This window comes from Episyrphus balteatus, chromosome 3, assembly GCF_945859705.1.
Source record: "Episyrphus balteatus chromosome 3, idEpiBalt1.1, whole genome shotgun sequence".
Classification (NCBI taxonomy): Eukaryota; Metazoa; Arthropoda; class Insecta; order Diptera; family Syrphidae; genus Episyrphus; species Episyrphus balteatus.
This window is the reverse complement of record NC_079136.1, coordinates 2,729,702-2,801,790: the sequence shown is the minus strand read 5'-3', so window position 1 is coordinate 2,801,790 and position 72,089 is coordinate 2,729,702. Positions and strand designations below refer to the sequence as shown.

Here is a 72,089-nt window from a genome sequence, read left to right as displayed (position 1 = left end):
ACAAAACTCACAAACATGTCAACCTGACCATCCCTGAAAAGTAATGCACCTTATTCATGTTGATCTGACACAAATATCTGAAGTGTTGTTTTTCAATTTTTTAAAATCTGCACCTTATCTCCAAACCAGGAAAATTAGGACTTGAGGACATAAGATTTTTAGATTTTTGACATAAGTTATAGAATATCCAAACAAAAATAGAAACAAAAAAATTAGCCTATTAGCAGTAATTCCAAGATTGTAGCAGGATGTTTTTTAGTGCATATCCCAAAATGTTCTCTTTTCTCAAAAAATACTAATTTTTCATAGATATGAATGTTTTTTTCATTGCATTGTTTTGCTTCTTAATGATAATGGATATGACAACCTTCATGCAAAATTTGGTTCCTCTACCATAACTTTTAAGGGTTTTTGTAGTAAATTTGCAAGTGTTATAATAATATTGCTTAACATATGAAAAACAGGTATAACTTTTTTCAGAGATGTCAGATTGCATTCAGCGTTAAAAAAGGGCATACTTCCTGTTATCTACTAATAACTACCACTTAACACACCATTTCAAGCATATCTAAGTGGTTAATATTCAGACAAACAGTCTTTAATGACCAAAACGATCATTGTCGTCCTTGGCCAGAACCACACTTATTCCATTCCACAAACAATATAAGTTACAAGATTTCTATTTGCATTCATTCCGAGGTGAAACCCTTATTTGACTTGATTAATTTCTTAAATGGAAAAACTTTTTCAAAATAATAAACAAAAATCCTCTAATTTTTCAGATTTTTATTTTGACGCTAGATGGCGCCCCAAGAGGGTTAAAGTTTCTTCTTATTTGAAATAGGTATTGGTACATATCGTCGCTTTTCTTTCTCAACCTCGTATCTACAAAATTTTGATTTTTTTTTGTTTTTTTTTCCGGATTTGGCATCGTTACTTTCCGTCTCATAAGTGTAACAAACCCATATCTAAATAGCTATCTTAAGTTATCCAAAAATGACCATGCAAGTTCCTTTCTTCTTACTTCCTTTGTCCTTGTTTACTGCAAAAACCTCGTAACTAAAAGTTACGAGGTTTTCAACAATACCTCGTTACCCAAACTCGAAGTTACGAGGTTGTTACACTTCATACATTGCAAGAGAGACCAATAATGATATTACTGTTGTTTTGTTTTCAAATGCAGATTATAATGAAGACGAAACTTTTCTTGAAAATCTTATGGGTAACCTTCAAATTCACAGTAATAAGAGTGATTTGTACAAGTTTGATTGATTTTCGTTAACAAAATCGCGTTGATAAAAGTGTTTTGTGAAGCCAAATTAATTTTCTTTATCGTATTTTCAAAGGTATAATATGGGCTTTTTGTATATTTTTATTATTAAAATTTTATACTGATAAAATCCGTAGATAGTGATATTTTTAAGATGAAAAAGTGGAGCAGGGGTGCAGAGTTGGTAAATTTGGCAAGGGGTACAAGGGAACCATCACGTCGAAAAAAACACACCTGGTATATTAAATAATCTCATTCCTACTATATTTTACTAATGGCATCAAATATGTTGAATATATTTTTGTCATCTTCAGTGCATTAGTTAAAAACTACAAAAGTTCTAACAAATATAGAGTAGAATGTCATTTTAGATGAAACGACTGGACAGTTTGTTTATCAAAATGCAGAACCGGCAAAAAGCGAGGCTATCAATATAGACAATTTTATTTTGGATGAAACAACTGGTGAACTGAAGCAAAACCCATCATATTTGAGCTCAAATAGTGATGATTCTCAATGTGACTTCTCGGTTTCAACTGACGATACACAGAGCCGGTTTTAGGGGGGGGGGCAGCCTGGGCCGTCGCCCAGGGGCGCAAGAATTGAGGGGTGCCGCAGGCGCCCCGAACTTTTACAAAAGTTATATAAATAACGAAGTCTTTCCAATCGATGTTTTATTTTTTTTTACATTCACAAAGGCGCCCCAATTTTTTTCTATTTTACATTTTCAACGGCTTTCGTATTGTTTGTCCTAAACTTTTTGAAGAATGAAGGCGCTCCCCAATTTTGGGTTAATTTATTTGGCTTCCGGAAGGACAATGGTGTCCAAAATCTTGGTTCATCTTTGAAGAACAAGGCGCCCCAATTTCTTTTGAGAGACTAAAGCAATCCTAATATTCCTCCTACCAATTTAATTTTTGCAAAGGTGCCCCTATAATAATGAATAAGGAAAGAGAAGGGAGACGGACAGAATCCCGAAATTAAAAATCCAGAAAGCCCAAAATCCAGAAAACCCTAAATTCCGAAAACCCAAAAACACAAAATCCCAAAGCAATCCTAATATTCCTCCTACCAATTTAATTTTTGCAAAGGTGCCCCTATAATAATGAATAAGGAAAGAGAAGGGAGACGGACAGAATCCCGAAATTAAAAATCCAGAAAGCCCAAAATCCCAAAATCCCGAAATCCCGAAAACCCAAAATCCAGAAATGCCAAAATTCACAGCTTCTCCATTTCTCATAAAAACTACGTTTGTGTGTGAGAATAAAAAAATAGGTCTGTTCGTTGTTCCCCCCTCCAGGGCACTCATTTCAATTAACTGTGAAAAAATCAGAGTTTCTCGGGTTTTCGTTTTACATCGAACACCTCAGTACCTAGTTGAAAAAGTTTTTGAAAAAATATTGTTCAAATAAGACCAACTGTACCTAATCTTTAAAGGTGTTTAAACAAAAAAGTCAGAGATAAAGGTAATCTTGTCAAATGAGCCTAAATGACATGAATAATTAATTTTTTTTTTAAGTTAACCTTTTTAAGTTAATACACTGCACATTTTTAATAAATGCATTAACAAGTATATGAGAGGTAAGACACAATCTGCTATTGCTTTTTTTCGTGATTTTAAAAAATTGTTTTTAGATGAATTTTTTTTTAGAGGCGCCACTTGCAATCTTGCCCAGGGGCGCCGGTAGTGCCTAAACCGGCACTGACGATACAATATACAAATTATAAGTACTGCGAATGCTCTAGCGATTCAACTGACCTGGGCACGTCTTTCAGGACTCTTGATGAAACCAGTGGAAGCCAAGAAAGGGCAAGGCAATAAAAACGGATGGATGAGAAATCAATTAAAGCGAAGAAGACTAAAGGGAAAGCAGTACACTTCAATAAAAAGAAAGAGAGGCAAGGGCGTAATTGGAATGGAAGTGCGGAAACAGAGATCTATGAAGCCCAAGTGTAATTCAGAGAAATGTGCGAGCAGCAAGACCAGAAAGTGCCAAGAAATATCAGAAGATGACAGAAGTGAAATTTTTCTTGGGATCAATGAAAGCTTTATGTAAATTCGATGGTTAACAAACCACTGGCATTCCAAGCAAAAGATCACATACGCTTGAGTATAATTTGAAAGCTAGTGGTGAGATGAAATCTGTTTGCAAAAAAATGTAATACACTCTGTATCGGTGAATGGTCAGTTTTGAATTGGGTCAAGAGTGCTAAAAATTAAATTAGTATGACAAATAAAGCTGCAACAGTAAAGAGACTCAAACCCATTAATATTACCAAAACAGAACACATCAAAAAAAAAATTATAAAGAATGCTATAACTATTTGAACTAAGATACAAGCTATAATTAAAATAGATTCGTTAAAACTTTCCTCGTAGCCCACGTGAACGTATTGTTTAAGTAATAAATATCAAGAATGCCAAAACAAAGCCACATTCCAATTTCACGTCAATCATCGAATTATACCGATAACCGAAATATTTAATAATAGGTAACTACCCAATACAAACAAAAAAATATTGCGCGCATCAAATATCGGCTGTCAGGTTAACTCATAATTTTTCCACAAGTCCTTTGTGGAAGAAACAAAGAAAAATAATCGTGTAGGAACAATAAAGAACATCCGACTCCTGCTCAAAAATGATTTTAGTTGAGATCCTTATATTGAGGTTAAATGCAAAAAAAAAAAAAAAATAAAACAAAAAATCGATGGAGAGTAAAAAATAAGGATATATGACCAACAACATTACCTCAAGTTCAAGCAGATGTCTGATATATTTTTTGAGCTCCTGTTTCGCTGAAATCGATACCAACTTTGTTTTGCTCCATACAGACTCAAGAAATAGCAGATAACAACGAACTGGTTTACAATAAATCAAAGAAACGTACTCATGCCAGCCATATGTTTTTGGAGAAACAATACAAAATTAGTCCTGGCTCAAGTTGAGCCACTTTTCAAACTATTTTGGCGCGATCTTGCCCTCTCCCCATTACGAATACGAACAACATAATTAATTTGCTAAAACAAGGAACAATTTATTGAGATTGAGGTGATGATTATCTCATATCCTGTCTAGCTCAATGAATTCACAAAGTCTATTCCTTTGTAAAACCCTTTTCTGACATTTTCCATTGAGCACGAAGTACGACAGCGACACACAGCGGCTGCATAGAACACAAATTCATTTCAATGGAATTGGAATCGGATAAGTCATTTACATGGACGACCGCTTTTTTGTGTTTTAATTATTATCTCAAGTGCCTCTTTCTAACCCCTTTGACCTTATTGCGTCTTACTTAAATGTCCTTATCTCTAGATTTTTCCTTTTCCCGCCATCACTTTTTGAGAAAAACTATTACACATCCGTATTTTGGCGGCAACCAAATCAGGCGCATAATAATTTTTGTGTGTTTCGAAGAATTTTCCCACGAAGACAAGACGAAATAGAATAAACAATCGCACCTTGCTCGACACACGCACCTCGCATGCACCGTCTCTCAGCTTATTTAGTAGTGTCAGGCTCAGGACTCAGGACAATAATTTCTTAAGGTTCATTGAATCCTTCATTGAGTTACATGGTTATGGTGAAGTGAAGTACAAACATAGTGCAGATCAGATTTTTTTCATGAAGAAGAAGCAAAAAGGCGCACAAATATAAAAACCATTCACGGATATGAACAAAAGGAAATAAGGATCCCTTTTCAAAAATCAGGAATTATTATAGAAATTTTACAGTGTACGTGTGCTGTTCACTACTCCAGAGGCTAAAATAAGGGATAAGGGGCACACTGCACCAGCAATTCAAACAATTATTATACTTTTTCTCTCTTTCTTGTTCTCATTCTACTTTGTCCTGAATCCTGATGGTGTTTTTTTTTTTTTTTGCTTTCTAAAATAAGATTTATTGGAATTTATGTTACGCGCCAAAAAAGAAACACCATAAGGACTTTGCCTTTTGGTTAAACAGAGTGGAAGTAAATTTGGCGCTCTTTTATACAAAAAAAAAGATTCATACACCTTGCGCGTGGGATAACTCACAGAAAAGAAATGGAATCTATTTTTAAAGATTAGGATTTTGGAATCTTTCAGTTTTGAATTTGTTGTTTCAAACACAAATATTTGAAAGATTCTCAGGATAAGTAAACATTTTGTTGCTTCTTATTGGATTGAGAGATATCTTTGAAGATACTTTGACTTTGAGGATATCCAGTTTTCAGGATTTAAAATTTGTATTTTTTTTATGAACTATTGGGAATATTTTACACCTATTATTTTTTTTTTTAATTAAGTGTTTCAAATTCGACAAGGAAATGGAGAAGTAGATTTTAAGTAACAAGTTTATCGATCGTCGATTAGGTTTTAGGTTTTGGCATAAAAAAATGATTAAGGTATAAAAATGCAAGAAGGCGTTTTCAACCTCCCTGTGCTTCTCACCTAAATCCTGCCTCAATGTTCAACATTTTGAACATTTAATTTCAAAGTTTTGATTCTCTGCATAATACTAACTGAAAAGATAAAGGACCGTAGAGGTTCCAAAGTTCGGTTTTTTGTTAACTTTAAAGGCGCAACTTTAATCCAAGATTTAAAGAAACAAATAAGTACACACTTGTAGGTCTCTCCCCATTTAACGTTTTGTCCCTTTTTATCTTTTTTTATATGGTTTTAATTTCTGTTGGTCGCAGTGTAAACAGATCCATGATTTGTTTTCTTCAAGTGACAAACTCCAACACTCTAACTGATTCTCAGCAGAAATGGCCAGAATTGCTCGTAAAGATGTGAATCGAACCACTGGACTACACGTTTCCAAATAACACTGGTCTGCAAGGAAATCCTCCTTCAAATAAAACTATACTTTTCTAAAGGATTTTCGTATGCTGATTCAGTATCCGAAGTCAGAATTGACCTAGCACGTCACGTTTTTTAGATATTCCTGTTAGAAAATCTCAAAAACCTATTTTTTGCTGTTTTCGAAGAAGTATTTTGGCATAATGTTATCTTTTTCAATTAAAGTTATTACGGTTTATAAAAGAACTTATTTTTTTCTTTCAAATTCAGTTTCAAAAAAAAAACTTGATTTTTGTGATACATTAATGCGAATATCTCAAAATTCTGACGGGATAGAATTTTTTTGACTTCGGATTCTAACTCAGCACATCAAAAACTATAAGAAAAGTATACTTTTGTTTCTAGGAGAAACAAATCTGAAGCTTTACAAGGCAGTTTTCCGATAGGTTTATTAAAAATAAGATATTTCTAAATAGAAAAGTAGTATATAAACTTACAAAACACGTAAAGTAAAAATTTTCTTTAATGTATTTTATTATATTTTTTTTACATATTTTACTTTTTAATATAATGGGCGTTGATATTTTACAATTTCTTTAATTAAGGTGTTTTTGTTCATGTAGGATTTACTAAAAAGTGAAGGATTTCGATATTTCTGCTTTTTTTGTTAATCAGTATTTTACATTAATATGTAGAATTACATATTTGGTGTCAATCGATAGGTAATATTATGAGGAATAAGTCCTCCAAATTTGAGCTCAATGCGACAAATAGTTTTAATTTTATACATGTTCAAATGAATCTAAAAGGGTGATTTTTTTAGAAACTACCCATATTTTTCAAAAATCATTTTTACAAAAATGGTACCTGATAGAATTTTTCTGAAACCAGATTTAGATTCAGAGAGATTAGAGAGGAGAGAGAAAAAAAAAGTTAAATTTTGCAGACCAGTGTAATCGATCCCTTATTCTTGAATCTACGACAACTATAATCGTTCCTTTACGTTCGATTGAATCGTCCGCTATTCGCTATGATAACTTATTTACTATGTATTTGAAATCCTTCTCATTAGATGCTTAAATTTTAACAATGTTTGTTTTCTTGGTTCATATTGAAAGTAGTAACATATTTTATAACATAAGTGGTACAAAATTATTTTAAAAAACTTAAGCCAATTAAGAATGTAATTTATTTAAATATATGTGACTCTCGCACAAACTTTAAACGTTTCGTTGTTTTCGTTATTAAATATCTACTAACATCCCGCGTAGTGATTTTCTCATCAGCTTTGAAAGAAAACCTTTGAAAATTATTTCTAAAATTAGGTACTTATAAGAAAACCATTATAATTATACGCTTCACGCTATTCTCGCAATACCTACAAACGATTATTTCGTAATTTTATCCAAAAATTTTGTGAGGTTAGTCCCTGACATTTGCAATTATTTGTCGCTTCCTGTGAATCAATTATTCCATCGCCATCGTCAGTCTTCTTACAGAACATTATTTGTAGGTGTCTTGTTCTTATTTTTTTTTTTTCGTTTTGAATGCTTGGCTGAGCATCTGATGAACACTTCATTGTTATTTTTCCAAAAAAAAAAAAAACAAGGTCCCTGATTTAATGGAGTTCCGGTTCAAAAACTTTTGCTTAATTTATGTCTCTTTTTGAAATTTGACTTTTGCCTCCCGAACCCGATCACTACCAGTAAATTCTATATCCACCACACAGTAAGTTTAATAACCTTTTCTTTCAGCTTGTATCACGGTATCACGAACAAAAAGTCAGTGAAAAGAGTCAAAGGCAAGTCAAATTATTCCCTTGCTTATGACATCTTGTAAATAATCGAAGCAGAAATATGAAATGGAACCCGCTTTTCTTTTGTTTTCCCAGGAAAATGCTTGCGTTATTCGTCATCGTCATAGTCACAGTGCGTTTGCTTGCGTTATTATTATCCCACCTTTTGTTCGTCGTCGGGAAAACTTCAAGTACCTACTCTCTGGTCATTTTGCTCAATCAAACAACAAAGAAAAGTAAAAAAAAAAAAGATGTATTGCACCACCGCCATTAGAGAGTAAGAGTTCATAAAGCGCATTCGGGGAAAACAATGAAAAACGAGTTCGTCGCTGATATATTTTTATGTGAAAATACTGGATTTTTATTTAAAAAGATTTTTCTTTGATTACAGAAGAATAAAAATGAAAGAAAAATGCTGGTATAATAAACATATAATAAAAATGAAACGCGTTTTTCATTTTCATTATTGTTGTTTTGTTGGGGAAAACACGTTCAATCTTCATCATCATGTCGCTAGATGATCGACATTTGACAGGACCAAAAAACGTAACCCATAGGTGACGTGACAGCCACATAGCGCCGAATGTTATTTGAATCAGATACCTATCCGCGATTTGCCCTTTTTTTAGGGGAGAAATCGTGTTTTTTCCGTGAAAATAAAGGTGCAACGGGTTTTTAAAATTTAGAATAAATTCTCATCGCAGTGTGAGGTAATAAACAGTAATAATAGATTTCTTGTTTGTTGTCATGCAGCAAACAATAAGAATAAGTGAAAACAAACCCTAATGTGGAAGATGCATTTTACATTTTAAGAAAAGGTGTATAGTAAAATAAAAATTATATGATATTTATTGGTACCTATTCTTTAAGTACAGTAAAGTTAATACGCTCAGTTTTTAATAATAGAGTTATTCATTGTAATATTATATGTAACTATGTTTTGAATTTAAATCATTTGGCGTTATTTCATTAAGAGATTTTTACATAAAAATTGTAGGTACATTAAAACAAAATCTTTGAGCTCGTTGTGATATTTCTGTTTCTCAGTCTCTATTAGAAAAAAAAAAACTTGGTACACCGTTTTTGTGGTATGTGGTATGAAAAAGAAAAAAAAAACATTGGCAACACTTGCAATATAAAATAAGTGGCTTTTGGTATGATCGACCATGTCCATGATTTTACGTGGCTTACGTCAGAAAACAGGTTGTGTGCTTTTGTTTAAAATGAGTCAATTGAAGCGTTTACCTACTTATTTCAAACAATCATAATTTACAAGAAAAAGCTAAAAAAAATACCTTTTTTATTTTCTCATATTAATTTTTTTTTTTTTATTATGCAATTTAAAAGCCAAGTATAAAAATAATTTATTGAAAACAATCATTTTCATCAAAAAAAACAAAAAAAAACCTATAATTTTATCTTCCCAAGCTATTGAATCAATTTTTTTAAATGATAACCTATAAAAAATTTTATACCATCTGAAAGCTTATTGTCTTAGCTCAAAATATATATATATATATTAGGTCTATGAGACATCTACAAACAGAGCTAGAATTTTTTGAACTCAATCTATTTTCATCAAAAAGAGCAAAAAAACATTTATTTTTATGTTCTCTTGCTATGGAATCAATTTTTTTCAATGACAACCTATATTAAGTTTTATATCATGTGAAAGTTTATTATTTCACCTTTCACATGAAGCTTCAATCTTATTTCTGTGATGCCTAAAAGAAAAGTTAGAATTTTTTAAAGCCAACCATGTCGAAATTCCATACTCAAATTACGGTACTTCCTACACTGGTAACTGTTCTGGGGCAACAGATCTGCACTGGTGTTTTGAGTTTTTTTTCGCAAGTTTCTTAATTTAACATTGTGTAGCTTGTAGTGAATGTACGATTATGTGTGATATACCAAATGAAAGGTAATATTATCAGGATGCTCAATAAAATTTCTATGTGCTCTAGATCAAAAGTTATAACCTGTTGAATTCCAACACTTTAATTTACCGTTATCTCAAAATTGTGTTTACAAAAATTATTGAAATTTTGCACACATATAGTCCGTGTTATATTCTATCAACCCTTCATATACTGTATTTCTCTATCTAGTGAAGAAAAAAAGATAAAAATCAAAAACGGTCAAAAAACCTGTTTTTAAAAAAACTTATTTTTTCTGTTATTCAGTCAAAAACCATTTAAGAACTCCAATATGCGCATAGCCAAGGCCTACATGTCCTATAAGTTTCAGATTTTTTGAACGCTCCAAAAAAATACTAAAAATAAAAAACTACCCAAAAATACCCCTAAAAAATAGGTGTTTTTAAAAAAATCATATTTCGTAACGCAGAGTGTTTGAAAAAAAATCCGTTTCAGACGCCTAATTTTTTTTCCCTCATCTTTCACTTGGCACCTTTAGAATTGTCAAAAAAAATTTCCTTTACCCAAAATCATAATTTTGTCATAGCCCCAACACGTGTACAACGTTCAAACAAAACGAATTTTGTCTTAAATGCAGTTATTCTTAAATTAATCCCATCTATCTATATCAAAAAAATCAATTCTCTACGACTTCGCGTTTAGATTTTAGCCCAAATTTCATCTTTCTGTTTTACCCCTGTTTACCCTATTAAATGACGGAATTTTTAAAAATCCTTCATTAAGATTAAGCTTTAGGTTATTATCTTTCAAATAAGCTATAGAAGATTTTTGTATCTCTAATAGTTTATTTTTAATTTTTAATTGAAATTTTTTGCCGCACTGCGAAAGTGCGAGAGTGTAACGTTAGAAAATGGCTTCACTTTTTTGTGGTGGCTGCTATGGTTCATCGATTTATAAGACGTTATCACGTCAAAAAAGTTGAAAATACCGAGAGATGATCGAACGTGAACAACTTTTCGCCCGGAACTCACAATAGGGGAATAGTGAAATTAAATTTTTCCATTTGGAATCTTGTTCACGTGAAACTCACGATAGGGCTGAATATCTTCTGCTTGCAGCTACTTTTTAAATCAAATTCAAAAGGTGGGTGCTTTAAATGCTCAATATGTACCTATCAAACGGTCCCATAAAGAATATACTGTGGTGAGAACCGATGAAGATATAGCATACGTGTGTGATTATTGCGAATAGATTGCATTTTTAAAGAAACAAACGTTCATACTACCAACAAAATTTCATAAGTCTTGTCTTGCGTGGCGGCAAGACCGTTTTGTTTTAGATAATTTCTCAAAACTCATTATTTTTTTCTCATCCGTACATTGGCTACTACGAGGTAGTGATTAGACTCAATGTTGGTTCCTCGGAACGTTCGGATGTCCATATTACTGGAGGAATGTCTAACGTCGATCGCAGTATAGTCTATCTAAATGACGGTTGATTAATCTGGAGAATCCCATGTCACTTTATGAATATTGAGATGCTGGAAACGCATACTAGCTATGAAAACATCTTGCCCCACAGCCACAGCAAATTCGACCACCCTGAATCCGTTACAAATAACGTGCAGACTATGCTTTCCGATTGTGCTTCCAAAGATGCCTTCTCTCCCTAGCCTTACATTAAAACCACCCAGGACAATTTTAATATCGTAGCTAGGTATTTGCTCGTAGGTTTTTTCGAGGAGCTCGTAGAAACTATTGAGGATTATAAGTCCAAAATCCATTGTAGGATTTCTAATTTGCAAAAATCTCAACAACAAAAATATTTTGGCAAGAACAAAAAATTTAATTTATTTTTGAAATTCTTCTAACTGTTGAGTTGATAAAGTTGCTATTGATAATCCAGCTTAAAAACTTGCTTATTTATTTCTTCAATTAATTTCAAAGTATATACATAGTTATAAATTTTTATAAATTCTTCAAAATCCAAATAAGAAAATGAAAATTTTAATGAATAACAAGTTTTTTCATCTTTCGAATATTGTACAGATTATAATTTTTCTACCACAACGCATTGTTGTTGTTGATATTTTATTTTTAAAATTGAAGATGCATGACATTTTCAGTACCTCCTTTATTAAACGTACCGTTAAACTGAAAAACATGTAAAAATGCATTAATTAAGCAGCACAAGATATTGTCGAACAAGAAACAAAAAAAAAAAAAAACTATCGGAAAATCCCTTCATCGTACTCATTATGCGATTCTGCTGAAAATTCTAATTTTAAACCTCAGCCCAAAGATTCCCGAGTTGGGGGCAGCATCATACGCCTGAGGAGAACGAAAAATAAAACCAAAAACGTTCAGAAAAACGTTCCGTTTTTCGAAAACCATCGAAAAATAACCAAGGACAGATGCACAAAGATGCAGCTGTGGGAGTCAAGCAATACCGAATGCGTTGCGCTGCGCTGCAGTTTGGGGAGGCAATCTTTTAAAATTAATTTACATGAAACAGGTCAGAGCCCTGCGGCTGCCGTAAATGCACCAAGCAAGCCAGCACTCTTCTTAGGTATTTTCAATATGACAAGGTTATGTGTATAGTTGGCAACGTGTATAGTATTTTGAACCTCCGAAATCAAATCCAGAAAGAAACGACATGGATATGCTGCTACTGGTTGGGAATTCGGGATACAAAAATAGATGACGCGAACGCGATCCCCTCGTTGTCGGTTGCACGCATTGTAAAATTGTGAAGAATATTATGGATTTCGCTGCATGCGACAAGATAATCCTAAAATTGTTAAGAATTTCTTCAGAGTTGTCGCCGGTTAAGATTTATTCTGACACCCGGGCAGGGAGTGAGCACTGAGTAGCGTGATGCTTTCGCTCAAGGGATGCCAACATCATCATCGATGTGTAGATTCTATTTTTAGTTTTGTTGTTTGCTATTGCATTTTGATGATACTCAGTAGCGCTGAACTATTACGAATACAAGACATTAAGGTAGGTACGAGTATTTACGAGTGGGTACCTATAGGATTGTGATTTATTTTGGGAATGATTGAGAAAATGTGTTCTAAATTATTACAATGTATACGTTTGGTGAGCATCCATCAGTAGAGTCAAAAGATGTCCGGGAGTTCTTGGTTTTTGAAACATTATTTGGATTTTAAATGTTAGAGACCTATTTAAAAATTATATTAAATTTTAATAGACGCACTCGTTGACAGTGAAGATAACGTTTTCGGTTACAGCGGAGAGTCAACGCGTTTACCGATTACATTACATTTTATCAGCAGTTCAAGTGCACTGATATTATAGTTCACAGCTCCGTCATTTTGCTGTCTCTTCATCAACAATTTTAGTGTTTAGAATTCCATCGCACCACCGCTGCACCACGTCCGCACCACTTTTTGACAGCCGCACCATCGCTGCACGACGCACACTGGGGAAATTTGTATGGGAGTGCGGAAAAAATTAAATAAAAACTGAACCACTGAATAGATTTGGATGAAATTTTCAGGGATGACAGTTTTCGTCGTAAGAAATTATTATTATTCATTTCCGCCCACTGCCACGATCTTTTAAAAAAAATTGTGAGAGTAATAAAGAATTCCGATTCTCAATTTACTTGTACTTATAGCATTTTTTTTTTCATTTTTTTGTATTATTGGAACCACCTCACCGATTTTAAATACATTAAATTGAAAAGAATAACTCATAGTAGTACTGTTGTCGAGGTCCACGTCCACGCAAAATAAAAAACCCAAATTAGGTATAGTTAAAAATTAAAAAAAAAAAAAACACTTTTTTCATTTTTTTTATACAAATTTTTCAAAAGTTTATTCTTTTTTTTCCTCAATTAAATGACTCTGATTCTTCTTAATAAAGGAATGGGTCAGATGATCTGTATTTTTCAATAATAATTTCAATTTAAATCTTGAGACATTCCATTAGATTTCTGCTTAGATCTTCGCATGAAATGCTTAAAATTCCCATTATTAATAAAATGTATAATAATAAGACGCATAATCCCTTTTCACTCGTTTTTAATTTGAATAGTTTTCAATATATTATGTACATACATTTCAGTTACATATAACGAAAATTAATTTTTCTGAGCCAAGTTCAAAAAATCAAATGTAATTTTATTGTAGTAGATTTGTAAAAAATTGTGTTACGAATTAATTTTATTTTCTCTTTTTGTCTTTTCGGATAAGAATTTCAAGCTTGCAGCCAAAAAAACAAAAATCTGACAAAAAGGAGATTTTTTACTTTTCAATTTTCTCGAAAACTAGAAGGCATAGAAACATATGGTTTTCAGTGTTTGGTAAGGAATTAATTAAGGCAGTGTTCTTCATTATTCAAATTGAATTCAAATCCCCAGCCTTGTCAAAAATAGTATTGGATATGTTTTTTAAAATTTTTTTTTTTTCAAAATTTTGACTTTGAAATCGATTATTTCAAAAACAATTCACTTAAAGAACTTAATTTAAAAGCTCAAATTAAGCCTAATATTTTGGCTTTTAAAAAATTACCATTGATTTTTAATATTTTTTTGTTATTTTAAGTTATTTTTAAGAAAATGATTTTTGCGACCAAATGAAGTTTTCAATTACCAATAAAAAACGCAGTGGCACCTGGTGGCACCCAAATTTGGTCTTCATCGAAAGGGAATTTCATAAGAAAAAAGTTTTTAATAGTCTCTAACTGTAGGCAAGTGTAGCTAAAATTATATATACAAAAATATGAAAAAATCAAGCCATATTTTTCTCTTTTCTTTAAATAATTATATAAAATAATTAACATCTTTAAAATTAATAATTTCTTCGATTTACAATAGACAAACGATGGCTTCTTTACGGAATAATAAAAGTGTATGAGTCGGCTCAAGCTAAAAAAAATTACACAGCTTTAATTTGAGGGTATTTTCACTTCGTTTTTTATACTTTCAACAACTTGTCCCTTTACAAAGCTCTAAAAAGTAAACTACAAGTCCGATTTTAGTAATTCTTTCTGATTTTGATTCAGATTTTATTCTAGAATTTAGAAATACTATTGAAATATTCTCCGAGGAACTTTAAATTTTGGACTTTTTTCCGCAAAATCCCCAGTGTGCGACGTCCGCACCATTTAAAAAGTTTTTAAACCGCCGCACCACCTCTGCACCATTTCATTTTGAAAAAATGAAATAAATATGAAAAATATTTGCCGCACCACGATTGCACCACCTCCCCACCAATTTATTTTGTATGAAAAAAATCGGTGCACCTCCTTTGTTGGCTTAAGCAACAAATTGCCAGTTCGTACTTCTAATTGAAAGTGCTCTGGATACTTGGGTTTGAATCTCCTTGTCGTCCGCAGTTTTTTTTTTTTCATTTTTTAATTATCCAAAATTATGTATCATGGTGCAGCGAATTTTTCATACAAAATGAAATGGTGCGGACGTGGTGCGCCGAAATTTTCAGCCAAACGGCGGTGGTGCAGCTGGTCAATTTCTATTTACACTTAGTACAGGTAAAATAGTACATAAAATCAAGAAATAAAAAAAAAATTGTTATACTTATGAAACTTGGCAAAAAGTTTGCTTTTGGGATAAGAACCAAGTACAAAAAAGTCTATAAAAAAAAGTTGGGTGGAAGGGTGTTTTTTCGCGGACAAGAGGGAGGAGCTGAAGGTCAAAAATATACCGAAAAAAATTGTTTGTTGAATATCATCATATGACAAATGTTTTCAATGTATTTTTTGATGCTGAATCTAATGACATGACAAAATAAAGTCAATACGATTGCTCTAAGAAAAATTATTTCCGATTAAAAACCAGGGTGCTTGTTTTTTGACCTCAACAGGTAAAATATAACCGAAACCCATGTGAAAAACATGCTACACTGACAAAATTTGGAATGAAGGTTTAAGATAAAACAGGACAAAGGATTCATAAAGTTTTTAAAAATATTTTGGGTGAAAGGGTGTTTTTTTGATAGGTTAAGTTGTGTGTGAGAAAGGTATCATAACAGCTAACTTATATTTTATTAATTTTTAAAACTTGGTGAAATAGTGTTGGTATGTATAAGAATTAAGAATCTATAAAAAGTAAAAAACTGTTTTGAGTTAAAGGGTGTTTTTTTTTTCAAGAAATGATGAAATTCGGAATTAGTACCACAAAAACTGGGAAAAAATTGTTACACCAATGAAAATTGGTAAAAATGTTTCATTTATAACAAAAAGCAAGAACTCAAAAAGTCTATACAAATATTTTAGGTAAAAGGGTGTTTTTTTGGGAAATAGGGAAAACCCGCGATAAGTCCGATAAAATCAATGGTATGAATGGTACCCTTACGAAATTCATTAAATATGTTCTCTTTCCCATGGGAACTACGAATAATGTAAGTCTATAATTTTTTTTTATGTGAAAGGGTGTTTTTTTTAGAAGTAAAGAAAATATGGGTTTATTTGAAAAAGTGTGAAATACTAGAGTAATATTAGTGGTACCCTATTGAAATTTAGCAATTATCTTACTTTTAAGATAAGAAACAAGAATCTTAAGTGTCTATAAAAATATCATGGTTAACAGGGTGTTTTTTTGAGTGAAAACAAAAATGATGGGTCACTCTAATGAAATATAGTAAAAACATTGATTTTGGGATAGAAAGCAAGAATAAAAAGTTTTCATAAAAAAAAATTTTTTGAAAGATTGTTTTTTTTCGAAGAGACAGTAAAATCTGTAATTGGTCCCAAAAAGCCAATGATTCATTTTATTTATGGTTTTGATGACAAATTAAACATTTATAAATAAGTTCTTACACGTTTTACGCGAATCATTGGCTTTTTGGGACAAATTACAGATTTTACTGTCTCTTCGAAAAAAAAAACCCTTTCACCAAAATTTTTTTTATGTAAACTTTCCCGAAATTTTCCGCCAAAAGGCGGTGGTGGAGCTGGTCAATTTCTATTTACACTCGGACCTAATTCGAAAGGTTGTATTAAAAACTACGGCAGAATTTTTAACCATGTGGTTATTATTTCATTATCCGCTGCTTTCAGTTTACTTTTAAGTTGTCAGCCAGCACCTTTTAAATTAATATTTTACCTACTTTTTGGAACCAAAATTAAGAAGAAAAAAAACACAAAATATTGAAAATAAGAAATATATTACATTTTTATTTACCAATCTCACACTTCATCCTTAAAAAACCCGAGCATTTGAAATTGTATCATAATCGTCAAATACGAAACTATCGCTGAAAATCCCATCAGCAAAAGCTCATTATTGAGTCGAAATAAACCATAAACATCGAGATTTAAGTCTTGAAATTTAAGTTGATTTAGAAACTGATCCACCTAATGGAAAATTTTAACTTTCAATTAAAAATCAAAAATAATGAATACCTAAATGTTTTCTTACACTTTTATCCCATCGAGGTTCCACATCCGAAACAATAAGATCCAAATTGATATGTTCTGGAATTTTCGAGCTTTTCACTGCCTTATCTACCAGAAAAATGTAAAAAACAATTTGTGTTCCCTGAATCCCACTGATAGTGAGTAAGCTCCATTTTATAGATCCACTTGCCATGTAAATCAAAAAAGTATGATGAATATTTCCAATTAAAATCACAAAATCCGTATAAAACATAAACAATATAAACAATTGTATGAATGTGTGGAACTCATTGGTAAGTTTAAAAATTTCCGAATATATTTTTGCATATTTTTCCAATTCATCTGAAAAATCACAAAGCAATTGCATTCGCCGAAATGATGTCATCGAACAATTCCAATTTTCCAATTTTTCAGCACGTTTTGCCAGAACTTTCAATTTATCGCCAATTGCTTGATACATTTGCGAAGATACCACAAATCCCAAACACAAAAGGTCCACAACAATGAGTGTTCCAAACCAAAGGTATGATCTCAAAACAAAAAAGACAAAGTAACAAGGATTAAACGACATTTTAACATCCGTTAATCTTGACGATTCGGAAAATATCATCGCAATATTTATGAAAATCCGTAAAACAATTACAAGATACACCTGAAGGCCGATAATTTCAAAATTAGCTTTTATTGACGATATTTGATGAAAAATGTCCAAAGCACGATTTATGATACTGATAAACTCCTTCTGTTTGATAGTTTGAAAAATAAAACACACAAGAATTGCGACTATTATGGAAAAAGTCTGCACTATGGCCATTATTCGGATAGGAAGTCGTTGTACGTCGATAATGTCACTAAAGCCTTCTTCGAACAAATAAGGAGCGAAACCAGCTAAGCAGAAAAGTCTTGATAGAATGGAAACAATTTGAACACTTCTCGAGGTTTTGAGTCGTCCTTTATTGGTAATTTTGAAAAAAGTCATTCCCAGAAACTTTGCGCAATAGAAGAAACATTTGAAAAACAATTTTGACGACTTGTTTGGCATTTTAACAAGGAAAGACTGGCCAAACATTTAGAAGTAGATAGCCGCCAGGTCTTCATTGTTGGGTTAATGTGTTAATTAATTGAATGGTAGATGGTGTAATTATGGATATTGGATTTTTTGGAATATCCAATTATTTTAATGTCCACTCATCGCAATGCGAGGAGGATTATGGTTTTTTAATGGGGAATTTGTGGGCACTTGTTTATTGCAATTAATAACTATAATAATGATAATAATTTTTCATAGTGGTTTTGACAGTCAAGGCTCAAGGAAGTCAAGGAAAGTTAAAACATAACATTGAGTACATCACGACATTAAACATTGGTAAAACCTAAGATCCTTGAATTTCACATTGAAGAAAAAACTTGATCAAAAGAGATTTTATAGAATTATTCCTTGATTTCTAAAAAATCAGACAAATTCAATTGTGACTCAAACAAAAACAGCCTGAAAATGTTTCAAAGTTGATAAAAAAAAGTCCTTACTGGTATCCCAAAAAAAATCAAATCAATAGTTTTACATTTTTTTTTTAAATTTTGGATCATACTATGTAGGTCCATGAAAAAATAAAATTTTGTATAATACAAACTGATAGAGCAAGTCATAACAGAATTGGTTTCATCGTTGTGGAAGACATGGTAAATTGTTTAATTGTTTCGAAGTCTAGTGACCCTTTGATGACTGATAACACTGGTCGGCAACGGATATAGAGCAAGAACCAAACCCTACTTTTCGAGAAGAATTTCGTGTGCTGATTCCGAATCTGAAGTCAATATTTCACTGGCACTTCACGTTTCTGACATAATTGAATATTAATAGGTCAAAAACGCGTTTTTTTGGGTACATTTTACATCGAATTACATCACCGTTATTTTTTTTGTAAAACTACTTATGCAATCTCAAAACGCCATATTAACACGTCCTAAAGGTATTTATTTATATATTTATTTATTTTTTCAAAATTATTTTTTTTTCTCAAAGATATTGAAAAAAGAAATTTATGATAGATATCTCAAAATCTTGATTATTTTTTTTCAAAGTAATGAATGGTTTTTTGAATCAAATTCCATCTTGCGTCTTCTGATTTGGTCTTATAAAGAGCAACATATTACGGAAAATATATATTTTTGACTAAACATAAAAAAAAACTCAATTAAAAATTAGTTTTTGAAGCTTTATAGCGAAAATAGTGATGAGTATAGCTCAAAAACTAGACGTGATAGAAAAAATCTGTAAACAGTATTGAATTCAAAAGTCAATCAAATTCACCATATAAAGTTCTTGCTTTTTTTAGTTTTTTGCCGACCAGTGTAATTAAAAGTGCTATAATTCATTCTTGAAGAAAATCCCAAACAAATCAAAAGTTCTTCAGATATTTGAAAAAATGTCATATTGTCCTAACCTTGCGAGAAGAACCCGGACTTTAAGGGGGGAAATCCCTCTGGAATTTTTTATTTTTGCATTATTTTTTTTTTGCGTAATAAATTTATTTATCAACCGAAGAAACTATTTTCAGTGGTCTTAGCCTTAAATGAAGCCTCAAAAGTGCCTAGATAGTCCCGAAACCAATGCGCTCCGAACCTACCATAGTACGAAAACGAAAACTTTAAACGCATTTATTTCGAAACTAGTTTTTTTCCGCGCCGTGCAATGTAACTCAAAAACTAATGAAGCTTTCGACTTGAAATTTGAAGCAAATTACTCCTTAACTTATTGGCCACAACATGAACCTAAAAGTTGAATAAAATTTGTACAGTAAATATTTTTTTAACTACTTCTTTGTAAAAAAAACATGGTTTTTTTTCGTTTTTTTGATTTCTAATTTTTATTTTTCATTTAAAAAAAATAAATTTAGGTTCATGCAATGCGTACTAATATCGTCCAACGGAAAAAAATTTCCTTTTTGATTTAAGATCATTTCCTGGACCTGTGCATTGCACGGCGTAAACTAGAGGCGTCAACTTTGAAAAGCTCCAGAGCCGCCATTTTGTTATTTTTTCATTTCAAAAAAATTTTTTTCAATACTTGATAATGTCAGTAATATCTTGTCTTTTTCCAAATTTTAATAAGTGCTTTCAGTTTTTCATAAAAAAATAGTGAAAAAGGTGTCGTCTGGAGGGATTTCCCCCCTTAACCGAATATAAAATTGAATTTAACTAACTCACGGAATTCATTTGTATATCATTTTTTAGATAATTTCATTGTGAATAAGTCTGTCCTTGGACAATTTTGGTTTAAATGAGTAAAAAACGGCACCGACCTCTTTTCCAAGATGGCAGCTGTTCCCGATGTCCTATCATCCCAAAAAAATTCACTTTTACGATAAGGACATACACCCAAACACGTTCCATGAAAAAAATTTGCCCCGCGAAAATTGCAATTTGATTTACTAATTTGCCTGGGCTATTTTGTTTAAAACTCATTTGAGTATTTTTTTCGTTTTTCAAGAGAAACTTTTCGTTGGTCGCTGATTTTACAAGAATTGTTTTTTCAGGCCATTGAAAACACTAAAAGAGTTGGTATTAAATGTTCTTCTATGCAATAGACCAAACCAAAGCTAATGGCTCTCCGTCCATCCATTCGATCAGTATTTATAAAAATGCACATACACAAAATTGCACACAAGGCCATAAGGATGCAAATAAATTTTTTTGTTTGTCATATTTAGTTTATATTAAATCAATCCCTTGAAGTCTGTTTACTTTAAAAGTCTTAAAGTTACCAATTAATACGATTTTATCGAGTTTTAAAAATTTGCTTTTAACTAAAAAATTAGAAAAAGTGCTAATTTTTGAATAAGTAGATCCATTTACCTAAGTTGTTTTTTGACAAAAAAAATTAAAAATTGCATATTATCAAAGGATTTTACCTCTACTTTATTTCATTTGTACAAAGTTTGCTACATATACAAAATGCCCCTTGATTTACTAAAAAAATAAAATAATTTTAGGTTAGAATTTTAGTCAAAAATAATTTTTTAAATTTTTTAACCATCTTAACTTGACAGAAAATTTAATTTGCTATGAAAAGTGTCTTTGAACCATTTCAAAGTTAGGCTTGGTTTTCGAGTTAAATAAAAATACTGAAAACCGACCAGTGTTGCCGTTTTCTCAGAAATGCACCAATGGATTTAGTAGCACTTTTGGCTGGAGTATTCTTTTATGCCAAGGAATCATAATCAGCAATAAAAACTCTTGAACGAATTTGTTCCATTCAAAAGGTTCTATTCAATAGACTAATTGTATATTATTTTATACATTACCCTTTCCTCAAACCTCATTATGGACACATTATCAAATTCGCTAAGTAAAAAAATATGTAATTCTAAATTCCCAAAAATGTAATCGTCTTTAGAACGGTCTTCTTCTTAACAAAAAACAAGTTAAAGTGATAATACTTTGCTCTTATTTCGCTTACACGTTTTACCCTCTAATTCTGTTGAAATTTGGCTAGGTTAAGAAATAAAATGAACGATAGGGCTGTGCGTACTTGTTCCTAAAGTAAAAGTTGCTTAAATATTAAGGCTTTGAAAAATTGAAATTAAATTTAAAAAAAACTTGTTGTTTGAAATAGCAGAAACATATTTGATGCACTTAATAGCCAGAGGTACACGTTGTGCCAATTATTACCGCTGAGGTAACAATTGATAAGTGCCGTCGAATTTTTTCAGAATTCGGTATCCCGGAAGTTCTGGTTATAATGGTGATAATGGGGTGCAATTTACTTTTGAAAAATTCCAAACATTTTTAAAAATGAATGGTATCGTACATAAAAGAAGTGCCCCTTATCACCCTGCTACGAACGGCAGAGCGAAACGTTCAAAAACAAACTTAAAACTATAAATTGCAAGCCCTCAGAAATTGAAAAAGAACTTTGTAATATTTTAATAAACTATCGACGCACTCCCCATGCTACTACAGGGGAATCACCATCTTTTTTAATGTTTGGGAGACAAATACGTTCGCGTCTGGATTTAATCGTTCCTAAGGAACCTTACCTTCAAAATACAAAAGAAATATGAGATAATGTTAGAAAACTTTTTGTCAACGATCGGGTTTCGGTTCGCGATTATAGTTGTAACTCAAAATATCAATTTGGAATCATAATGGAGGTCCTTGGTGCGCTTCATTACACTGTCAAGTTAGATGATGGACGGATTTGGAAACGGCACATCGATCAAATACACCGAATAGGCTCAGGTATTGAAGTGCCTCAAGAAGATAAAATTCCATACCATTATGATGTAAGTCAAAATCCTAAATTATTTCAAATTACCTAAAAAGCCAAAACAGAACGACGAAATAATTGAAGAACCTAAACATTTGGAAAACTCAACAAAGCCTTTTGAAACTTAACTCAACCGAATTTAAATAAAGACACAAATTTAGAACCAAAAGACCAATAAGACAAGGAAAAAAACCAGATCGTTTAACGTATAATTCAACATTCGATCAAAATAAATGAATTTAAATTGAACTGACATTAAAAAAAAAATTCAAAGTAAATCTTAACTAATTTGAATTGAATTAATATAAAAATACAAAACAAGATGAATTAAAAATGAATTTCTAAAAAAAAAGGATCATTACCTACAACTTATTTTAAAATTAGAAATTAAAAGTATATAACAATTATTTAATTATTTTATTATTTTGAATTGTTTTATTATTTTGAAATAAAAATTAGTAATTTTATAAATTACTTGTGTTAGTTAAAAAAAAAAAGTTATTTGAAAATATAATTACATTAAAATTTAAATGAATTTGTAAACAGACTAATTTGAATATAATATTATTTGCTTTAAGAATTTTTGTATTAGTTTTAAGAATTGAAATTTGTTTAAGAGAGGTGACTGTTATATCCCTATTATAACCTAAGTATCACTGAACGCACTCTCTCTAGTCTAGTTGTAATACAAATGTCAATTACCCATTTTAAGTACAGAACAATAAAGTGTGCGCCTAGCAAACAAGAAGGTTGTGTTTCACATTTGAACGGTTCGGTTCTCGCAACCTTTTTTAATATTCTATTTTTTTATAAATAGAAATGTTCAAGCATTTTTCAAAACAAATAAGCATTGCCATTATAAAGAAATTATTATTTGACACATAACAACCGAATTTCAAACAAATTCACTGACTAGTTTTCAAAAAATGTATTTAAAAAAAAATTGAAACATTTAAAAAAAAACCCAGAAAGTATATTTTTTTTTTTTGAAAACATTTAACCATGAATAACTTTTTATAGGGTTTTTTGGGAGTTTTGAAATTTCACTTTAATCGATGCTGTGTACTAATTTTCAACTCTATATGAATAATTTCAGGGTTTGTACTTTTATGTCTATTTTATCTTTTTTCGGTTTTTGAAATCATGGCAATCGTGGCCATATGTTTTGATCTCGGTTAAAAAGTCATCGACAGATAAAATTTTAATGCGCGCCAATTTTAAGAGAGAATACATTTAATAAAATGCATTACAAAAATACTTTCCCTCTTAACTATACGACACGCGGTGATACTCGTCTAGAATGAAAACTATAAAACAAATATTTTATGAGTTTTTGAACAAAAATTATATTTTTCGATCGTAAAACTGATGAAAATTTAAGTACCTATCAATTCTCTTTTACATTGCTGGTCTGACCAATTTGTTCTTCAACAAAACTATGGGATAGTGCTTATTCAAACCAAAGGATCTTCGATTTTATGAGTCTTTTGTAAACATTCGAGGTTCCCATATATAATATTTGAAAATTTATAATAACATGTCTATGCGCATGGAGTTGAAATTTGAATACTTAACCACTTGCCTTTAATCTTTTGCGCTCATATATCGAATATTAATTATGAGTGCGACTGTGACTGTCATACAATTAAAAACGATACAAATTACTTTTCGGCTAGTCCACTTAAAATTTAAAAAAAAGTGCCTGAGTGTGGTAAAGGATTTAAAGTATCCTCTCGTCGCGACGCGTCGCCTTTGAACAAAAAGGCATCTGCTCTTTGCCATATCATTTCATGTGAAAGTATTTTATTTTCAAAAAATATTATAATTGAAGTTATGAATGGGCAATAAATCAAATAAAAATTCTTGACGGACACAAGAAGAAATTACAAGAAAAATCCTTTCGAGGGTAAAACAAAAAAAAAATAAAGTGTTCATTGTGAAAGGCGCGAACGTAGTAAATCTCACATCGAACCACTTTTCTGAACGCATAAATCTCAAATTTCATCACCCCTTAATGAATGGTCACTGGTCAGCGTGCGATGGTAATTTATGCGAGTGACCCAATGTGTCCGAGGATAATGGTTCTCCCTGAGGATTAAACCGCGAAAAAATATTTTATTTTAGAAATTTAAACTTTACTTACAACGAATGTGTTGCACAGCTGCATGTTGCATTTTAGCATTCGAAATAAATCAAAATTTAAAATTTCTATGTAAGGAATTAGTTTCAGTTATTTGTCTTACACTGGACACTAAAGTGAAATTATTCAAAATTTTGTATTGCGCGGTAATGGAAGTTGAAAAGTTCCCAGCATCAACGGATAGGTTAACATGTTTAAGCCTGGGATTAAGTTCTTTTGAAAATTCTCAAGAGGAAGGGTTTTAAATTTGTTTTTGTAACCGTTAAGGAAAAATTAACTCATCTCGGATAAAACCTATCAATTAAAATTATTCTCTGAACTATTTATTGTGGGAAACAGATAAATTAACAGCCTCTGAATTTTCTTATTACTCTAAGACAATGTGCATCGATTTTTCAACCGAAATCTGAAAGCTTAATAAATAAGCAAGACGCACTAGAATGGGTCTATCCAGATGTTTAAGTGCAATGTATAAACATTTAAAAAAAAAATGATTTTTTAATGAAATTTGTTTCCAAAAAAAATTTCGTACTGAAAGAAAATTCAAAAGTTTTCGAATCCTCATAGTTTTAAATTTTGTATAGTACACTTTCTGAGAAAGATAGCCATCACTTTCTTAAAAATCTATGGATAAGTTGATATGACCATTTTTGTAGCGATCGAAATTTTCGACTCTTTTTGTTAATTTTTGACTTTTTGTCTATATCTTGAAAAGAAAGTCGAATTCGAAAATTTTTATGAAGTTATTTTTTGTAGATAACACGGTGTTACAAAAATGAGGTTTCAAAATATACGCGGGCGGAGACCTATCAGGTTTTGTAGAGCTAGTCGCACTGATTACGAAACGTTATTTGAAAATCCCCTAACACCCCCCAAAATCTGGAGTTACGGGTAGAAAACTGTTTTTTGGACCTTCACCCATTGAAAAAATTCTAGCTTCGTCAATTTTTTACCCATTTTCGATTTTTTTTACAGTTTCTAATAGAAGATAAATATACCTTTTCAACAACGTATAAAACATGTAACTCGGTTAAACCACTTAGAATTTATAAGCTGTCAAAGCTAAAAAAATTCCATTTTTTTCGTCATTTGCCCAACTTCGGCATCAATTTAAAGTATATGTTTTCAAAACAACATGCTATTTAAAAAATATATTCTAAAACTATGTCTATTTCCCAATCAATCGAGGTATTTTTTTATGAAAATCACTTGTCTTAGAAAAAAAAAATTTTCGATTTCAACCCAGATACAGAAATTCGAACTTTTAGGTATAGAACAAAAATGTTGTTTAGGCACGTAGTAGGATAACTTGGGCTCCAGGATTTGATAACGGGTTTTTGTACAGGAGCTCAATACAAACATTTTTTTCTTTGGGAGGGGGGTCTATCTCTCCCCGTTTAGGTGGGAGGGGCATTTTTCTAAAAAAAAATTATCAAAATAAAAAGATTAAAAAACAACGGCAACACTTACAGTAATAAATGAAACCATTTCCGAAAGGAAAAATTGTACATTTGATTCTAATTTTTAAATCAATATAATATAACTAATAGTTTTTGAAATAACCGATTTCAAAGTTAAAAATAGGCGAAACAATTTTTTTTAAAACTCATTTTATACTATTTTTGTCCAGACTGTGAATTTTAGTAAAAAAAAATTACTCACACAGAAGACTGCCTCAATTGATTCCTTAAAGAACAGTGAAAACTATATGTTTCTATGTCTTCTAGTTTTTGAGAAAATTGAAAAATTATTTTATCAGATTTTTCTTTTTTCAAAATATTTTTTGTTTTTGTTTGTTTTTATTTTTCAATTTTCTCAGTGTAATTGATAAACTTAAAGTAAATATACCTAAATATAAAATAAAAATGATAATACAAATCCGATCATCTATACGTTTAGCGATTGGGCGCCATTTAAAAAGACAAAAAATCACAACATTAACTAGTTCATAAAAATTATTTTTGAAGAACTACAATCACAAAGGTGTAATTAAGTATCGTACTAACATTTGACGCATTTCTTTCTCCAGTAGAAAAATTGCACATAAACAAGACTCATTTCATAAATCAAAAACTCGTTTACACTGTCTCTGCAAGTTCGACGCTAGTGAATGATATTCAAATTATCTAAGAAGACCCATTTGGTGTGTGAACAGGTAATTACATTACAATCAGCTAATTAACAAAACAATAGAAAGGTAAAGGTAGAGTCTAGAGCAACTAATCGACTTTGTCTGCAGTCAAGTGTCATTAATGTCATTATAAGTTATGTCTAGCAACTTTTTAGTGAAATCCGGAAATAATAACTTTTGAATTAATTTTTTGATAAATTTTACTTAAAATGACATTTTGTGTGATAATCGTCTGCCTGTCTGTTTGGACTTAAGATTTAGACTTTTAAAGTAAAAGTGTAAACCAAGAAAGATACCTACTAATTTCAATGCCAGTTTGCACCTGGCATGGTTGTCGAATGAATAACAATCATTCATCACTTTTCCTTTTATTTTTTTTTTTTTGCCAACTCTTCTATTTTTATTATAGTCTCAATTCTCAATCCCAATATGAATAATACACACACCTTAGGACAATGAAATTCCGATTTCGATACACTAATCGAAGAAAGGGTCAATCATCGCATCGATAAGCAGATGCCAACCAAATAATATCCAAACAAATAATTCTATGAAAATAAGAAGAATTTGACGAAAATCTGAATTTTTCAACAAAAGAATTGCAAAAAAAAAATTATAACAAAATAAGTAAAACCCCAAATGAAAAGTGAAGGTATAAATAAATAAAAATTTACTATCCCTTTTCGTGAAAATGCACCTTTTCCATAGAAGCGCATATGTTTCAACCTTTTTTTTTTTCGTTAAATATTGATATTTTTCTTGTCTCTGTGTCATTAACAACCCTCTCACCCTATTCAGTAGAGGAGGACGGTATTTTCAACACCATATTTTGTGATGTTAATGTATTCAGATGGGCATATCTATTCATTTTGATCCTTTTGTCGATGAAAGAAAATAAGAGGAAAAAAGGAATGTCAAGTTGCAAGGACACACAGCTGATCAAATGTATTGTTGAAATGAAAATGAAAACCATTTAAATTCGGGATGATGACGTCCGACGATTGTTGGTCGGCCTGTCCACTTTCGGCATCCTTATTGCCAATCACTTACTTTTGAGATCTGAAATTCCAGAAGAAAAACATTTTAAACCGAATAGAATGATTGGGAGTTTGGCAACCCAATCTTCTGTTCAATGTACGAAAAAATACCACCTAAAAACAAGTGGATTCCACATTAAATAAAACGGATTTCTGTTTAAGATTAAGATTAAAATAAAATAAAATGAAGTTCATCTTAAATTTAACAGATTTTAAGTGGAATCCACTTATTTTAAGCGGACATCGTATTGTTCTAAGCCTAATTAGCAGCTGAAGCGAAACGAAATTTTCCATACAAAAATAGCACAACGAAATCCTGAATGAAATTAATTTTTTTTGTTTTTGTTTTAAAACTTATTTTCTGATGTTTTTTTTTTAATTTTTTGATTTGTATTTTTGTTATTTTCACTTTGACATACATAGTATTTGTATTCGATGGTATTTGTTCGTTAACATGTTCGATATTGACTTTGGAGACCAGTGGCGTATCCAGAAAAAAATTTGGGGGGGGGGGGCTGAAAAATGTTTCAAACATTTTTAGTAGGTAAATGTACTACAAATTTGTCTCTTTTTTTATTCATCTTTGATCGAGAGAAAAGCGCTGTGCTGCTGTACTGAAAGTCGTATAGTAGCATTTTACTGCTCCCGACAACTTCGTACTACTGTCTCCTTTCACATTTTTCCAAGTTCTTGTATCCCAAAAATTTTACACAAACAGCAAGGTGTTTAGTAATCTTAAAAAAACAAAAAACACTTTTTCGTTCGAACTTTTTCATGTGCTGAATTCAAAACTGTTTACGGATTTATTAATATCACGTCTAGTTTTTGAGCTATACTCATCACTTTTTTCGGTATAAATGTCAATATTTCCGCAATTCGACCGAAAGTGAACTGGCATCACTTTTCAATTTCACGTGAAATTGATCTTCGATCGATTTCGAAAATACTTCGAACTGTCAAAACTGAAGGATCATCCATTTTTATTTTGTTTCTAAAGTTAAATTACTGCTACTTTGAACATGGATGCAATTTTATTGGCAACTTTATTGGAAAAAAGCAGAATTTAAAAGAAAAAATAAGAAGTCACATTTTGCGTTACATATGAAATATGCAAGTGAAATGCAGAACATGGGCGATACTATTGCAAATTTTCAAAGAAAAATGAATTAGATAAAGTGTAAAGCGAATGAGGTTGCAAACAGAGAGGCATGATATTTTATGCCTCATGTGTTTTATGTATTTTGTATTAAATTAACAACAAATAAACATTACAAAACAATAAAAATATAAGTTTTGGTAATATTTTGTCCAAAAATTGGAGATTAATTTAAAAAGACACCAAGTTCACGAGCAGAAACAAAGCGAATTGAATTCGATCAGAAAATCGAAATGAAAATCGAAATGAGCGAAAAAAATGTAGAACACCTAATTTCACTATCGGCAACGCAAGTGAATGCTCAATAAGTGAAATGCAGAACGTAAAAGTCTCAAAAACTAATTTTCAATGAAATTCTTTTGATGTTCAATCCGAAATATTTATTTTTTAATAATATGTTCCTTTTTTAATACTATAATAAACCATTAGTTATGTTGACCACTAAGATATTGAGATATAAAAAATTTGTATTTCCAATATCTTTGAGAAAAATATTATTTTTGAAAAAAAGTAATATACTCAAGACAATAAAATACGACGTGATTGCATAGAAGCTTTGCAAAATTTAACGGTGATGTAATTCGACGTCAAAACAACAAACAAATTATTTGAAGAATTCTGAATTGGACTAAAATCCTGAAAATCCCAAACCTCAACTCAAACAAACACAAACAACCATTTTAGAATTTGGAGGGGGCTCGATCATTTGAGCTGCCTCTAAATCTCTACGATTTACGAAGAAGTTTCAGTTAATCATGTAGATTATGATGAAATCAGCTAAATAGTAGCATGATTTTGAAGGCTTGGGGGGGCTTGAGCCCCCTGAGCCCCCCCTCAATACGCCACTGTTGGAGACTTAAAAAATCTTCGTTTCGCTTCAGTTGCGTACAAGGCTTTAAGGTGGGCATCATTTTATTTTAAGGTGCCCTTTTTTCTCCGTGTGGCATTTAATTTGCTGTCTTCCAAGTTCAGTGGAATCCAACGTCAATTACGCCTAAAACAGCATGATGATTTTTTTTCTTTTTTGATGGTGCCAAAATTGGCAATTAGATTTTGTATAAGTTGACTGGAACTTTCCTACAAGCTGGAAACATTTTCGGTTTCGGGCGTCCAATTTATAATATTATGTAGCTGTGTTTTATTTTCACCGTGATCCAGATCAGATCATTGTATTCATTTGCGTTACAAAAAAAGAAGGATTTTGCATTGTTATTGTAACGCTAACAAATAGGTGCAATGGTCTGATCTGCATCATAGGAATAATTAAACACAGTTGTCTTTTTCTTGTTGTCCTGTAAAGGTACAAAACGTCTGAAGTTTTTACTATTCACATACTTGGACTGGAGACTACTTCTTGAACTATGGTCAGGGTTAAATATAGTATAGAAATGGAGCTTCAAGCACATTAAAACAAGAGGTTAGGGTTCCGCTTCCAGAATGGTCGCACTTTTATTAAAATTTTGCATAATACTCCTTCTGTGAACTCTTCTTCAATATCAGGCATTGTGCGTTGGAGTCAGATTTTGTGAGTCGTGTGACATTAAATTGTAACGTTTAAATTTCGCAACTTCGCTATTTCAAATGAAATTAAAAAAATTCTGTATACGCATTTCTGGGCTTCAGAACAAAAATTACTTGTTTCATTTTGCGTATATTTTTCGTTTTTCAAGTATCTAACAACATCCAAGGCCATCTGTTCGTTGCTTAGCTTGACAAAGTAGGTACTTGGTACCCTTCATCAATATATCCCTAAAAAATCCATATAGAACCTGAGTTTTTATCTGTTATCTACGCACTTCGTATTTAGAATTCAACAAAAACCCCATATGGACCAGGGGTGAGGCTAAAACATCAAACATTTTTTTTTTTTTAACTTCACACATCACAGATTCTCTGTTTATTGAAATTTTAATTAGGCACGCTGGCACTGGCAACGAAATTTCAATTACAGATGAAACTAAAAATAGACTTCATATAGGAACGTTCAAATTGTATATTTTTATCCCCGTGTCACTGAACCGGGCACGCGTGCGCAATCAGCTTTAATTTTAGTTTTTGTGCTAACATATTAGGTATTCCATTCGGCTTGGTATTATTGTTATATCTATACATAAAAAAAAACACACACAGGAGATTCCATTCCCAATTCCTCGATTCCAATCCACAACCCCCTTGCGTTTTATAAAACATCACCCGGGCGCAGCAGCAGCTGTTCAAAATCATTAAGGGCGAACCAATGTACACACAAAAATATATAAAAACTAAAAGCAAAACCCCAGGGTGGAGGAATACCATATTTGAAGTCAACTTTTGTTCTTTTGTTTTCCCTGATAAAAGGCTATTACAGAAAAAAAAATACATATTTTAACTAAAATGCCATAGTGCACCCTGCATCACGTTCCAAATTTCAACTATCAATTGGTTGCACAAATTATATGAAATACAATGAATACTTTACCTGGACGTACACTGTGGAAGTTTTGCCACACAATAATTTGGCATGCAACCAAACGAAGAGGATAAGGACGAGGAGGAAATGTGTTCATTATACAGAGAGCCACCTTATCACCACCGCTGAGTTATTGTTCTCTGATATAGATTCTTTAAGAGCTCTATAAAACAGGTATAATAATACCCAAAGGAAGAATATAGAACTTATAAGTCAGGGCACGTACCGATCGACTTAATTCAAGGTGCTTCTCATCGAAGTGAGTCAAACGAAATCCAATATATTGCATAACTAGGTCTCTGAGTCATTTATACTTCCGTATCCGTTTTTTCAGGATTCTATGAAAACAAGATGCAAAGAAGAATGCACCCTGCTGGCTTACAATTTCTATGGGTGCTTACTACTCATTCAAGAATATTCAAAGGCTTCAGGAAATTATCAATGAATTGGTTGGACAATTACCATTAAACCAATAAGCAAACATCTTTACTTACTAAAAAGGCTAAGTAGGTACACCTTATCACCACCGCTGGGTTATTGTTCTTAGAAATGTTTGGTTAAGGGCTAACAGTGAAATTTTAAAGAAGAGTACCATGATGCGCCTCTGACTGAAGTGAGACAATGTGCGTCTTACTTCCGAAGTTGGTTTCGGTTTTTCAGAAATAAAGATGCAAAAACTGAATGCAATTACAACCCAAAGTCATATAACTGCCATATGGACTTCTTTGATTCGAAGGTTTAAAAAAATTTACGGACAAAGATGCTGAGGAATCTTTAGGTGTACCACTTGAATCTTATAATGAAACAAATTCCTTTCATTAGATTAAACATCTGTATCTAACTGCTGGTAATGGAAAGGTAAAATATCTCCTGCTCTTTTGAAATAGATTTATAAAGAAAACAAAGTCTGGAACATTTTTGGTTAAAGAATGTTTTTTTTTTTTAAATATCTGTACGTATTAAGTATTTTTTACGAGAGAAATGAAATAAAATGCATAAAAACGATAGGAAATTTAATTAAATTTAAATTTCTTAAAAATTTTCAAATTCGGCTTCCTTTTCAAGTTATAGACAAAGGCACCAAAAGTTACAAAATTAATCATATCTTTCTAACTTATCCATAGATTTTAAAGAAAATTATCTTGTTATTTTTGCCAGAAAGTGCACACCACATTAAAAATATAAAACTATGAGGAATAAAAGATTTAGATTTTTTATTTCACTAAGAAATTTTTGTTTGGCAAAAATTTCCTTTAAAAATCGATTTTTTTAAAATGTTTTGATACATTGCACTTAAACATCTGGAGTGATCCAAAAGAGTTATTCCAGTGTTTGTTGCTTATTTATTCAGCTTTCAGGTGCCGGTTTTTCTGTTCAGAGTTATCGTTTATTACTCAAGATATAAACCGTATACTAAGGGCGATTTTATTCACTGAAAGTTGAAAACAACCCGAGAATTTTTATTTTCAGCTTGACAATTCGATTTTATTCACTGAAAGTTGACGGTTTTACCTTTCAGTTCTCAAATCTCAAGTTTATCAACTTTTGATTTTCTCAACTTCGGAAAATATCAGAAGTTTGCAAGTAAACTTGAGATTTTGCTTTGAAATGTCATTTTTTATTTTCATTTTTTTTTTTTTCAAAATAAGTTTTAATTTAAAAAATGAAGAAACTTTTTATTGGAGAACAATAAATTGTTGTTTTTTTTGGAAAATTATATTCACCTACCAATTAATTGGAACCTTTAGGTCAAAACAATATTTTTTTGTTTATATGTATATTTTCCTGAATAATTTTAAATAAGTAAAAAATTGATGTGTGTGACAAAATTGATTTTTTTCTTTGCAAAAGAGCCATTGGTTCGGAATTTCTTTTCGTGACCTCGGAAATTCTACTTTTTTTATTGGCTCTGATGTTTTACATTGGTTTTTAATTAAACATATACATAGCATGATATTCGAAACCATTAATTTAAAAAAGTGACATATGTAATTCAAAATAACATTTGAAATTAACATGTTATTTTATTAATTGTCACAAGTATCCCAGGGATATTTTTAAAAGGGAAAGTTGGCCAACTTTTGGTTCGAAACTATGGAGCTAAGAACAAAATTATTGAAAAAAACAAATTTTCAACTTGCGATTTTAATCTCGAGTTGTAGTTAACTCTCAAGCTTGCCAGATTCAGAGTTTTCCTAAAGTTGACTAATAGTGAATAAAACGGCCCTAAGTATGCTGGGGAAAAAAACGACAAGAAACTTTGAAAAATCATATCTCGAAAACGAATCCATTAATATTTTTTTAGATAAAATTTTCGAGTTTCCTGGGCACTTGGTGTCCAATGTTTTGTTTAATGTTTTGTAAATTAGTGTAATTAGCGAATAATATTCTACTAAAAATTAGAAAATATTTGAGAATGAAATGGGACAATGGTTTTCCATTTTTGACTTACTGACTATTAAGAGCAATTTTGAAAACAAAATTTTTAAATTAGTTTAATTTTGTTGCAATTTTAAAAAAATGATTATAGGCTTAACAGAAACAGTGAAGATTTTTGGCGTCAAAAAAATGCACCAAATTGATTTTTTTTTAATTTAATTTATTTTCACTTAGTACCTATACTTATTTGTTAAATATCCAGATGACATACATACGCACTTGAACAACGTTACCAAATAACGCAAATTGTTCTAAAATAATGGCTTTGTTCCTCATCTAACTCATTATCTATGGGAAAAAATGCTGAAATGGAAAAAATGTAATCGAAAAGTTTATTGCACCGCAGGAGCTTAAAACGATCTTGGGAATATGTCCGTCATCTAGGACTTAACGAAAAACAAAAAAATGCACGAATCAAATCTTTGGGTTGGACGAATCATCGAATAACGAATTTTGTTCTAAAATTTCTAAAATAAAGCTGATCGTGATCATTGCGTTACGGACAAACGATTGATGTTTTATTAAAAAAAAAATCAGTATTTTTTTTTTTTGTTCTTTTATCAAAACCCTTTCTCTCATTTGAATGCTATACTTTAATGAATTGATTCTACAATTACCTACATAACCTAGTCGGTGTTAATTCTTCTGCTGACAATAAAATCGAATCGAAAATAAACCACCATTTAAAAAGTTACCAGATTATCCCTTCAATCTAGACTAATTACTCTATTCTTCGGACAATGAATGTTATTTGACATGATTCCTAATTTGTATTTGTCAGCAGGTAAATGTTACTTCAAAAAAAAGGAAATCTATCGCCAGATGAACGATGAATACTTTTACTTAACCATTAAGTACCACCAGCATCTTTGGAAGTTTCATTTTCAATATTCCCTTTTGTTAAGTTTATGTAACAGAAATATGCAGGTAGGAATCTTTGTATATTAAAACCTCAGAACTCGCAGTATCATCGGATAGCTGCTATTCGAGGACATGAAGAGGACACTGGATCTGGATGGCGGTGCAATATGACAATATGGCAAAACCGATACGCAACACCGGTTTTAGGGTGAACAAATTTTATGTTTCAAAATAAAAAGCGTTTATGACTATCAGCAGGGGATAATATCCGTTCTTGCTTACCTTCCTCATCATATACTGACCCCATCCGATCATGAGTTTACAAAGCAATGCGGCCATAGTTTCCAATAAACCAACATCTGAAAGAGACTTGACTGGCAGCGGATATGCACGCATATTTTTGTAATTGATACGAGCAGGGGGTTCTTCGTCCCCTGGCCCAAAACGAAGGACGGGGCTTGACTTGACATCGTCCGTCATCAATGCAACATTAATATCGCAAATAAGCACAATATTCACTGTCATTATCCATCAGCTCTCGTCATGCATATTAGGCAAGATGATAATTATGGTGGGTTGCATCTATTGTATTTTGTATAGGAACTTGTATACAATTGTACATGTGTCATTGTTTTATTGTTTAGAGTTTGAGGGATCAAAAATAAAAACAAAAAAAAATGTGATAAATGAATGGTTTAGCAGTCATTTTATGTGTTCAGTTGTTTTTGATAATTGAAATGTTATGTTGTCTAAAAGCGGCGTTACTATCAGAGACGATTAGCATGGAAGATAACATACGGTGTGTTTGTCGATGGAAGCAAAACAAACAAACAAATATCGTATTTTTATTGACAGATGTGATAATTATACCTACCTAATAATTACCTAGTAATCAAATTAGTAAATGAAATATGACAAATGTGACATCAGTTTTTATTGATTTTTGTGTGAATGCATGTCGGTAGGAGCTCATTTGGAACGACAAAATTATATTTACAGTCCAAAAAGGAAGGATCGGTGTTCAAACCTAGAGAAAATTAAATGCACGACTGCGTCAGATATGCTTGCTAATATAGTTAAAATTTCTAAGATGGTTTACGTCTTATTGCAAAATTTTGAAACTGTATAAAATTCAAAAAACAAAAGTCTAGAAGCTGCTGGGCATTTAAACACTTTTATTTTGCTAAAAACCATATATTCTTACCTTACTTATTTGTAAACTTACTTTTTTACTTTTGGGAGTGCCTTTTGATTGGAAAACAAGATAAACTTGTATGTTCCTGAACTTTGCAGACAATTTGTCTGCTTAGGTTTGGACAGCCACCAAAGTCGAAAAACTCGTCTGATTTAAAAAAAATTAAACGGCATTTTTTTTTGGTTTTTTTCTATTTATTATAAGTTATGACCAAAAAACGCAAAAAAACATCAAAAAAATTATTTTTAAAAATTTTGGACTTTCGTCGACACTGTAATAATGGACTGATTTTTATAAAATAAATGGCGATCACTTCAATTAATCAAAATCTCGGGGCGATAGTGTTTAGTTTTTCTTATACTTGTCTTAACAAAAAAGTTATGGCCAAAAAAAGTGAAAAACATCCAAAAAATTATTTTAAAAAAGTTTTCGACTTTTGTCACCACTGTAATAATGGACTGAATTTCATAAAATAAATGGCAATCGCTTCAAATAATCAAAATCTAGGGCCATATTTTTTAGTTTTTTTTTTTATTTGTCTTAACAAAAAAGTTATGGCAAAAAACGCAAAAAACATCAAAAAATTATTTAAAAACATTTTGGACTTTCGTCAACGCTGTAATAATGGATCGATTTTCAAAAAAATGGTATCTGGGGGCGATATTGTTGAGTTTTTATTTTTCTTTAAAAAAAGTTATGCCCAGGGGCGTACACTACCTTGGGGCAAGCGGGGCGGTGCCCCGGTGCCCCCGACCGACCCCAGGGCCCCCACTGGAGACAATGCAGAGAAGGAAACTATTGATAAATTGAGTTACGAAGTAACCAGGGAGACAAATTATGTCATTCAGTGTAATGTATAATGCATTGGTAGCCACACAATATATGTATATTGATTTTAAACAAAGTTACCCCAGGGGCCCCAAAAAAAATAAACTGCTTTTTTAAAAGAAAAATTATAATTTTATCTTAGGGCCCCAAAAAATATTACTTAAAAAATCATGAAAGAAACAATCAAATGAAAAATTAAATATAAATTCAGGGGCCCCAACATAAATACATCAGGGCCCAAAATAAAAACATTACGTTATTGGTGGCATTCCGAATATTACTTCAGAACAGAGGCCCCAATACCTATTAATTCTTGGCTCCAAAAAAATTATATTATATTTTAGGGGCCTCTAAGCACTTAATTTTGAGGCTCTAAAAATAATTTTTCAGAGGCCCCAAAATAAAAAAAATTATGTCTGATGATGGAAAATAAAATATGTATTTATTACTTCAGAACAGAGGCCCCAAGAACTATCAATTCTTAGCTAAAAAATTTTTATTTTAGGGGTCTCTAAATATTTAATTTTGGGGGCCCCTAGTACAAGTGTTTACTACTTTTATGAAAGACATTTTAAGTAAGTATAGCAAAGTGCATTACGAACATATTAAAACATTAAAATAAACCTAAAAATAAATAATGCCCGATTCACAATATTGCGAGACGACGAGACGAGAGCGAGACGAGATTTTCCTTGACGATTTTAAAAAATTCCAAATAATGAAAATATATGAAACAATACACAATATTCCGATTCTCGTTGCGTTGAAATTCCGAAAATTTGGAAAAAGGACGCACGAGACGACGATTTTTCGAAAATGAAATTTTAATATAAAAATATTCTTGACAGTTCATATGAATAAAAGTTTTCTCAATGTAAAACATTCGAGTTAGCTCAGGTGAGAAGGTGATTGCCTCCCAACTTCTCCGCCCGGAGTTCGATTCTCAGTAAATACTGTTTATTTTTTTTTATTTTTCTTTACTTTATAGAATAAAAAATCGCAGTATTTTGAATTTCCATACGATTTTAAAACGATTTTTATTTAAATCGAAAACGTTCAGAAAAAACGTCTCGCTCTCGTCTCATCGTCTCGCAATATTGTGAATGGGGCATAAGCCATACAAAAAAAAACGTATGGCGTATACGTAATTTTTTTTTGTAACTAAGGGCCCCCAAATATCAAAGGGGCCCCAAAATTTAGTCTTACCCCGGGGCCCCAGCGACTCAAAGTACGCCACTGGTTATGCCCACTTTAATAAATTTAGGTACTCATTCATTACTCGTCAGCCACCTTGAACACAAGTCACAGTTGTAAAAAAAATAAGAATCTTCTATTAGATGTTTCGTTTTATTAGGGTGATTCAGACAGTTTAAATGGGTCCATTTTTTGCACGTAATGCAGTGATCCAAATTTGTTTTCCTGCCGACTTCTGCTTGACCGCAAACTAAACATGTTCAATGGATGTTTAAAGATTTTTTGATTCATCACAATTGGATATAATATCTTGATTGCCCTTAAGTATTTCTTGAATAGAATACAACACAAAAATTCCGCAATTGTAATTATCTTTTTGTCTTGAATATTCAACATTTGTCACTTGAAAGTTCTTTTTGAACTTGTTTCTGGAAAAACATTGGAAAATATTGAGGCCAAGTTTCGAATAAATATGTCAGTTCTCATCTTATTATTTTCGCAAGCAGAATCAAATACATACAAATTGTTCGTATTTAAATCAACGTAGGAAACGTTAAATGGCATGAAAATACCATCTTTACCAAACCATTCCTTATTCAATTTTGAAAAAAAGCTTTCTTCACAATTTTTAGACAATATAATTTGACTTATTTTGCATTGAACGTATGCCACTTTTTTGTAATGTTTTGATTCGAGTATAAATAAAATGGTACAATAATTAATTACAAAATTGCATAGCCAGTTGTTTTCAAAAAGTGTTAAATAAATCTTCACCGTATAAATAAATCATATTCGAGTTATCATTTACATTAATTGTATATCCAATAAAATACTGTCAAGGTGGGTTTGGTGCGTTGTAATAGATATTATTACTAATGGTTTCGTTTTCATTGAAACTGAGATTAATTGTTTTTTCGTTTATTTCAACTAGTTTTACAATTTTTAGTCCAATTTTCTTCGGAGTCTAAGTTATCAGGTTCATTTAATTTCCTCTTGTTTTTTGTTATGTTAAGATTTGTTTCGGAAGATTAAGCTCTTTGAACGATGATTCTATTCTTTCATAATTTATATGGATAAAACGACCAATTTTCAAACTTTCTTCGTTTTCCATCCTTATAATTTTAAAATAGTTTTCAACAGAACTATGTATTTGTTTTGTGGTTTTCTTGATTTCCCAACATAAGTGTTCATAAAAGAATATAGGGAATCAGATTTTCCATTAAATATTTAGCAAATATTAGGGATCTATAAATATTCGGGTTGCTTATATTTTTATCTTTATTTTCACTTAACTCCAGTTGAAACACTTTGAATGTCATCTTTGAATTGCAGGATAAAGATGTTGCAATTTCTATGGTTAAATTCAAATAACACATTCATGATACAGGAGTAACGATTACACAGCGTCTCCACTGAGCATACAGCTGCCCAACTTCACAGCCGCAATCCAATCCACAAAGAGAACAATTTTTTTCGCTGGGAAAATTATGTCACGTCGTCTCATTTTATCTTTCGTATACGTCTAAGGTTTTCTCTTGAATGTTGAGGTAAAATGACTCGTCTTAAAAACCTTACACGTATACGAAACGTCAGAATCATGCCCATGATTTGAACAACGCTCATTTCATGTTCAAAAAACGAGATTCTTCGACAAGATATATGTCTGTTTGGGCTAGGGTTGCCAACCGTACTCTAGAAAAGAGTATTGTACTCTATTTCACGTATGTGTACTCTATAATCTATAACTCTGATAGAGTACGTCAAAATACTCTTTTTTTACTTAAGGCTAAGTGTACCACCTCATAAACATCTTAACGTTTACAAATTGGTGGATAACTTTCATATTTCTAAAGATAATTGAATGAAAAAGAAAACACGAGGTTTAAAATATTCGACCTTATAATTTCTAAATTTGAACAATTATAATTTTGGTCGTTGTTTTAGTATAATCTACTTGTTTTGTTTGTTTCTTAGTCAGACTTAAATTTTAATTTTTTTTTTAATTCTATTTTGGAATGAAATTGCATCAAAGGAAGGAGTAAGCTTTTTTCAAAAACTTAAACTTTGTTTTTTTTTATAGAAAAAAAAAAAATGAATCGCAACTGATGCTATTTTTCTTGATCTTGCAATGTTTGAACTGGTGTAACTTTTGCTATTATCAATACAATTCATCGAAATAAAAAAATTTATAGAATATTAATACCTTGATTTTTACAAAAAAAGGTTTAAAATATTAAAGAAAAATGTTTAAAAAAGAATTTTTTACTTTTTCAGAAATATTATAGACCGAGAGCCGGCAGCATATTTTGGCAGTTTTGATATAACCGAAATTCGAGTGTGCACATATCTAGATATGCACCACAGTATATCAACGGAACAAGTCTGGCAGTGATCTTTTTCAGCTTTCCCTTGCCAGACGCATCCAAAGTGCAGCAAAAAATCAATTTTTGGCGTTTTGGTATAACCGAATAAATGATACACCAAAAAATCATAAAAAATCCCCTGATTTCGAATCTGTGGGTACCGCAAGTTTCTTTTTCAGCTTTCCCCCCGCCAGACCGCTTTAAAGCATTTTTAAGTGCATTTTTCTAATAAAAAACCTTATTACTTATTTTCTGTTAGGTATAACCGTATGATGGTAACAAATTAATATTCTATGTCTATTCCAGTACTAGAAAATATAATTTTTAGCCAGCTATTTTTCAGCCTTCCCTCTGCCAGACGCATCCAAAATGCAGTCAAAAATCAACTTTTGGCGTTTTCCTAGGTATTAACCGAATAAATGATACACGAAAAAATCATAAAAAATCCCCTGATTTCAAAAATATGGGTACCAGAAGTTTTGTTTCAGCTTTCGGCCCGCCAGACCGCTTTGAAGCATTTTGAAATGCATTTTTCTAATAAAAAACCTAATAGCTTATTTTCTGTTGGGTATAACCGTATGATGGTAACAAATTAAAATTTTATGTCTATTCCTGGTTTAGAAAATATGAGTTTAAGCCAGATATTTTTCAGCCTTCCCTCTGCCAGACTCCCTTAAAGGTTTCCCAAACAGGTTTTTCCATAGAAAAAACACCTAGTTTCTGTTTTTTTCTTATAAAATTGAAATAATATTTTTTGTTTAGAGTAACCATATGATGGCCAAATATTAACATTCTCTGCCTTTTCCTGATTTAGAAAATGTAAGCTTAAGCCAGTTTTGTTTGAGCCTACCCTCTGCCAGACGCCCTAAAAGGTATCTCAATAGTACGGGAAAGTTAGATTTTGCTATATGGGGCATGGGGGTCTGGGAAAAAATCCGTTTGTCCCTATACAAAAAATTGCAATTTTTTGAAGTTTTTTGCCTACAGATCGAAAACGGTGTGTCAAATCGAAAAACCAATATTGTAACAAATGAAGGTAATTAAAAGATCTACAACTTTTACAACGAACAAATTTTTTTAAAAACGCTCAAGTAAAAGAGATATGACAAAAATAAGAAAATCACTTTTTGACGTGTTTAAAAAAAAAAACACCCTAACTTTTAAACCAAAGGGATAATCGAAAAATGTTATTTAACATATATTGTAGAAAATTAAATTATTTCAAGTTTGTCATACCTACATTGTTTTTTCTGTAGGTTCAAAAATACGCGAGTTATGTGAAAAACTAAAATTTGTATTAAAAAAAAAAAAAAATGGCGGCCAAATGACTCTTGGTGCGATTGAACCAAATTTGGTTTACGACTCGTGTCTTTATGCCTTTCGAGCCCTGAAGTCAAAATGCATTTCGGATTTTTTCCCAGACCCCCATGCCCCATATAGCAAAATCTAACTTTCCCGTACTATTGAGATAACTTTTAGGGCGTCTGGCAGAGGGTAGGCTCAAACAAAACTGGCTTAAACTTACATTTTCTAAATCAGGAAAAGGCAGAGAATGTTAATATTTGGTCATCATATGGTTACTCTAAACAAAAAATATTATTTCAATTTTATAAGAAAAAAACAGAAACTAGGTGTTTTTTCTATGGAAAAACCTGTTTGGGAAACCTTTAAGGGAGTCTGGCAGAGGGAAGGCTGAAAAATATCTGGCTTAAACTCATATTTTCTAAACCAGGAATAGACATAAAATTTTAATTTGTTACCATCATACGGTTATACCCAACAGAAAATAAGCTATTAGGTTTTTTATTAGAAAAATGCATTTCAAAATGCTTCAAAGTGGTCTGGCGGGCCGAAAGCTGAAACAAAACTTCTGGTACCCATATTTTTGAAATCAGGGGATTTTTTATGATTTTTTCGTGTATCATTTATTCGGTTAATACCTAGGAAAACGCCAAAAGTTGATTTTTGACTGCATTTTGGATGCGTCTGGCAGAGGGAAGGCTGAAAAATAGCTGGCTAAAAATTATATTTTCTAGTACTGGAATAGACATAGAATATTAATTTGTTACCACCATACGGTTATACCTAACAGAAAATAAGTAATAAGGTTTTTTATTAGAAAAATGCACTTAAAAATGCTTTAAAGCGGTCTGGCGGGGGGAAAGCTGAAAAAGAAACTTGCGGTACCCACAGATTCGAAATCAGGGGATTTTTTATGATTTTTTGGTGTATCATTTATTCGGTTATACCAAAACGCCAAAAATTGATTTTTTGCTGCACTTTGGATGCGTCTGGCAAGGGAAAGCTGAAAAAGATCACTGCCAGACTTGTTCCGTTGATATACTGTGGTGCATATCTAGATATGTGCACACTCGAATTTCGGTTATATCAAAACTGCCAAAATATGCTGCCGGCTCTTAGACTATTAGTTTAATTTTTTTTAATTACAATTTTTTTCTCTATTTTACTTTGTTTTGTTTAAGACCTCAAAACATTAGATTTTTTTCTTGTAAAAATTGAAGTTATTTATGTTTGAGTGAAGCTTCTTACATATTTCTTTTTATTTCGATGAATCATATTGGTAACTGCGAAATTTGTGAGCTATACACTATCTGTTCTTGCAACTTCAGCATTCACTGAGAGAGTATTTTGGGTCATGAATATGAAGTGGTGAGATGAGAGGAATAGGGCTTCATTGAAATTGATCAAAAATGAGCTCTTAATTTATATGAATTTTGAATTCGAACGTTTATTTTAAAAATAACAAAAATATTGTTATATACTGCAAGAAGCACCAAAAAATACATTTTCAAGACTTGAAATAAATGGTAGGTACTCTTCTTTTTTCAAATGTACTCTTTTTTTCGTCTCTGAAATCAAATATACTCTATTCCTTCTTAAAAAAGTTGGCAACCCTAGTTTGGGCATGGATTTTTCTGCCTCCATTGGATTTTTTCAAGAACCGGGCAGCGTTTATATGCCCAGTGGAGGCGGCCTGTTAATAAGGACTACCTGGCTCCTAACCGTCCTATTTTTAAACTTTTTCAAAAGCTAAAAGACATTCATATTTCATAGAATCAATCTAATTTTCATTTTTTAGTAAAAACAATAATAAGGGCACTTAATTGTAGGTACCATTAAATTTGTATTTAAATTCGAAGTCTTAAAAAATAAAGCTGTGAATAATTTTTTCAAAAGTTTTTTCCTCCAAATTTTGACTTGGAAATCCATTACATGTACCTACCTACCCACACGGGCAAACACACCATTAGAGCAATTTTCAAAGTAGGTAGGTTGGTATACCCACTTATTAAAATTTACAAATTAAAAGTTAGTTAAATTTTCCAAACTTCTTATAGGTACCTTCCAGTTCCTACCTGTCTACCTTGGCACTTAGAATTTAAATATCTTAATTTTCAAGCAAATTGTAAACAAAATAACTTGCCCCATAAAAAAAAAACACACCATCCAACTCGTTCCATCAAACAACAACACATAATCAAAATAATCATCATGCAATAACAAAAATTATGAATCAAAAGAAAATTTCTTTGACCTACTTTAACCGCTGCCAAAGAGAGGCAAATATACAAAATACCTACCTATCTTATCTACCTTAAGGGGGTAATGCTACGCTACGGTGAACGATGCTTCTTGGCTTTCGTCTTTCATTCGTTAACAAACAAACAAGTAACTAGAAGGTAGAGGTAAGTTAAGTGGTTAAACAAAAAGAAAGAAAAAATAAAAACGGAATGGACAAAAATAAAAGAAATCTACAGAAGCGAACCCCAACAAAATCGTGCAAAAAAATTAATACAGCATTCGTCATACATAGTAGATTATGTGAGTATACAAACATACCTAACTTACCTACGGTAAAAATGAGTAATGTTCCATTCATTCATTCAGCAAGGTCGCACAGCGAACATGCTGATGAAATTGTATAGTAAACACACTCAACAGTTCAGTTACGATAAGAACAGTTATTGAAAATGGCCGTCTCACAAACAACCGGAAGTTTCATACCTTCACCTACTCCCTCACACCGAAAACTTTACAATTCAATACAACAAATCTTCGAATTCGAAATCAAAACAAAATAAAAATCTAAAACAAATCATGAAAAATGGCAAATCTAGGGGAGCTAAAAGGGGAACATCTAATTGCTTATTACTTTTTACCTACATTTTCATACTTGTTCTACCAATTAAACCTAAACCGCGAAACTAACTTAGTGGGGTAACGACCGACCGAGTTTTCTTTTTTACAACCAAACCACGCTATCGGTACATCATCTCTACACGTAAACAACAAAACAGACTAGGAAGGAATATCAACAAAAAAAAAAAAAGTTTGACATGAAAAAATCTCACGCGACCAAACTAAACACAGTGAATCCAAAAACAAAAAGTAAATAATAACAAACGGCCATGACTAAGCGGCTGCTGTGCGAGTGAGACAAAACATTTAAAAGTTAAATCTCGCCAACAAACAATTATTAAAAGAAAACACCGCGAGACGCGAATTTCTCTACAATCCGTTAGAAGCACAAACACAAAAGCGCGCTGCAAAAGTGGAGAAAAAGATAATCAAGCTCACACAACATTATCAACGGGTCAGTTTGATCGCATTACAAAAAACGTTACGAAAAAAAAAGAAAACATTGGCAGAGGGTTCGCCAAGCGTGAGCAGCACGTTTTCTGTTTTCCAAAACAACATGAAAGCTAAAGCTGTTAAAAAATAATAAGAAAACAAAAAACAGAGAGAACAGAAGTTACGCCACGCCATGCTGCTTTACTCCATGCGCTGCTCCCCAATCCCCATGTTCCTTTCGTCGTGTTCACTTGTTGAAGAATTGATTGTAAAAAAGTGCGTAAACAAAAACAAACTGCATCGCAGCATGTTTGGAGCGAATCTGTAGACATGTTTGGTTTTATTTAAACTTCGAAAGTTTGATTCGAACAGAACAAAGCTTTTAAAGAACATTCAGGTGGAAAGCTTGAATGGAGGGGGTTTTACTTTCGGAAAGCCGAATGTGGAACGTAAGTTCTTTTTATTGAAATAGTATAATAGTAGGTATACAAAAGCACATTGCAGTTTGCAGATAGAAAAATCAAACTGTTTTAGTTTTATTGTATTTTTATTTAATAAAGGACATTTGATTTTATTTTATCTTTCGATAATAGGAATTGGAAGCAGACCATAGCCTACGACATTTGATCACCAAATGGAGACATGACAATGACATCCAAGATGACAATGATAACAATTATTATTAAATAAAGTGTGGATTGACTGTCGTTGCTAAAAGCTGCAAGCAGTCTTTAATCAACGATAACGTTTGAAAGAATCTTCGGGGACCCCAAGTCCAGCACAGACTATATATGAATATTGGATGAAGATAGAAAATCACACCTGATCCAAAACTTCCGGAACATAATGCTACAACACGAAATTTATTCAGGTTTTATGAAGGATTTTCAAGAAAGTTTATGAAACTAAAAAGGAACCTTTTGAGTTCTTTTAAAAGATACCATAGCCCACATCCAACCTGCTGGATTCGGGGAATTATATCACAAGTCTTCAGTAATACAGTTGCGACTGGCATATTTTATGCAATAAGCGCAAGCTGTTTCAAATCCATCATAGAAAAGAGATTTACAAATTTAACGACAATTGGCCAACGATAAGTCCAGATATGAATCCTATCTAAGAATGTTGAAAAACTACTTTGGGAATAGGTTAAAACACATTTTACCCATCCAGAGACACTCAGTGGCCTGAAATCAGGTGTGGTCTAGGAATGGAACAAATTGGTGGAAAGGACATGACCCATTTTTGGGCCCAGGGCGTACACTGACGAGACTAGTATTAAATGAAAGCTTATATTAAGCCCTATTACTGAGCCAAATATTTTCAAAAATGCTTTTGGGAATTTCGAGATATTTGAGTCTGAAGTTGCGGACGGAAAAATCAAAAAAATCGGAATTTTTCAAAACAACTCTTCATAGCATCCGAAATATGGAACCTAGAAAAACAATTTTGGTACCAAATGAAAGGTTAGAGTCATACCTTTCGACTGATACTTATATCTTTTTCCTAAAATCAGTATTTTTTTATATATGGCTCTTAGACTTTTTTTGAAAAAAATTCCGTAACACTGATTTCAACGACTGATATCTCGAAAAAATAAGTTATGACATACACTTTTTTTTACACCACTGCAATCTTCAGTTTATAACCTTTTATTTCATATACATAAAAGTAACACTACTTAAAAAAAAAAAAAACATATTATAAACAAAGAAAACTTACAAAAAAAAATTAATTAAAAAAAAATTAATATCATTTTTTTCTATTTTATTCAAACCTTAATTATAATTGATAATAAAGAATTACTACATTTAACATTAAGTCTCTTCATTAAAATCGTCAATAAGGATATTTTCTAAAAATAACGCTGGTATTCGAATATCTTCATGATGCCGAGCGAATGCCAAGTACCATAAAATACTCATAACGTGAGCGCAGCACCTAACAGTCCTCATACCAACAAGACAGTTACAATAATATGCTTCAATTGCGTTGCTTGTGTTGGATACATTTTCGTCATTGCTTACTAATATGTATGTAAAATTAACCTTTGAACTGATGTGTCGTGATTTGATTCGACCTCTCAATAGGTAATTGTTCCCGATTAGTCTTGGATATGCAGAACTAATGTGCATACGGCTCTCGCAAACTTCTATTACGTAGCTTCCGTTTTCTTTTAAATGTTCGCCAATAGTTAGCTTAAATAGGAACACAAGAACCAGCAATTGTAATTGAAGTAAATATATTTGAATCGGTCATTTCAAAAATCACTTACCTAAGTCCAGTAGTTAAAATATTGCAAGATTCAATAAAAACTGTTTCAAACATATTTAAAATATATTTTTAATAATTTTTTTGAGATGAACATAGTATTGAAATCTTCCGGCCATACTTTACGCAGTTCAGTTTTAAATTCATTTTTTTTTTTTTGTTAACAATGCTAAGAAAAGTAGAATAAAAATGAATTACTTACTACTTTACTTACTTACTTACTTATTATACGCAGTTCAAAATATTCCTTAACTCTCATTTTTTTTTGTTGCCAATGAAACAGTCTTTATTGAATCTTGCAAAAGATTAACTGCTGGACTTAAGTTATTTTTGAAATGACCGATTCATTTATATTCATATCACTTCAGATTAGTACCCCCCACTGATCGAAAAGTTAAAAAAATGTGCTAAAAATTATTTAACTTCATAGGTTTGTATACTTAAAAAAGAGCTGAATCCATAATCAGTACCTTCGAACAAAATATCTAATGAAAAATAATTTTGCAAATATGTTTATAAATTTTTCGTAGAAAAATTAATTTGACAAAAAAAATTATTTGCGATTTTCTTTAGATATGATTTTCTCTTCTTTTACTTTTACTTTAATATCCAGAAAAAATGCATTTTTTTTTTTGGATTTGTTAGCTAATTTCTCATTGTTTTAGCAATAAAAAACGACTTAACGGATTTCAAACAAATTTTTTGTTTTAAAACGGATAGATAAGTTTTTTTTTCTTTTTTTTTTTTGAAAAATGTTTGAAAAGGTCATTTACAAAAATTAATTTAAAAAAAATTATTAATTCTTTTGTATGCAAAAAACCAAATGGTAGATATACTTCGTTTGAAGATCAAAACTTTCTCGTTTGTAATTATGTAAAAAGATTTAAACATTTTAGCAACTTAAACTCTAAAAGCAAGCTCGTACGACCCATTAAGAAACTATGAAGTTGCCCTACCCATCGAAATAAATTTTGCAATTGTTGATGGTCAATACTGTATGTGTACCTGCAATATGTTCTTCATTTTTAAATAGATCAAAACAAAGAAAAAGTTCAACAGCAACAAATCTACTCAGTTATTAATGGATTCAAAAATTGAATCGAAAATTAAGCAATATTATTAATGTAAATGTTTCTTTTCCAAAATTATAAATAAGTATTGAAACTCTTCTTTATTTATTTTTTGCCGAGTTTCTTATGTATGAATTTTCTATATCAACAACCTATTTTTTTTTTTTTTTTTTTTTTTTTTGTTATAAAATTTTAACATTTCACGTTTCAACAATTAAAAATAAACAAATATTTTGTGTTTATTTATTCAAAGTTTCGAATACAATTGTTTAATGCACATAATGTGAATAACTCAGAATTTTTGTTGCTTGTTGCTAGGCTACAAGTCATTAACCCTCAAGGCCTCAAGTCTCTCAGCCCATATGCTCACTCTGGTAGTTCGTGAGAGTTTTGCAAGCTCTTGTAGCCTCGTAGCTTGTAGGCCACTAAAGGTGCAATTTTTGTTGCATTCACCTATGCTTTACATTTTCAAAAATAGCTCACAACCTAATCCATTGCAATCACGACTTATTGAATTGTGTGATGGAATAAAAAAAAATTGAAGCAGCAAATAGATAATCAAGTATATTTTATTGCGAATAATCTTAATTTTACCATTATCTTGTGGAAACGCCTTTAATGTATGAATAAATTAATAAGATATCTGAGAATCATCCACAAAACACTTACTAACTAGAGCTACCTACCTAGCCCAGCACAATAGTACTAAATAAAAAAAAAAGAACCTAAAACGACATCCCAGTATTCAATTTGAACTCTTTTAACTTTTGTTTTGATTTCTCCTTTGTGCATGCTGTACTTTTCTTATAATTTACCCCACCACCACTACCATCACAAAAATAAAAAACTATTTCTGCAGAATTCTCGCTGCAAACTACACAAAATAGCTTTTTTCGAACATAAAACCATTTCTCCTCTTCATACGACTGATTGTGTGAAAAAGAATAAAAAGAAGAATTATGACAAAATCAAAAAAGACTAAACTTTTATGTGTATACCAAAAGAAGTGAACAGAGAGAAACACAAAAAAAAAACTAAATGAAAACAAAAAAAAAAAAGAATAAAGATTTATTTTTTTTTTATTAATTATTACTTATTTCGTTTTTTTTGTTATTCTTTCACAATAAACAAAAATTATTCCGCCATTATTGAATTATTGGTTTTTCCTTCTCAAAGATAGAACAAAATAAAAGAATCAAACAAATTAAATATAGGAATCAATTTAATTTTACAATAAAAAGAAAATAAATAAAATTCTCCATGAAAAAATATACAACACACAACAAAACTGGGGAAATTATTATTGTCGACAGTCCACCAGAGTGTTGAGTTGATAGAATGAAGGGGGAAACAAAGGGGAAAGCGAGGCAGCAAGATCGAAATCGAAAAAGTACAGTCGAGCCGATTTTTATGTGTGCTGTGCGCTCTGCACTGTACAACGAAAACGAACATGATGAAAATTTAACTAAAGTTGATTTTGTAGAAGAAGAAGAGGAGGGGAGAAGGCAAATGGAATGAGAGAAACAACAACGACAAGTCGCAAACGTACATCGAAAAATCATTCGTGTTTGAGAACTCGCCATCGTCGGACGCGTGCAGCTCCGTGAATTTAATTTTCAACAAAAAAAAAAGAAAGATTTGTTTTTCCAATTCCCACTGAGTTTAAGATTTTTAAAGAAAAAAAGAGGTGATTTTATTTTTCCTTATTCTCGTTTATGTGCAATTTTATTTAACTGAAAGAAAAAAATAACAAGAAATCCAAAAGATATACAATTTGATGGTGTCAATTGATTTGAAAGCCGAAAAATTTTAAGTGAAAACATTAGAATTTTCTATTTGATATAGAAAACATTGAAAAAAAGTGCAAAAGTTTATTTTGTTAAAAAATAAAAAAAATAATCTAAAACAATGTCAAGCAGTTTTATACAAATTAAACCAATGGGCATGCTCCCATTTTATCATAATTCTCGGACTTTGATATCATCAAGTCCAGAATATCCCCAACAACAAGCTAGGGAACGTGCTTCGCGTAATTTGTTTGGTAGTCCCGAACGGGGCGCCATAAATCAAATGTATCGTCAGGAAGAAAAACAACGCTGTCAACAATTCCAACAACGATATAGTTTGTTGATTGATGATTTGGATGAGCTTCCATTAATTCCCAAACAATCACAACCCAAACTGACGATTAAACCTAGGCCCACTATCCCCACCAATACTACCACAATTGTTGTAGTTTCAAATGCAACAACGAAAAAAAATTTAACTGCTGAATGTAGATTATCGGGGGCCGGCGAGAGTTTAATAGAAAAAGAGCTACGCGAATATGAGATGAAATTAAAGCAACAACAGCAACGTAAAAAGAACTGCAATGAGAAACTTGCTGCAGGTGACCGCATTAAATCTCGTAGTAATTTGAAATTAGAGGAAAATAATGCGGCGGCAACAGCAACACGGACGACATTTGTGGATAGTTCAAAGTGTGCAAATGGAAACGGCAGCAGCGGTGGTCATGGTGAACGACCGAAACCCTACGCTAGACAACTGCAATCCTCTATGACAGGTAAATTATACTTTATTTTTCCTCTATTTTTTGTTTTCCACTTTTTTGTTGTTTAGTTTATTTGATTTGGATTCAAGTTGCTGTAGGTTTTTCTATTCCAATCCCACTATCTCTAGTCTTTTTTCACTCTGACTCTGTGAACAAAGTTTTTGTTATTTTGTTTGGTTTTTTTTAGTTGTTGTGGAGTGGAGTTGTTGGAGTACGTTCAACTCGTTTCCAACTTTCCCTCAGCTTTCACGATTTTACTTTGTTGCAGTAGCAGCAGCAGAAGTCAGTGATGGATGGCATAAATATTAGAGATTTTCTTTTGTTTTCACTCCATGTGATTTGTCACACTTTGGGGAACATATTTCTTTGCCTACCTCCTTTTATAACACTTTTTTGGTTTATGAGTTAAGTTAAGTCATGATGGTGTTTGAGGACTTTTGTTTGCATTTTAAAGTCATAAAATAAAACCAAAGGATTTTCCATTTGAATTGATTTTATTAGTTTTTTTCATATTATTTTATTTATGGTCGACTCGTAGATTTATGGAGTTTCTCCATTTCTGGAACAAGTTCTACTTTTCTGTTCCTTTATTTTTTTTATTTTATTATTTTTCATTCTTTATGGGAACGAGTATCAAATGAATCATTAAATCTTGTATTTCACTTATATAGCACAGTTTTAATATCATCATCATGATGGGGTTCCTTTGTGGATATTGCTTTTTTTTAAACTCGATCCCGGGTTCCGTGGATGAATAATGTTCCCTTATCACAGTTTTTTGTTCTTGTTTTTTTTTTTTTTGTGAGTCAGTTGATTCATTTTTCTTTTGTTTGAACTTCAGAGTGCACTATAATGACTTAGTAGGTTTTCTATAGAATTTTTGAACTTTTGGGGATTTTGTTATCTTTAAGGTTTAAAAGGAATTTTTATTTAGATCATTTAAGTGCGTAAGTTTTGGTTATAGATAAGTAAATTTAGTAAATATATTAATTAATTGATAGGCACTACTTTACCTTCAAGAAAAGACTAATTTTTTTGTTCAATTCGTTCTACATCTTAGAATCTATTGATTTTTAAAAACGTTGATGTAGTTTCGTAAGAAACAAGTTCAAGTAATTCGGTTAAAGTGGTCCTTCTTGAAAGGACTTTTTAAGGTAAGTTCGCAATTAGGTCCCTATTCTGCATTTTCATTATGCAATTCTTAACCAGGGAAAAACAATAGAACCACACAGATTGTACTTGTCTGTTCAGTACTTGTCACGTTGTCTAACTGGTCCCTGGGATTCACCTTATAAGAATTGAGTTATTCTATACATTAGAAGTTACTACATACCTACCTACTCTGTAAATTTGAACTTATAAGAGCTCAATATGTTGATGTGCAATGTTCATTTTCGAACACTGAGGAGGATCTATTGATTTGAACATTTCTTTCTTTCCTTTGTGAAAATGACAAATCTTCAACCGAATTATCCATCATCGATATTTCCCTTTTGTTGTAAGGGTTCTCAATCTTGGGTTGTTATCATTGCAGATCTTGTTTTTTTTTTTCTTGTCTTCTTTTCCTGTTCTCATTTTTTTTTCTCATTGAATCAGGTGCTTGTGAATTGGAAGAAAGGTAAAGGGATATATTCTACCTGAAAAGGTTACTAACCGCAAAACTACGATCCTTAAAAAGAACAAGGGTGTCATTGAGTTCAATTATACGAGATTCTTGGCATAATGTGTTATTTTTTGTATTACCTAGTACCTATCTCCGGGAAATTGAAAAGCGCCTCAAAGTATGACGTTCCCAGTCTTGTACAAAATATTTATTAAAGTTTAAACTGCCTCTTGAAAGAATTTGGTAGTCTCCCTGAGTAGGTACTTATGTATGTAGTACACATTTGTTCTTTTGAGACTTCCATTGCCTAGAAAATAAAATCACTACTAAATAAAGGTGAAATCCTTGTAGGTAAGTTGTGAGATAGTTATGAAACTAAGTTCCAATTTCGTCCTGCTTACTCAATACATATTATACGTGCAGTATGAATATCATAAACAAAAAATACCAAGACTGGAAAATCTCGTACGTCTTTCCCCCCAAAACCCTTTTGTGGACAGTGCTGTCTGTGAATATATGTGAAAGCCACCACGTTGATAAATGACGTTAACACGCACACATTTATAGATTCACGACATTCACCACACATCGGACACGAACACAACGATAGGTTCACGACATTCACCACACCGCGCAGCTTGTAGGCAAACGTCAGTTGACCGCCGAGTTTCCAGTCTTGGTATTTTTTGTTTATGATGAATATACATAAATTCATAGCTTGTTAGCCTAGACTGCGATCTTGATCTTCATATTTTTGCATGCAATTCAGTTCCATAAAACCAATACTGCACCCTCTTCTATTTGCCTAAGGGTGCGTGTCGTCGGATGAATATTTTTTATGTGCAAGCTGTATTTACTAAGCGAAGTTTTTCCTGCATTAAAATCCACCCTACGCATAAACACCTAACTAGACTATGATTAATGTTGTCATTAAAGGTGATTCACTATTGATCATAGGTACGTTCCAGATGTTACCTATGACTATGAGGTATAAGTCTGGTTAGGATGGGTGATGATAACTAAGCTAGTCATAATAGTTTACTCGTAAATAATATATACTGCTATTTATGTAGTACATAGTTTTAAGGACCCAGGGAGATCAAGAAATATGACAGTTGAGTCTGTTATTCAGGAATGGAGGGTTTGATAACCGACAACTGATATTTTTTATGACATCCAGTCTGGACTTCTTCTTTTATATTTTTAAAATTTTTTGGACTTCCGACTAAGGTTTTTTTTATGTTTGTCATGAAAACTTTTTCCATAACCTATAAATGATTTAACAAAAAAAAAAAAAAAACGACTTCATAAAAATCATTTTAATCTTCATTTGCAATTATCATAAAATTTCTTAAAACAAATCCCGCCAGATTTAGATCAGTTACCTACCTACTCAAACTCTACGAATTCTAAAAAAAAAATTCTTTCTATATCATCCCCTGATTGTCTAATGAACTTATTCCACTTTAATAAGTCTAACATAAACCACAAAACAAAAATAACATATATAAACCTGATAAGATGGTTATAAAAAGAATACCTACCTACCAAAAAAAAGGCGGCAGGTTTGCGCATTCATCGCATCTGTTTCAAGGTGCAATGAGAATTAAATACATCATTCTACCTATCACCAGATTTTTTGGCGGCAACTAATAAATAAACTACCTATCCACCACCATAACTATCTTCTATCTAGATGCCGGTCAAATGCATGAAAAAAGGGGATGAAACAAGGACGAATAGGATATCAAACAAAAAAAAAAAGAAGAAAAACACCACAAAAATAAAAGTGAATGTGGCGCGAAAATCTACTATGTCCCATAAACCTAGCTACCTTAAATCCCAATTAGTCTAATATTCTAATAGGAAAATATGTCCCGCCAAAAATATTATAACAAATAAAAATAAAAAAAAAATACAGATTAAAGATAATTTCATTGAAAAATGTACAAACACTTGTACAAAATGATAAAATAAAAAAAAAAATATTTGGCAAAAAACGACAAACGATGACATTTTCAAGATTTAAAAGCTTCAAGTCCAAAACAACCTACCTATACGATTTAGGAGGAAAGGAATTACATAACGCATGTTGTTGAAGAGGAATAATTGGCCAAAGAAAAAAAATAACAAAAATAACAGAAATATCGAGAAAACTAAACAAAATACAATTTTTACCCGCCAAAAAATCCAGTCTATCGAAATACAAAAAAAAATAAAAAAAATACAAAATTCAGCATAATATTTGGGTTTGAAACTAAAAAATAAAAAAAAAAAAATGAACAAAATTTTTTGGACAAAAACAACTTACGTCAGAGCTTATAGCTCTCGTCTTGTTTCTAATACAATTCTAATGTTAGGGCCCTACACTCTACACATCTTGTTTTTCTCTTTTTGTTGGATATGTGTGTGTTTGTCTTTGGGTACAATTTTTGTTTTTTTTTTTTATCATTCGCCTTCACTGACAAACACGCGCTTTTTGTAGTATTTGTATTATAAATACGCGAAAAGAGAAATTCACCGATCGTTCGTTGCGCTGCGCCTCGCCACGATCAGCACTCACCAAAAAAAAACAACACACAAATACATGTGCACTTGTTTTGTATTTTTGTATTCTTTCTCTGTTTTACTTACTCTTACACTCTACTCCGTCTCCTCCCTCAACCGCCACGCCCAAAAGTGTATTTAATTTAATTTTGTTTTTTATGTTTTGGGGGTTTTTACAAAATTTTGTTTTTTTTTTTTTGTTGAAATTTTTGGCGGGAAATTTGATCAAATCTAATTTTAGATCTTGAAAACTATTTTGTGTATGTTTTTTTATTTTTGGGGTTTTTGTATTCCTCCAGAATGCCTGTGTAGGATCTCAGAAAAAAACATTTCTTGAATTCAAAAAAAAAAAAAAAAAATTGAGATCAGTCATCGATCGAGCGAATCGAGCGAGCGATCGTGGCGAGATTGAGAGAAAAAGAAACAAAAGCGAAAATATAATAAAATTGACAAATGAGCATGATCAAGAGAATTTTAGTTGTTTTTTTTTTATTATTATTTATTATTCGCTTGTTCATTTTTTTTTTTTTTTTTAATTTTACGTAAGTTATTATTCGCCTTCACTTCGCTTAGTCGCCGTGTGTAGGAAAAAAATATAGCGTAAAGTCACACTTATACAGTCAGCTCTCCTTTCTGAAGGTCAACTTGTTTTTAATTTTTTTTTTTTTTTTTTTTTACATAAAATATAGGAATGTATGGCTACTTGAGGTGGAGGAGGATGATTGAAATTTTTTTTTTACATTTGAGTCTCTATTTATTGGATGGAAGTTATGTTATTTTAGCGCCAAAAATTATTTCCTTTGAATTCATTCTCCTTGTAGGTAGGCTAACTAGTTCTTAGATAGAAATTTTATAGCAAAAAAAATATAAAAACATTTTTTTTTTCCTAGACGACCTCAATTGAAACCTTCTATGTCTTTGGAATTTTTTTTATTCACTACTGTCATGAAAAGAATTGTGCAGTTCAATCTTCAATTTTAGAGCCGCCCCTGTGTAGGCATAATATACAAAATTTTAATTTCTAAATAGACAAAAGTGAGGAAAAGAGGGAATAGTACTCGTATACCAAAGTATATAAAATTTTACTGTTGCCCTTTCAAGCTCTATAATTCAATTCTATAGATACAACTACGAGTACCTACTCACAGTCAGTACCAACTGTCACGAAAAGTAGAAACCTCTCGGACAAAACGAAACGAATTGAATTTTAAATGAAATGAAGAAAATAAGGAGACAACAAAAAAAACGTAATAATGAAATAAATAAGAATTAAATTACAACAAGTGGGATTTTTTTTTTTCATTCCTTCTTTTTTCTGTTTGATTGTATGTTCAAGACTATGCAGTGGCAGTGATTTGTTTAACATTCTATGCGGGTGGATTGGAGATTTAGGGGGATCTACACACATCACCCGCCGAAAAAGTATACACAACAAATTGAAAATTTTCATTACAACAAAATTATGCTTAAATGACTGTTGACACTCAAAATTCAATCTCGATCTTAGTCTTTTTTGAACAGAAATTCAGGGGTTCCGAATTTGATTTGTGGGTGGATCTTGGAAGATTTTCGTATCTTGTACATTTTGTAATTTAATTTTTAGGATTTATGGTGTATTTCACTTAACTTTTTCTTAATTAAAGAATGCTGAAAAGTTGGAAGGGTGATTGTTTGCCTTATGCTGGGACTCTATTTGTTATACTTGGAGACCTTTAAAAAAAAGTTATTTTAAAATTAAAAACATTTTCAGAATCTATTCTCAAAAATACGGATCTTTTGTTCCCGCTTCCGATAAAAAAAAAAACGAGGAAAATAAATTTCATGAAGGGGCTCCCTAATAGCATTGGTAGAGTATTTTACAATTTAACTGAGACTAGTTAAGTTATTTTTAAAAACATTAGCGCAAAGTTTTAAACGATTTAGTAAATTGCTAAAGCCATTTAGTAAGTTACTAAGTTAAAATTCCGTATGTATTAGTTACATCCTAAAAAGCCTGTAGCAATTTACTTAATCGTTTAAAATTCAATACGCAACGTTTTGCGATTCCTTCATTTCTGTATCAAAATTTGATGTCAAATCTGCATTTGGTTGTCTATAGCCACTCGAAAAATTCGTTTTTCATTTTAGGCATTTTGTATTTCCTACGCGTCTTTCTTGTCGCCACTAAAAACCTATCTTGAAAACATTTTGCACCAACTTGTTTAGATTCCATATCCTTCCAAAAACTCTTTATCAGTTATTACAAACCGATCTCCTTCTTATCTGACAATCTCTCTCAGTATTTAAATGACATCACTTCACCTCAATTTGATATTGAGGTCATGACTTTACCAAAAAAAAAAAATACCTAAATTACAGTAGAATACCACAAGGAAGTCACATGGGACCTTAACTATTTTCTTGCATGCTTTTCACAAATGAAAATCTACCGATTCACAGAGGTTCAAATTGTAGGTTCGTTAAGCCATGTTAAAAGTCATTCACATCGATTAACATACAATAGATTTGGTGACATAGATTTTAAAACGATCCAAACGATCCTTTTTGGAATTACATATCCAATCCCAACTCCTAAACTTGTAACGATGCAATGCAATGTATTTAGGTTTAAGACCTAATCAGTGGGTAACCTCCTACGATATAAATTTCAATTCAAAAATAGCGATCCAAGAAGTAGCTATCTAGCGGGACGTTGTCTTTTGTCGCTGTGAAAAGTATACTGTGAGACTTTGAAGCTAACCTATAAAACATAGTGACAGAGAATACAAAAAAAAGATATTTTTCTTTTTTGCTCAAAGTAGTTGCCTCTGGCTTGTCTAACTGTAAAACTGACAAGCACAGTTGGAATGCATTTATACAAAATAATAAAGAATAAAAAAACAACAAATAAAACACATTTTTTTTTTTTTTTTGATTTTTTGTTTACCTTTTCTTTTGCGAGGCCCCCGTGCACCATAATGACAGCAACTGTTATACGTTCCATATGGATCGGTTCGGATCGATTCAATTCGATGTAGGTAGTGTAGATACTCTATCTATATACAATATCGAGTATAAAATGCATTCTTTTGTGTGTGCTGTTGTTGGTTTTGCTCCTCTCTGGGGCTTCTACTATGGCTCGATGTATAGTTTCCTTGTATGTTTTTTTTTTCGGATTTTTTTTTTCTAGATCACCGAGTCACAACCCACTCTCAGATTCCATTCACGACATCCAAACCAACACAGAAAACGGCAAACCGACCTACCTACCATCTGTTTAAAATAGTGGTTTCTTTTTCATAAAAAAAGGAGTCGAATTGAGTTGAGACTTGAGAGTCGGTCGTCGAGAAGGTTGTGTGAATTGTGATATAGGTTGATTGAGCACGTGAAGTCCAATCAGTCAAATTTTAACCCCCAATATGGCGTTTTTTTTTGCTTTTTGATTCTCATTCTCATTTTTGCCTTTATTTTTTTTTTTGTTTTTTGATATTAATTTTTGCAGGGCGATGGAAACGTCAAAAAGAATTATTTTGCGATCCATTGAACAATTTTGGTTTTTATTTCATATTTCTTCTCTCCGATCAAACTCTACAAAGCTAATATTTTGTGTATAAAATTACTCAGGAGTTAGGTACTCTTGGATAGATGACGATCCATGATGATATAGGTTTTTATTTTTTGTTTATTTAAATAGACGATGATGATAAGAAATCGCATTCGTTGTGCATTATTTATTTTTTTGTTTTTGAGTCATCTTTGCCTCATTTTTGTTTTGTATTTTTTTGTTTTTTATTTATAGAAACTTTTTTTTGTAAATAAATAAAAATAAATATCTTGGATTGGGATTTAAGTAGGGAGTGGCTGATGGAAGATAGATGACTTTATTGATTGACATTTTTTAATGCAATTTTGCTATTTTTTTTTTTTCATTGTGGGTTTTTTTTTGGAATATTATTCGAATGAATAAGATATCGTGGGGCTATCTATTTTTTTAATCGTTTTATATATTTAAAACCAGATTTTTTAGAGAGTATTGACTCAGCTTATCTTCTATGGCTTTTAAATATGCGTTTTAAAGAATATAAATAGAAAAATGTACCCGATTCTGATAAATAAAAATAAAGCTACAAAAGGCCATAATAAATCAAATTATCAGCTAAGAGGTTTGTCATTCCATTAGCAATGATGACCAAAAAGTTGAAAAACGAACAATTACTTAGAACTATGGTCCTTCCTATCTGACCATTTTTCTCTCAACATTTAAATATATCAAGTATTGAGGTCTTGATCTCTTGATCCAAAAATATCTAAATTATAGTAGCGTACCACAAGGAAGTCACTTTGGACCTTTATTGTTTTTTTATCTTTGTTGTCTATTTTACACAAATTTAAATTACTACAGATTGTGGGTTCGTTAAGACTTTTTTTCTCCAATTCACGGCCAATTCCGAAGAGATACCTTTTTTTTTCATGACAATAATACTCTTAGAGATCTTATCAATTCCTAGCAAGAAGCAGTATGCCAGAAAAAAATATTTTTTTTAGATGATGAAGACTGTTATACGAACTAGGACCTCTGGCGTCATAGCTAATCGCACTACTAGCTTTGGGAGTGAAATGTGGCTTTGTAATATCAAAACTCTGGAAGTTGAATAGGTTTTGAATATGGAAACGGATCTAGGTGGAAATTCTTAAGCGTTGATCGTTAGGAATCAAAAGTAGCATGTTTCTCAGCAATTAACTGACGTTATTGCAAAATCGGACCCTATGAGAGCTTTAGATATTAGCTGGTGCATTAGCGGCTGCTTAATTTTTTCAATCATTTCAAAATGATGAATCTCTCTTATCATTAAGTGGGCTAAGAAAATCCTAAAAATATTCATCATTCAAATAGTTTTAGTCTAGACTAAGTAAGTTTGGAATATCAATCTGGGCCTAGATGGTGCCGTTACAGTCTTCGTAGGTATAACAAAAACAGTTTCATACTGTTGTTTAGCATACTGCTCATAAGCATGTTTTCAAAAATGTAGATGGCCTTCATAAAATAAATATTTAAAAAATCAATATTGGACTACAAGAATACAGTTTTCGGTACATGTTGGATTGAAAAAACTATACCAAATGCTACAGCATTTCCAAACTTAAACATTTTTATGACTTCCAATCTAATAAAAGCAAATAGATAATGTATTCCATTTCAAACCTAGTCTAGACTTGAAATCAATAGTCTAGTCTGGGAACCTCCTAGGCTTGAAATAGACTCGACTCTATTAATCATTTCTCACCCTCCTTTTTTGTTTTTAATATTCACGCATTATGTTCTTCCTCTTCAATAAAAAAGCCTCAAGTCTCAGTATGTCTTTACTCTCTGTATATCAGCCTCCCATCTGTCATCATCACATTACATCCAACTGCTGTTAGTACATATATAGTTGAAGTCTCTACCTAAAACTTAGTTTTTTAAGGTAAACTAAATCCACTACTTAAAATTTGATATTGTACTTTGCAACTAGATCTCTCCTTGTTTTATATGCATTCAAGCATGAATATTATAAAACAAGTGAAGGGGGAAGCTATATATGCGTATTCAATTCGAGACATCTGTCATCTCTTAGGATGCTTTTAATATTGTATTTTTTTCAAAACCACCACCACCCTCATCTTCCTGTGATAGTTTGATGTCTATCATCTGGTTTTGATGAGCTAATGTCACAAGTAACACATCAGTGCATAATGTAACTTAAGAAGACAACAGTCTGACGTTCGTCGACGATCATCATCGATCGATCGATCCAAACGATGGCAGTTGCACAAGCAAGAGTATGTGTGTAACCAAATAGGAACCCAGAGATATCACATGTCCAAAACCCCAGAAAATTCAAAACAAAAGAAAACATAAACTTGAGCTGATGCTCTCCGCTGTACTTTACCAGTAAATTGTTTTAAATTGATAAATAAAAAAATACAATTTTGTGTCGATAATGAGAGGAATAACAATAAAAATATCACGCTCAATTGAAGCCTCCTCCTCACAACTTTTAATGTGTTGGTTTTTTTAAACGACCTCTTCTCGTTCCACCATACAACTTTTTTTTGTTTGGTTAAATAATGCGTGTGATTGATTTTTGAAAGCAAATGGGCCAGAATAACAGTTTACAAGCAGCACCAAAAAGCAGTAAAATAGTAGGTACAGCCACACATAATAACATTGATTGTTGTTTTTTTTTTTTTTTTCTGTTTCAAGGCCGTTGTCAATCACGAAAAAAATAACATCAACCAAGTCTTAATATTCTCTCTCTCTCTCTCTTGGTTTATGATTTTTTTTCTCTCTCTCGTTCTGTCCCGACCTAAATGTAGGCGCAATTTTTATTTTTATTTAAATTCATCAACAACAACTCGTTTTTTACGTATTTACTATCTTTTCAAACGTTTTAAATAAAGATTTCTCTTTCTTACTTTACTCTATACAACCGCTATACACAACAGCAAACAAACAAACAAAATGTATAAGAAATTCAAAATTCCCGCCAAATTATTGGTATATTTGTGTGATCTTGTCGAATCTTTAGTGTGTCGTCATCAATCGTTGTCGTCTTCTTCGTCGTTTTGGTTTGAAACGAAATCGAAATCAAGTATTTCCCCCCTTCCATTTCCCAAAGCGAATCAGTAAGGCAAACACACCGCGTTCTTCTACGCAACGCAAAAAAGACAAACGTGCTTCGCCGCGTCCTTATATTCGCTGTTTGCGCGTTTATATTTATGTTTATGAGGTTTGTTTTGGTTTTTTTTTTCTTATTTGGTTTGTTTCGTATTTTATCGTCCATCGTCGTCATCGTTGTCTTCTTCTTTAGTGTTCTTGGTTGTTGTCGCGAGCACCACCTACCTCCTCCTGGTGTTGACCAACCAAACACCATACAAAAAGATGTCGCAGCTTTATTATTGAAAATTTCGCGCCAAAAATCTTCAAGTCTGTTGCGTTTTTTGCTTTTTATAAAATTTCCATTTGCCTGCCAGACATTATGGCTCGATTTGAACGAAATAACAAATTTCATTACTGATAAGCTCTATATTTTTGTGAACTTATCAGTTGTTGCCTATTTTTATTTTTTTCTGTAAAAATCCCCCCTTTTTCCCCTCTTACCCCCTGAGTTCTGAGTTTTGTGATTTTGCATCGTAATTTAAATTTCTTATCTCCTGTTCTCTTTCTCTCCCTCTTTGTACGCAGTTGTAAATCAATAACTAACCAAGTCTTATTTTTTTTTTCATTACAGATTACTATGCCCAACGTAAGACAGTAGTGTGCAATAACAATCGGACAGCTTCTGAAATTCCATCCATTGAAGTCGAAGCTACTCAAGTGCTGTCGCATCTTTTAGACGACCAATCTGTTGAAGTTGAATCCTCAGCGAATACAAAAACCGCCTCTGAATCATTATCATCGTCATTATGCTCTTCACCATCATCATTATCATCAATTCTTCCCTGCACAGAGGAATCACCATCTCAAGAACATTACACCACACGAGTGACGACCGATGTAGTTAGCGCGGAGCAGCTTGCCTAAGCAGAAGCTCTCATCAAACATCCCAGTTCCCTTGCTGATTAATTTTATTATTATTTTTTTTTTTTTGTTTAATTTTTAGTTTTTATTTTTTATTATTTTTATATATTTTTTCTTATAAAAAAAATTTGAAATGATCTCATGATTGGTTATAATATTTAAAAAAAAAAAAAACAAAACATTTTTACATTAGCGTAGTAATATTTTATTTTTAATTGGATTTTTGTATAAATAATTGTACAGTATAAAAAAATATTTTTATTTTTGTTTTTTTTTTTTAATAAATAAAAGGTTAAAAAAAAAAGAAATTAGTTCGATTTTATATATATAAAAAAAAAAACAAACAAAAAGAAAAAAGCTAAATTTATAAAAAAAATTAATATAAACAAATTCGGATTGTATTTATGTAAAATTTTAAATTTCATTTTGCCCTCATAAAACAAAGCAAACAAAAAAAATACAACTCAACGACATTTTTCAAAAAAAAGAGGGCCTATTTTAGATGTAAATTATATAAAGTAAATGTATTATTACCTACACACACATATTACATAAATTTATGTGTATTTAAAAAATTTTAAAACAAAAATTTGAGAAAAGTAACTGATTATATAAAAAAAAAACAAAAAATGTGAATATAATTATTATGTACGCGTTGCAATTTATTTTAATATAAATTTATTCTTTATATAAATATATAAAATTTCTATGTATATTTTTTTCTAATTAATAAAATAAAAGAGAAAAAACAACTAATATCCTACAGCAATATAATAAAATATATACTTTTTTTAAAACTTAAACTAACACACTTTTAAAATCAGTTTTTTTAATTTTTTTGTAACAAAATTCAAAATTTATCATACACACAATTTTTTTTTAATAACTACTACTAAATAAATTAATAAATCATTGTTTTTTTTATCCTTCTCCTACTCCGGTTCAATATTTAAACAAAATTACATAATACTTATATAAATATTCTTACAACAAATTATTTAAGTTTTTTTTTTTTAACTATTTAACGAACAAATCTAAATAATGACGTTGTGTATTAATTAAAAAATAAAATAATGAACGAAAAGAAAGAAAAAAAAAAGAAAATCAAACAAATGAAAAACAGAAAAAAAAAAACAACAAAAAAATTACAAAAAAAAAATATAAATAAAAACTAGTGAAATAAATTTCTATTTATTTCTCAAAAAATTTAAAACAAAGTCTTTCAATTTATTTAAAGCGATCTTATGGATTCATGGATTTTTAGGAATGAGGTTTTGCAGTTAGGAAAATTCAAAATGTTTTGGACTTTTCCATGTTTGAATTGAAATGATATCCCTTTTTATTTTGTAAATTGTTTTGTGGAATGAAATTTATACTTACTGCATTGGAAAATTAATGCAATATTATTTGGCCTTATCACGAATTTTTTTCGTATAGGAAATTCGCAACGAATCCAGAAAAAACAATCACAAAAAAGTTTGAAATGTTAATTTGTTCGAAATTTTTCATTACGAACGAATTCTGTGATTTTTTTCTTCTGGATTCGTAGCAAATTTCCGAAACGCATGGAATTTGTGATAAAGACTTATGGAAATTGAAAAGAAAATAGAAACTCAAATTTAAATGGAAAAATATTGAGCCCTTCTGTGAATTTTATATAAAAAAAGGTAGGTACCATCCTGAAAATTGAATTTCACTTTGTTAGTATCACGGCTGTTCTGATTCCCTTTTTCAAAATTTTGCTGTTCCGCGTAGTTTTTTTTTGGGTGAAATTCGAGTTTATCCATTACATATTAATTAGGGTCGTGCAAAAAAAATGTTAACTTTTTCATTTTTCGAAAAATTTGGATGTTATTGACACGGAAATTTATAAATCGTTATTTTTGAGATGAGTTTAAAATTAACTTTTTCGTATTAGGGTGGCTCTAAAAAATGTTATCTTCCACAGTTGCTTGTGAAATTCAAAAAAAAAATAATAATGTTGATATTATGTTTTTTGAACAAATTATCGAAGAAAAAAATTTGCAATTAGGGTGGTTCAAATTTTTTTTAAATTAATTAAAAAAAAAAAATGATTTCCACTAAAGAGGAAGTTTGCAAAACATGGTTTATGAAATATAATGTAAAATTGCGTATTTTCGCATAAGGGGGCTGAGAAAAATGCTATAATTTACATTTGCCTACCATTTGGAATGCAACCAAAATCGATTTAATTAATTTGATATGAATTTAATATTACTATAGCAATAGCAAATAACGCACTTAACAAGCTTTCTGTGCACTAAAACACTTTTTTTCAAACGCAAAAAAAAAACCTTTTTTGAACACCCTAATTAAAAATATTTTTTTTCCATCGATAATTTGTTTCAATTGTGAAACACGCGATTTTTTTTAAATATTAAAAATAGAAGAAAATATGTATTTTTTGGCGCCACCCCAATGTAACACGGTGTACAAACTTTCTGTAATAATAAATAATAATAAAAACTGTTTTCCGGTAGCAAAATGCTTCCCGGATTAAAACTGTCAACAATTTGGCGTATTGTTAGTCCGTTCGTTTTTCAGAACATCAATGAATCCGCACAATGTGTTTGAATACGAAATTCGAAACAGAGAAAATTTGAAAACGAAAAAAAAGTAGTGTTATAATGGAAATCATAACAGCCGAAAAAGAGCTAGATAATGTTAGTTGGTCAAAAATAGGTATGTGAGGTTAAGATTAAAATAGGAAACAAATTGCAAAAAAAAAAAAAAACAGTATTACAAAATTTAATTTTGAAACTCAAAATTTTCATTAAGAAAATTAGTGCATTTCTTGTTATTTGTTAAATAATGAATGAGATTTTATTTTATTTCCCACAAAAAGTTAAATTTGGATTTACTCCCTTTTTGATGTAAGGTCCTTAATTACAATAAGAAGATCACTGTGGCGTATGTGTAACTTTTTCATTAAAATCTTGTCCGTCGAGGTGAAATTTTCTATTTTTGAGAAATTTTATCATTTATTAGACGGTTTCATTTGCTCACTAATTTTTGACCTATCGTATTTTCCAGAAGAGCATGAGTGGTTGTAGTAGTAAATGTACTACATCTTCTACTTATCCCAAGTAACAATTTAACTTGCATAAGGTTCAATGCAAAATATTTTTCGACTTGTGTAAGAAAAAGGACAGGTCTTATGCAAATCATTTTGGTGCACATTACCGAATTCCTTCAAGACCTTCCTCCACAGCCAATCCACAAGCTAATAGCTTGTGACGAACATCGTTAAACAACCTGATGGAGGCCTTTTTACAGAACAACGAAACATTGAAATGCAATGTTTTTTTTAATGCACTAGAAAAATTGAAAACTTTTAAGAAAAAAACATTGCATACTTACAAGAAGAAAATATTGCATACTTAAAAGATTAAAACATTGAATACTTAATTAATTAATTAAATAAACCTATACAAACTATAGCTTTTTGAATCGAAAAATTTAAACCTTTTGAAAGTCAAATTGTTACTTGGAGGGAAGCTACCACCTCAAAAGGAACGGGGCTAGTACTAACTCTTATACGACATAATGATTAATTAATTAATACTGCAGAATTGAATTTAATTATTGTGAATGTCTCTTATCTTCCCTTCAAATATCAGACAGTGAACTCGGAAGAAAATTGATAAAATAATATTTTTATTATCATCAAGACATTGAAGAACATTTAGTTTAATGAAAATTACTTTTTTCACAAAACTAATGATTAATACACCGTGACCTTATTTGTTGTCTTCTATTTCCAACTTAATCCAGTGTAATTCTTAAATTCCCATTAGTTAATTAAAAATGTCAGTGAAAGAAAGTCAACCAAATTTTTATCCAACATTTATCCTTAAGTTATTCTATGGCTACGCTAAAATTCTCGGACTAGTATTTTTCACAATAACAACCAGAAATAAATTAAAGTTTTCAAAAACTTTACTTTTATATTCAATTGTATTTCGAAATACGTGCCTTATTGTCTACTTTTTTCTAATACCACGTGTTTTTAAAGTTTTAAATGTGACCGATAACGTTTACATCGAGAGAGGATTGATTTTACACTTTTCGTTGGCTATAGTTTTTACAGCTTTATCGTCGGTCAATCAAGTTCTTCAACATAAACGTTTCCTAATTGTTACCAATCAAACTATTGAAACATTTCTTCGAATAGCCCAATTGTCTAATAATCCAAAATATTTTGGAAATAATTTCTACTGGGTATCAGTGGAAATCTTAATTTCTAATTCATCTGCATTGGTATTGGATTTCAAGAACTTATCCAACGCCTTGACTTCTAGTCAGAGGTTTTCAATAGTGCAATTCGTTTTGGGTTATATTGTTTGGTATGGAACAGTTGTTCTGATGGATACTGCAATTTTGGGATATCTAATGATTTCGGAAATGTATCGAAACATCGGGAAACATATGCAATCGGTTGTGAAACGAATAGATTCTTTAGAGAATCTTCAACTCACGAAAATTCATGTGAAATATTTGATTTGTGAGTTTTCTGAAGAAGTTGATGAATGTTCGAAAATATACTCGAAAATATTCAAAATCGCACAAGAATTTCATAGCTTATTCCAGTTTAACATATTAAGTGTCTTCTGTCTTAACCTCTTGTCTATTACTTGCAATATTCATTATACTTTTCTGGTATATTTTTTGTCTGGGGAGATATTGTGGAATATATTGGGAATGTGTTTTATGCAAATGTTGCAATTCCTTACTGTAATTATGGTGATTGACAACTCCATTAAATATTCAAAAATTCCAAAACTACTTAATTGGATAACATTGGAAAGTCGTTTGGAAAGAAGTGTAAGTACTTTCTTAGGTGGTCATTATAACAGTTTTAAACTGTCTTAATTTTTTAATAATTATTTTCTTTTTAAAGGTTGATCAATTTCTGAACCAGCTTAAAATTGAGGACTTGAAACTCGATGTTTATGGATTATTTCAATTGAATAATGAATTAAGCGTGTGGTTTATATCAGTGATTGTTGCATCTGTAACAATTATACTTCAATTTAGTATGTTAGGATATCAAAAACAAGTTCGCACGGGAATATAACCCTACAAACATTTTTATGGAAATTAATGTCTTGAAAGATCATTTACTTATTTTTGTAAACTGTTTTTTTTTTTTTTTTTTAAACAAAAATAAACAAACATTTATAATGTATCTATAGTACCTACTGGAAATAGTACATAAAATCAACAAATAAAAAAAATTGTTACACTCATGAAACTTGGCAAAAAGTTTGCTTTTGGGATAAGAACCAAGGATCAAAAAAGTCTATAAGAAAAAATGTTTTTTTTGGTGAAAGGGTGTTTTTTTTGTATGGGTTTAATTATGTATGAGAAAGGTATCATAACAGCTGACATACATTTGTTTAATTTTGTAAACTTGGCGAAAAAGTTGTATTTGTTATAAAATCTAAGAATAAACAGAGTCTACAAAATTATCTTGAGTGAAAGGGTGTTTTTTTTAAGAAATGATGAAATTCGGAATTTGTAACTAGGTACCACAAACCAATGAAAATTGTTATAAATGTTTCTTTTATAACAGAAACTAGGAATCTTATAGTCTTTAAAAATGTTTTAGGGGAAAGAGGGTGTTTTTTTTTTGGAAATAAGGAAAATCCTCGATATGTCCAATAAAATCAGTGGTAAATAAAATGCACGACTGGGGTCGTACGTACTTGCTCTCGCATTTTAAAACACTTTTATGTTAGTTTACTTGTAGATTTTGAGAGCTGCCTCTATATAAAATTAAAGAAATTTTGTTGATATTGGGGAAGAGTCGAAATTTAGGACAAAATTTTGTTAGATGAAAAAAAAAATTTTTTTATTTGACTTTTTTTGAAAAAAATAAAAATGCATTTTTGTTGAGATTGCTTCGAATATAACGTCTGCAAAGTTTAATCAAAATCGTTAGAGCCGTTTTCGAGTTATTTGGTTTGAATTGAAAAAATTGTATGGGAGGTACACTTTCTAAGCGAGATATAAAAAAAAACAAAAAAAACCAACTTTCAGAATTCCATAAAAATCATCTGTACCAAATTTGAAGAAAATCCGTCCACCCGTTTAGGCTGTGGAAATGTGTACAGATGGACGCACAACCGCACAGTAGCACAGACGCACGGACGGAATTGCGAGACCCACTTTTTTGGAATTCTCCATCATCGTAATGTTGGTTTTGATTAAAACCTCAAATTTTTTTTTCGACACGAAACCAATACTTGCCCTATAGAGCAAGTAAAAAGGGGAAAGGGTGTTTTTTAGGAATAGAAAAAATATGGGCAGATTGGAAAAAGTGAATAATAATAGCGGTACCCATGGCAATTATGATACTTTGAGATAAGAAACACTAATCTAATGTGCCTATAAGAATATCATTGTGTTTTTTGAGTGAAAATAGAAACGATAGGTCACACCAATGAAACTTGGTAAAAACGTTGAATAAGGGATAAAAAGCAAGAGTTTTTATAAAAAAATGTTGGTGAGGTGAAACTGTGTTTTTTTTCGAAGAGACAGTAAAATGTGTAATTGGTCCCAAAAAGCCAATGATTCATTTTATTTTTGGTTTCGATGACAAATCGAACTTTTATACTTAAGTTCTTAGACGTTTTCCAACAATCATTGGCTTTTTGGGACTAATTGCAGATTTTACTGTCTTTTAGAAAAAAAAACACCCTTTCACTTACATTTTTTTTTATAAAAAATCTTTATTCTTGCTTTTTATCCATAATTCAACGTTTTTACCAAAATTTAACAAAAAATTGTTTTCATGTACCTAGAGGAGCAAATTTGAAAAGTTTTATTTGAAAATCTTGTAAATTATGAAAGATTTTCAAATACTCGTACAACTTTTCAAATTTTTGTCAAGTGCAAAATCACAATTTTTGTTTTTAAAAAATAAATATTTTTATAAGTACTGTTTCAAGTTAGGTTAACTTCGTACCTTGGCTGTATTGTAAAAAAAAGATAAATATTTATATAAAATTTTTTTATTGAAATAATTCCATTGGCTGTCTTAAAAACTAAAACAGAGTTTGTTGTATCTAGCAAAAAAAAATATTATAACTTTTTTTAGGGAATTACAACACTTTAAATCTTATCTTGAGATAAGAATTATAATGTTAAAATCTAAGATCAAAAAGTAAATCAATTTTTTGATCAATCCAAGGCAAAAATTATCCAAATCAGTTTTTTGACGAATTTTTAGAATAACTTTATCAGTTACAGAGGTTACGTATACGTCGCAGGGATCCGATCAAAATCAACATTAAGGAGTTCAAAGAAGTGGGTGTCGTCATGCCGTCCGTTGGTTTACGTGTCCATCTGTTTTTCGAGCCTTATCATCTTTTTTAATATCTCCTTTAGAAAAAACAATCTCTACCTAAAATATTGAGTGCATTTGCCTGAAATCACTGTACAAGAATAGCGAATACTTTTGCACTAAAGTTTTCTTTTCTCTTTCAAAAACTCAAAAGTATTATACCGATTCAACAGATTTATAAGGGAAGTAAAAGTGGGCTCAAACTGTAAGTAAAACACCCACAACCCGCCATACGCCCGATGTGCAAAGTCAATCGTAGTAACACCATAAATATGACTTCAGTAGCCAACATGCACACACAGCCTTAACCACAGTCAACTATTGCATCAGCAATATAACCAAACTTCAACTGACAAGCAAACAGCAAATTGTGTGGTGAAATAAAAACAACAACAACAACAACAAAAAAATCAACAACAACTGATGCTACATGACGATAACCCATCAACTGACTCCTTAAACCGGCTTCAAAACGACTTATTTGCCTTCAAGGCATCTCCTAGATTATACCCACAATAAAACTTAAACACATATAAAACTCTGATAAAAAAAGACAAAAAGACAAAAATCAGTAAGAAAAAAAAAATAAGAGCATAGGCCAAAAATATGTTATTAAATAAATTGCAGTCCATAGTTCGACGAGTCCGAGTCGGATGTACAGCAGAGCGAGGTAATAGGTATCCATATCCTGGGCCCCCAAGGAGGTGGCAATTGGAGCTCGAGCCTGCGAGCCCTTGACGGATAAAAAAGACCAACAATAAAAATAGAACTTGCGGTTTGATAGGACATTGCCCACATCCAAGCCTCCAGCAAAGCCACAAACCCCCAGATTGATTCGTTTTTCAGATACAAACCAACCAAAAAAAAAAAAAACAAAAACACCCATACAACCATCTCCCATGCACAAACTCTATAGATAGCACGCTCTCGACTTGGGTACAGGAACTTCCTACCAACATAAGCCTTTGCCAGAGTGGGCTGCTTTGGAGTGGGGCAAGGAACTGTTGTTGTTGTTATTGACGATGCTGCTGCTGCTCCTGCTCCAAAGACTTCATTTCAAGACCTCGTTATATTTACAAAGCACAGTGCGACATCGATTGCCCTAGTGCATGGATACGAACTGCAACGAAAAAGTCCAAACTTGTTCCTCGGTCTCGGGTGGTGCGCTGGCTGTCGATGGCTTACACACAGTTTACCTATACTCTCGTCGCGTCCACTCCAACCTCAACTCTGCAACTCCAAAACAGGTTATGTATCTTTGGCTTGGAGTTGCAAGAGAATACGATACGAAATACTATGTGGAGGAGCCTGATGTGCGCCTGCGCGCGCGTGTGTTTCGTGTTGCAGCATGAAAAAAACACAGAGACCCCGCCAACCCGATAAAGATACAAAACTGTAGACTGTACTTTTCAATCCACATCTCCATCTATGCCGCTCTCCATCTGCGACTTCATCTACTCCATCTCCATCACGGTGTGTCGTGGTCGTCATGATCTCCATCTCGCCATCACCATCATCCTGTTTTCTGCTCTGTTTACGTCTGATGCTAGCCCAGAGAGAGAGAGAGAGAGATGCTTGATAAAGTCAAAAAGATTCGCTTATCCGAAAACTTTCCGGATTTGTTGCAACTTGCAAGCAATTAAAGTGGGTTTTTCGAAGCAGATTTTTTTCGGTTTTTTTACCTCTCGTTGCCGTTGTGTCTTGACAACGACGACGACTCTTTGGGGGCTCAGAAGAGGCTTAGCTAAAGCCAAAGCATGGGCGTCTAGTAGAGGCAGTCAACTCGGTAGTTGTTGTCTTTTGCAAATTAAATAAATTCAAAAAAAAACTTATAGCTTCGCCATGCATATCGTTGTGCTTGGAGTATTTAAAGTTATTAAGACTCGGGCTCATTTCGCAGTAAAAGACAATACCTGTGTACTTACATATATTTTTTTTTTCTTATAAGCGCCTTCACCATGCAGAAATCTAAGAGTTTAGCTAACATTTAATGGAACCTACTTGTAGTCAGGGCCGTAAGTTTGGCAAACTTTAAGGGACACACTTCAAGGCCGGATAAGAAAAGGGGCGCCATGAAAAATGTATCACAACAAAAACATTACTGTTAAAAAAAAAGCCAAGTTCTCCTATGTTGAAATTATGCTAGCACAAAAAGTACTGAAATGTAAAAGTGTACAAAGTTCTAAGGCTTGGCTTTAAATTTGTATAAATAAAATTTTGGTTGTTCCCTTGGCAATTTAACTTTAAATTACCGATTTTTAAAGTTATTTGAAAAATTGCCAAGTAAACAAGCAAAATTTTATTTATACAAATTTAAAGCCAAGCTTTAGAACTTTGTACACTTTTACATTTCAGTACTTTTTGTGCTAGC

At 31.5% G+C, this 72,089-nt stretch overlaps 2 protein-coding genes across 2 annotated transcripts; one reads left to right on the top strand and one right to left on the bottom strand.

Annotated features, from left to right (window-relative positions):
* Positions 1-16,902: 16,902 nt before the first annotated feature.
* LOC129913212 (gustatory receptor for bitter taste 93a-like) lies at positions 16,903-18,456 on the bottom strand. The gene is made up of 2 exons (XM_055991769.1): positions 17,135-18,456; positions 16,903-17,070 (listed from the first exon to the last, which is right to left on the bottom strand). Exons 1-2 carry the CDS (start codon positions 18,179-18,181, stop codon positions 16,903-16,905), a joined length of 1,215 nt encoding a protein of 404 aa, XP_055847744.1. The 5' UTR covers positions 18,182-18,456.
* Positions 18,457-49,605: 31,149 nt separating this feature from the next.
* LOC129913559 (uncharacterized) lies at positions 49,606-62,581 on the top strand. Its single transcript, XM_055992297.1, has 2 exons — positions 49,606-50,671; positions 62,060-62,581. The coding sequence occupies exons 1-2, from the start codon at positions 50,017-50,019 to the stop codon at positions 62,350-62,352; spliced, it is 948 nt and encodes a 315-aa protein (XP_055848272.1). The 5' UTR covers positions 49,606-50,016; the 3' UTR covers positions 62,353-62,581.
* Positions 62,582-72,089: the final 9,508 nt, after the last annotated feature.

What these genes read in the sequence shown, in the direction of transcription:
- LOC129913212 (XM_055991769.1), bottom strand. Translation starts at nt 18,181, where the DNA reads ATGTTTGGCCAGTCTTTCCTTGTTAAAATGCCAAACAAGTCGTCAAAA. An exon ending in AACCTCGATGGGATAAAAGT is followed by an intron (nt 17,071 to 17,134) that starts GTAAGAAAACAT and finishes ATTTTCCATTAG; the next exon opens with GTGGATCAGTTTCTAAATCA.
- LOC129913559 (XM_055992297.1), top strand. Translation starts at nt 50,017, where the DNA reads ATGTCAAGCAGTTTTATACAAATTAAACCAATGGGCATGCTCCCATTT. An exon ending in ACTGCAATCCTCTATGACAG is followed by an intron (nt 50,672 to 62,059) that starts GTAAATTATACT and finishes TTTTCATTACAG; the next exon opens with ATTACTATGCCCAACGTAAG.